Source organism: Rutidosis leptorrhynchoides, chromosome 1, assembly GCF_046630445.1.
Source record: "Rutidosis leptorrhynchoides isolate AG116_Rl617_1_P2 chromosome 1, CSIRO_AGI_Rlap_v1, whole genome shotgun sequence".
In the NCBI taxonomy this organism is placed as follows: domain Eukaryota; kingdom Viridiplantae; phylum Streptophyta; class Magnoliopsida; order Asterales; family Asteraceae; genus Rutidosis; species Rutidosis leptorrhynchoides.
In genome coordinates, this window is record NC_092333.1 from 411,637,458 (window position 1) to 411,709,546 (window position 72,089).

General features: G+C 35.7%; 1 protein-coding gene across 1 annotated transcript; it reads left to right on the forward strand.

Moving 5' to 3' along the window:
* The first annotated feature begins 30,193 nt into the window (after positions 1 to 30,193).
* LOC139871852 (187-kDa microtubule-associated protein AIR9) lies at positions 30,194 to 44,018 on the forward strand. The gene is made up of 38 exons (XM_071859604.1): positions 30,194 to 30,302; positions 31,500 to 32,273; positions 32,382 to 32,453; positions 32,586 to 32,651; positions 32,854 to 32,925; positions 33,003 to 33,068; positions 33,164 to 33,226; positions 33,304 to 33,369; positions 33,510 to 33,609; positions 33,952 to 34,053; positions 34,569 to 34,804; positions 34,889 to 35,003; positions 35,188 to 35,308; positions 35,408 to 35,583; positions 36,307 to 36,442; positions 36,569 to 36,669; positions 36,828 to 36,875; positions 37,131 to 37,312; positions 37,392 to 37,509; positions 37,635 to 37,762; positions 38,640 to 38,808; positions 38,894 to 39,012; positions 39,110 to 39,278; positions 39,388 to 39,472; positions 39,584 to 39,657; positions 39,763 to 39,882; positions 40,020 to 40,215; positions 40,285 to 40,406; positions 40,507 to 40,714; positions 40,830 to 40,903; positions 41,318 to 41,456; positions 41,594 to 41,772; positions 41,860 to 42,015; positions 42,483 to 42,614; positions 42,779 to 42,837; positions 42,949 to 42,981; positions 43,348 to 43,479; positions 43,604 to 44,018. The coding sequence occupies exons 2-38, from the start codon at positions 31,521 to 31,523 to the stop codon at positions 43,778 to 43,780; spliced, it is 5,064 nt and encodes a 1,687-aa protein (XP_071715705.1). The 5' UTR covers positions 30,194 to 30,302; positions 31,500 to 31,520; the 3' UTR covers positions 43,781 to 44,018.
* Positions 44,019 to 72,089: the final 28,071 nt, after the last annotated feature.

Here is a 72,089-nt window from a genome sequence, read left to right on the forward strand (position 1 = left end):
ATTATATAAATTTTAATATAAAATTTTATTTATTAATAAAAGAACTATATTATTTACTTTAATAAAATCTATTAAAAATATTTAAATAAATAAAATGACTATATTTAAACTATATAATAATCATGTATAAATTTTGGAAGACATTTTGGTCAATATGACTTTGGTTGACTTTTGCATATTTAGTCTCGAGCATTAGGATTGTGACACACTACGACTTAACCTAAATTGTTAGACAGATATTGATCAAACATATAAATATATATAAATAATATAGGTTCGTGAATCCAAGGCCAACATTGCACTTGTTCAATGACGTCATATGTATTTTTACTACAAAATACAGTATTGTGAGTTTTATTTGCTCCCTTTTTAAATGCTTTTGCAATATATATTTTTGGGACTGAGAATACATGTTTTTTTTTTTATAAATGTTTGACAAAATAGAAACAAGTACTCAAACTACATTCTATGGTTGGATTATCGAAATCGAATATCACCCCTTTAGTTTGGTAACTTAAGAATTAGGGAACAGTACCCCTAATTGACGCGAATCCTAAAGATAGATCTATGGGCCTAACAAACCCCATCCGAGGTACGAATGCTTTAGTACTTCGATTTTTATACAGACGAGAGAATTCTGTTATACAGACGAGAGGATTCTGTTTTGGGGATATTCTATATGCATCTTGTTAATGTCAGTTACCAGGTGTTCACCATATGAATGATTTTACCTTAATGCAGACGAGAGGATTCTGCTTGAGGATTATGTTTATGAAAAATGAAAATCTTGTGGTCTATTATATTATTGGAAATGATTTTACCTTTATACAGACGAGAGGATTCTGCTATTGGAATTATGTTTAATAAAAATCTTATGGTTTATTAAAATAATGAAAATGAATGATTATGATAAACTAATGAACTCATCAACCTTTTTGGTTGACACTTGAAAGCATGTTTATTCTCAGGTTTGAAAGAAATCTTCCGCTATGCATTAACTCATTTTAAGGATATTACTTGGAGTCATTCATGGCATATTTCGAAAGACGTTGCATTCGAGTCATTGAGTTCATCAAGATTATTATTAAGTCAATTATAGTTGGATGTATTATGAAATGGTATGAATGCCGTCAACTTTAGATGTGAATAAAGTTTGTCTTTTAAAAACGAATGCAATGTTTGTAATATGTATCTAGGTCAAATATCTCACGATGTAATCAACTATTGTGAATCGTTTATAATGTATATGAACGGGTCCTTTCACTTATCGTGTCGAAATCATATAAAGATTAAGTTTAAATTTGGTCGAAAATTTTCGGGTCGTCACAACCGGCATCTCCCACCATTGAGGAGCTGATGAGGGAAGTGCGTGCCCTGCGTGCCCGGGTGACTAAGCTCAAGGACCAGGTGTCCCACATGATGGAAATCATTTATCCACCATCACCATAGGACTATTGTATTAGATTTCATTATGTATTTTCGTTAGTAGTTTCATGATTTCATTCACGTATTGTACGAAAACTTGTGAATGAAACTTGATGTTGTTTGAATTACTGTACGACGTTTTATTTAAGATATTGTATGATGGTTTTGTGATATCTGTAACTAGTTTGTCATACTTAATTAATATGTATTGTGTTGATTCCATATTGGTTACCATATACTATGACATTATGAATTATTGTATAATGGATTTTGACTGAAGTTGAAATTTTTATGTGGAAGATCGATGACGAGAGGAACACCTACTACGGCACAAATTGAGGAAATGATAGCTGTTCGAGTGGCCATAGCTATGGCAAATGCCAGCCCTGCACAAACTCCGCCGGTAAACCAGAATGTTCAGAATGGGTGCACTTACAAAGAATTTAGAGTTGCAAGCCACAAAATTTCAGTGGAATGGAAGGGCCAGTTGGGTTAACTAGATGGTTTGAAAAATTAGAATCGGTATTTCATGTTAGCAACTGCTCTGACGCAAACAGAACTAAGTTCGCATCCTGCACACCGTTGGATGGCGCTCTGACATGGTGGAACACACTCGCCCAGGCCCAGGGAATTGACGAAGCATATGCAACACCCTGGGAGGAGTTCAAGAGGGCGATGATAGAGGAATACTGCCCTAGAACCGAAATTCAGAAGATGAAGGCAGAATTTTGGGAATTGAATGTCATAGGAACTAACCTTGATGGTTATAATCGAAGGTACTTGGAGTTAGCCTTAATGTGCCCCACAATGGTTACTCCTAAGTTCAAATGGTTGGAACGGTATCTGTGGGGACTTCCCAAAGACATCCAGGGAAATGTCACTTCTTCGAAACCAGCAAATGTCCCGGAAGCTATGCGCATGGCACACACCTTGATGGATCAGGTTATCCGTCAAGAGTCAGAGAAGGTGAAATCAGAATCGGGAGCAGGTAATGGGAAAGGCAAGTGGAATGGGAACAAGGGAAAGGGTATTGATCAGAATCCAGCCAAGAGGCATGAGAACTTTAGGGAAAACAATGACTGGAGGAACCCTAACCTAAACTACAAAGGTAGCCTTCCTCAGTGCAAGAGATGTTATAAGCATCATACTGGGTACTGCAATGTGGTGTGTGAAAAATGTAAGAGAATGGGACACATCGACAAAGATTGTAGGACCAACACCCCAGCTGGGAGAACAAATCCGAATGGGCCAAAGAAGTGCTTTGAATGCGGCCAGCAGGGTCACTTCAAGAATGAATGTCCTAACAAGAAGAAGGATGGCGGGCCAGCACGTGGAAGATTCTTCAACATGAACGCCAGAGATGCCCGCGAGGATCCTGACTTGGTTACAGGTACATTCACTATTAATAAACTATTAGCTTCTGTCTTGTTTGATACCGGTGCTGATAGGAGTTATGTATGTAGACATTTTTTCTCTAAGATAGATTGGTCATTAGTTCCTTTGGATGAGAGTATTCTTGTCAAAGTGGCCAGTGGGAAACTTAAGAAAGTTGACCAAATTGGGCGAGGAGGTATAATAAACTTAGCTGGTGTAGATTTTGAGATTGATTTGATACCCATTAAGTTGGGAAACTTTGACGTGATAGTCGGCATGGATTGGCTATCCAAAGTAAAAGCAGAAGTTATCTGTGGAGAGAAGATTATTCGTATACCTCGCGAAGATGATGTGCCATTGATTGTTTATGGGGAGAGATGTAGCCCAAAGCTGAACCTTATTAGTTGTATGAAGGCACAAAAGGTCATGAGGAAAGGGCGTTTTGCTATTTTGGCGCATGTGAAGAAGTTGGAAACGGAGGAGAAAAGCGTGAAGGATGTACCGATTGTAAATGAATACCCCGAAGTTTTTCCAGAAGAGTTGCCGGGATTACCCCCACCGAGATCAGAGGAGTTCCAGATTGATCTAGTACCAGGAGCTGCACCTGTAGCTCGCGCACCTTATCGACTTGCACCAACCAAAATGCAAGAGTTACAGAGTCAACTATAAGAATTGCTAGACTGTGGGTTTATTCGACCAAGTTCTTCGCCTTGAGGCGCTCCCGTTTTGTTCGTAAAGAAGAAGGATGGATCTTTTCATATGTGCATCGATTATCGCGAATTAAACAAGTTGACAATCAAGAACCTGTATCCCCTTCCCAGGATTGATGATCTATTCGATCAACTGCAAGGATCAAGCGTCTACTCCAAGATTGATTTGCGATCAGGTTATCACCAGTTGAGGGTGAAGGAGAGCGATGTCCTTAAGACTGCGTTCTGAACTCGTTATGGTCATTATGAGTTTCTTGTGATGCCATTTGGTTTGACAAACGCACCTGCTGTGTTTATGGATCTTATGAATCGCGTATGCAAGCTGTACCTAGACAAATTCATCATCGTATTCATAGATGATATCTTAATCTATTCAAAAAGCGAAGAAGAACACGAACAACACCCCCGACTCTTGCTTGAGCTCTTGAGACAAGAGCAACTCTATGCCAAATTCTCCAAGTGTGAATTTTGGTTAAAAGAAGTTCAATTTCTTGGCCATGTTGTAAGCGATCAAGGTATCAAATTCGATCCCACGAAAATCGAAGCCATTAGCAAGTGGGAAACTCCCACTACTCCTACTCATATTCGTTAATTTTTAGGCCTCGTCGGTTACTGTCGTAGATTCATCGAAGGTTTCTCTTTGATTGCACATCCTTTAACCGCGTTAACTCACAAAGGGAAGAAATTCGATAGGGCGGCCGAACAAGAGACGACGTTTCAAACTTTAAAGAAAAAGTTAACCACCGCCCCTATCTTATCGCTTCCCAAAGGCAATGATGATTTTGTTGTATATTGCGATGCCTCGAAACATGGTTTTGGGTGTGTATTGATGCAACGAACGAAAGTTATTGCTTATGCCTCTCGACAATTGAAAATTCACGAGCGAAACTACACGACGCACGATCTCGAACTTAGAGCCGTTGTCTTTGCACTCAAATTGTGGAGACACTATCTTTATGGAACCAAAAGTACCATCTTCACCGACCACAAAAGCCTCCAACACATTTTCGATCAGAAACAACTAAACATGAGACAATGACGGTGGATCGAAACATTGAACGATTACGATTGTAAACTTCGTTACCATCCCGGAAAGGCAAATGTTGTAGTCGATGCCTTGAGCCGAAAGGAAAGAATGGTACCTCTTCGTTTCCGTGCCTTAAACATCACCATCCACACAAATCTCAATAGCTAAATCCATGTAGCCCAAGATGAGGCTCTCAAGGATGAGAATATTTCTCACGAACGCTTGAACATTCTCGTCTCTCGATTCGAGGTCAAGGAGACCGGACTCCGATATTTTGTCGGAAGAATTTGGGTGCCTAGTTATGGGGATTTACGAAGCCTTATTCTAGACGAAGCCCACAAGTCAAGGTATTCGATTTATCCCGGGGCCGGTAAGATGTACCACGATCTCAAAGAATAGTATTGGTGGCCAAATCTTAAAAAGGATGTTGCTATTTATGTTGAAAAGTGTTTAACTTGTTCCAAGGTCAAGGTCGAACATCAAAGGTCATCTGGGTTACTTCAAAAATCCGAGATCCCACAATGGAAGTGGAAAAGAATAACGATGGACTTCATTACGAAACTACCAAAAACGGTAGGCGGTTATGATACCATCTGGGTTATTATTGACCGTCTTACCAAATCTGCTCACTTCCTAGCCATGAAAGAAACTGATAAGATGGATAAACTCGCACAACTGTACATAAAGAAAATTGTATCTCGTCATGGTGTACCCTTATCGATTGTTTCAGATCGAGATGCCCGTTTTGCTTCTAGATTTGGCGTTCCTTTCAAGAAGCTTTAGGAACACGTTTAGACATGAGTACCGCATATCACCCGCAAAATGACGGACAAAGTGAACGCACGATTCAAACTTTGAAGGACATGTTGCGTGCTTGTGTTATTGATTTCGGAAAAGCTTGGGAAAGGCTTTTGCCGTTAGCCGAACTCTCTTACAACAATAGTTATCATTCGAGTATTAATGCCGCCCCTTTCAAAGCTTTGTATGGCTGCAAATGTCGTTCTCCTATTTGTTGGGCCGAAGTAGGTGAAAAGCAAATCACCGGACCCGAACTCATCCATGAAACAACCGAGAAGATTGTTCAAATCCAAGCAAGGCTCAAGACGGCCCGTGATCGTCAAAAGAGCTATGCCGACATTAAACGTAAAGATCTTGAATTCCAAGTAGGTGACCATGTAATGTTAAAAGTCGCACCTTGGAAAGGTGTAATCCGTTTCGGAAAGCGTGGAAAGCTAAATCCGTGATACATTGGTCCTTTTGAAATCTTGGAGCGTGTTGGACCCGTTGCTTACCGTTTGGATCTTCCGACTCGATTGAGCTCAGTTCATCCCACTTTCCACGTATCGAATCTAAAGAATTGTCTTGCTGAACCAGAACTTATCATACCCCTCGATGAGCTTATGATTGATGACAAACTCCACTTCGTGGAAGAACCTGTTGAGGTCATGGACCGTGAGGTTAAGACTTTAAAGCACAAAAAAATTCCAATTGTCCGAGTCCGTTGGAATGCTAAACGAGGACCTGAGTTTACTTGGAAACGAGAGGATCAAATGATGCAGAAGTATCCTCACCTCTTCACGACTCTGCCATCTACCTCAGCTTAAAATTTCAGGACGAAATTTTCTTTAACAGGTGGGTAATGTAACGACCCGACTTTTTCGACTTATAATTATATTTTATACTTTCATGAAACTGCGTATTTGTGCGTACTGAGTTAGATTATATTATGGGGTCATTATTCATGTTAATTACTTTCGTAATGCCTTACAACGTTTTATTAAGTACTTAGTTACTTAACTTGATCCTCGAATGCATTTATGACCGTTAGTGTCACTTATCGTTTAAAACGAGCTATGTACTTGGTACACGTTAAACTTTTGTCATAATTGGAGCGTTATGACTACTTAATAATAATTGTTATTTATTAATGACAATTACTTGGCTTGATGGTTCCTTAATTACGCTTAGTGTTTTACTAATGCACACTAGTTAGTTACATGGGCTTAACACCTTAATGGACCTAGTTTATTAAAGGCCCACCCTACTTTAGTTAATGGACTAGTTAATTAGCCCATCTTAATGGACTTATGAGTCCATTAAGACATAAGACAACCCATTAAGATATAAGACAAGGATGAAGCATGCTTATGTACTATTACTTATTTAACTCCATACACCATGTCACCCAACATGCTAGCATCACCCTGTACCACCACCCATGCACAGAAACTGGTCCCCTCCCATGCTTGCCAAAACCGTCGGCCACCACCCCCCATTCACCATCCTTATATTTTTTTCCTTTTCTTTCTTTGTTAAATGCACACTCCATTTCATTTCTCACAAAACACACACACTTTTCTCTAAGTTTTCTCTCTAACTTTCTCACACTAAAACTTTGAAAAACTTGTAAGTGTTCTTAATTTTCTTCTTTCTTTTCTTCCTTATTCATGAAATCATCATCACTCTTGTTCAAGGATTCAAGTTTTGTGACTTGAATCTTCATACATCTTGTAGATTCAAACTTTGATTTGAAAGTCTTCAAGAACATGAAGGATTCAAGCTTTTTAGATTTGAATCTTCATTACTTTGTTAGATCTAAGTTTTATAACTTAAGATCTCTTTATTTATGTTAAAAGATCAAAACTTATGTTTATGATCTTCATGTAACTTGTAGATCTAAATTTTTACTTTAAAGATCTTCATGAACATTAGAAATCCAAGCTTTCTAGCTTGAGGTTTCTACAAAAAGTTTGTTAAAATATCAAGTTTATAAACTTATGATCTTCTTTAATTTGTTGTACTTTAAATTTGTAACTTGTGTTTTCATTAAACAAAGATACAAGCTTACTAGCTTGAAGTCTCATAAGTGTTGTTAAGAAATTTAAGCTTTCTAGCTTAGGGTTTCATTATTGTGTTTGATCTAAGTTATGTAACTTATGGTCATCCAACTTGTTAAAACAAAAGCTCATTAGCTTATGTTCATCCTACTTTGCAAAATCTAAGTTTCATAACTTAAGGTTTTGAAAAGTTGAAAGTCTAAGTTCTATAACTTAGGGTGTGACGACCCCGTCAAAACACTTAACGGATCCGTCAGTTGGTCCCATAGCTTGATCGGACTTAAATGAATTAAATAAACAAAGTTGCATTCTTTTATTTCAAAAGTTTTCCCAAAAAGGAAACAAACCAAAATATGTAGTTTAAAACAACCCAACATATTAATAATCCAAAAGTTGACACAAAACATTGCCAACAAACCCACAATTTAAATTATCCAAAAATAGAATGCAAGCTTAAGTTTCATAAATAGTTTCAATAAAATCTGCCCAAATGCATGCAGACTCTTCTAACGACAGCGGAAGCATCAAATAACTCAAGTACCTGTGAAAACATGCAAGTAAACTGTCAACACAAAGGTTGAGTGAATTATAGGTTTAAATAAATAAGTAAACTTTAGACCACAAGATTTAAAAATGTTAGAAAACATTAAACATTATTCCATTATCAATGAGCCACCTGGTAACCACTTAACCCTTTATTTACCCTTGCCAAACACAATAAAAATATACACTTGGACAGTGTATCTACAACAAATTACGAAGTACTAAACATTCCGATTATAAATTGCTAGCGCGACTAGCTCGAAATGGGGTTGTCAAACCCGATAGATCTATCCGTAGGATTCGCGTTCACCAGTAGAAACCAATGATTACAGTTACCAGACTAGGGAATATTTTTGTCCAACTCACAATGAATAATTAAATTTAACTGTTACTTGTGTCTAACCGTAAATAAAAATCTGCATGTAATCACATCCCAAAAATATACTTTGAAAAGTATGTAAAAACGGGACTATAACTCACCTTAATTAGCAACCGAAGAAATCTCACAATCAAGCGAACAGCAAGTAAAGTAAAGTGATCAAGAAAGATCACAACGCCGACCTATAAATAAAGCAGGTCGAAATAAATAACTAACTTAGGCCAAGTCTTAGTATGATAGCTATTGTACATGTTGCAAGTAGGCATAGAACATTACTCAGCAAGCATCGGTTTGATTGGAACAGCATAAGGACACACACTTTCTATTTTTAGAAAGTTTCTATTTTTAGCAGGTTTCCATTTTTGGAAAGTTTCTATTTTTGGAAAGTTTCTATTTTTGGAAAATTTCTATATTTGGAAAGTTTCTATTTTTGGAAAGTTTCTATTTTTGGAAAGTTTCCAAATTTAGAAAGTTTTGAAGTTAGGAAAGTTTCCTTGTTTAGAAAGTCAACAGAAGTCAACTGAAAGTCAAAGTCAACCGAAAGTCAACTCAAAAGTCAACCTTGGTCAAACATAGTCAACATTAATTTTAAAAGTGTAAGTTATAATAATAACATAAGTTATAATGTTATTTAAAGTCAAAAGTGTATAATAATGTCTTAACATAAGTTTAATTAAATAAAATGAATTATTAAAGTTAATATAAGTTGAAATGTTATAATTAGTATAACATAAGTATTTAATTAATTAATTAAATATTAATCATAATATAAATATTATTAATTTATAATAAATTTGAAATCATATCATAAGTATTATTAATTAATAATGAATTATTAATCATATCATAAGTTTCTAATTAAAATTATTAAATCATAAGTATTTAATAATTAAATCATAATTAAATAATAATTAAGTCTTATAATAATTAAATAATTATTTAATGTTTATTATAAGTCTTTTAATAATTTCTCAAAAACAAATTTAATACTTATCATAAGTATTTTCCTTTAATAATAAAAGTATTATTAATCATAAGTTTAGTTAAAATATTAATTAAATTATAATTAATAATTAAATGATATAATAAATATTTATATCATAAGTCTTAAATAATAATAATTACTTCTTTTATCATAAGTAATTAATTAATAATGAAATCCATTAATTTTAACATAAGTTTAATCATTAACCATAAGTTTTAAGTTTAAAAGTTCGTCGGGTCGTATCTTGAGCCCCGGGTGTCGGTTTCGGGCAAGCCACATATGCAACTTCACCTACTCAAACCACCCGACACAATTATGAACTCAAGAACACTCCAAGAACAGTCCCTAGGTCTTGGATATCAGCCATGACAACATTTGGGAAATCAATTTACTCAAAACGGTAATTCGGGCACAACGGGTGAACCGTGGCTCGGATTTAGGTGACCCGAACATAACAATTCGTCTCACCATCAGTCCTAACCAAATGACACACCCTAAAGACACCAAGGATGGTCACAAAGTCGGACCCAACCTTGTTCATGCCAAGAACACCTTTCAATCTTTAACAAAAACCAAATTAAGCATATCTAGGGCTCCGGGAATCGAAACGACATGAATCCGGAGTCTAAAATTAATGTCTTGATGAGAGGAAATCATTTATGTACTTTATTTTAACATTCATATCAGTTACAAAGTCAGAATATACGAATCAAACTGCTGTCCAAAATTTACAAACCGAAAACATATGCAAACGAGTAATTTTACGCATCCAAACAACATTACAACAACTAATATACATCATACTAATAATATAAACTCAAAATACAGAAATATAAATAAATATGAAAAGTTCTAGGGTTAGGGTTTATACCCAAATCGAAAATCAAAGAATATGATCGCGTAGAGAACGAAGAGAGGAACACGATTGTATAAACGATTTGATGATCCAAGCAATAAAAAGTGGTGAAGATGGTGATGTATGGTGGTGGTGGCGACGGCCTAAAAGGGAGAGGGAGAGAGGAGAGCTCAAAATAGAATTAGGTTTTGTGTTTTGCAAAATAAAATGGAAAAAGGAAAAATTAAGGGAGTATACTCCCTCCCTTTGTGGACTTCGGCCGAATGGGGGGTGGGGAGTGGGCCCCACTAGCCCGTCTTGCTAAAAGCTCAAGTCCTTGTGGCCTGAAAGCCCGAACGAATCCCGAAACGCGAAAACACGCTTACGCGATTAAAAATCCGGAAAGATAACAAACGCGCGACGAAAAATAAATATAAATACACCTAATAATAATATGACCTTAAAATATCATATTTAAAATATTTAGGATTTAAAAATCCCGAAAGCTCGACCGTTGGTTTAAAAACCGAAAAGATTCGCCGGATGGAAATCCGCGAGACGTAGAAACGTATAAATTAAAATATGAATACATATATTCACATTACACATAATAATTATTATATATATATTATTACAAAAATAATAATATAGGTCATAGAAATGACGTGGCACACTAACAGTTAACGGTCGTTAAATAATTAACGGAAAAAGATAACGGAAAAAGTAGGGTCGTGACAGTACCTCCCCGTTACGGAAATTTCGTCCCGAAATTTAAGCAGGCGCAGGGGTTGACTCGGCATCTGAGAACAAATGCGGATACTTCTGCTTCATTTGGTCTTCACGCTCCCAAGTGAACTCGGGACCGCGTCTAGCGTTCCATCGGACCCGAACAATAGGAATTCTGCTCTGTTTAAGAGTCTTAACCTCTCGGTCCATGATCTCAACTGGCTCCTCAATAAAATGCAATTGCTTGTCAACTTGAAGTTCCTCCAAAGGAATAGTCTGATCAAATTCAGCCAAACACTTCTTTAAGTTCGAAATATGGAAAACATCGTGAACAGCACTGAGTTCTTGTGGCAACTTCAAACGATAAGCCACCGGTCCAACTCTTTCAATGATCTCAAACGGTCCCACGAAACGAGGACTTAACTTCCCTCTTTTACCAAAACGAATAACACCCTTCCAAGGCGAAACTTTTAACATAACACGATCACCAACTTGAAATTCAACATCTTTCCTTCCCTTATCGGCATAACTCTTTTGCCGACTTCTAGCAGTTCTCAACCTTTCTTTAATTTGCACAATCTTCTCAGTAGTCTCGTGAATAATCTCTGGACCTGTAAGTTGAGCATCCCCAACCTCGTTCCAACAAATAGGAGACCTACACTTCCTACCGTACAAAGCTTCAAACGGTGCGGCTTTAATACTTGCGTGATAACTGTTGTTATAAGAAAACTCAGCTAACGGCAAATACTTATCCCACCCATTCCCAAAATCAATCACACAAGCTCGCAACATATCTTCTAATGTCTGAATGGTCCTATCACTTTGACCATCCGTTTGAGGATGATAAGCGGTGCTCATATCCAATCTAGTGCCCAAGGCTTCTTGCAACGATTGCCAAAATCTCGATACAAATCGACTATCTCTGTCGGAAATTATAGAAACGGGAACACCATGCCTCGAAACAATCTCTTTCAAATACAAACGGGTGAGTTTCTCCATGGAATCGGTTTCCCTAATCGGCAAAAAGTGAGCCGACTTAGTGAGTCGATCTACAATCACCCAAATCGCATCATAACCACCCGAAACTCTTGGTAACTTAGTGATAAAATCCATAGTGATACCTTCCCACTTCCACTCGGGAATTTCTGGTTGTACCAACAATCCGGACGGTTTTTGATGTTCAGCTTTGACCTTAAAACAGGTCAAACACTTAGCCACATACGTAGCCACATCACCTTTCAAATTATGCCACCAATACAGCTCCTTAAGATCCTGATACATCTTTCCTGACCCAGGATGAATAGAGTATCTAGACTTATGAGCTTCATCTAGAATTAACTGTCGAAGACCTCCAAATTTCGAAACCCAAAGACGTCCCGCAAAGTACCTAGTACCATCAGCTCGAACTTCAAACTTCTTAGCTACCTTGGCTACATTCTCTTTCACGAAATTCTCCTCCTTTAAGGCTTCTTGTTGTGCCTCAAGAATCTGCCTAACGAGGTTTGATCTAACTGTCATATTCAAAGCTCTAACCCTTCGTGGTTCAGCCCTTTCTTTACGACTCAAAGTATCAGCCACAACATTGGCTTTACCCGGATGATACAAAAGGTCACAATCATAATCATTCAACGTCTCAATCCATCTTCGTTGTCTCATGTTCAAATGTTTTTGATCGAGAATATGTTGAAGACTCTTATGATCGGTGTACACAGTACTCTTAACACCTAAAAGATAGTGTCTCCAAATCTTCAGTGCAAAAATAACAGCTCCCAACTCTAAATCATGAGTTGTATAGTTCTGTTCGTGAACCTTCAACTGACGTGACGCATACGTAATAACCTTCTTTCGTTGCATCAAAACGCAACCATAGCCTTGTCGTGATGCATCGCAATAAACAACAAAATCATCATTACCCTCCGGTAGAGACAATATCGAAGCGGTAGTCAGTTTCTTCTTCAAAATCTGAAAAGCATTCTCCTGTTCATCCTTCCACTCATACTTTTTCCCTTTATGCGTTAAAGCAGTCAGAGGTTTCGCTATACGAGAGAAATCCTGGATGAACCTTCGATAGTAACCTGCCAATCCTAAGAACTGACGAATTTGAGTAGGAGTCTTCGGAGTTTCCCACTTTTCAATCGCCTCAATTTTAGCAGGATCAACTTGTATTCCTTGTTTGCTAACAATGTGACCAAGGAACTGAACTTCTCTTAACCAAAAAGCACACTTAGAGAACTTAGCGTACAACTCTTCTTTCTTTAACAAATCAAGCACTAACCTCAAATGTTCTTCGTGCTCTTCATCACTCTTAGAATAGATAAGAATGTCATCGATGAAAACTATAACGAACTTGTCCAGATAGGGTCTACACACACGGTTCATGAGGTCCATGAACACAGCAGGTGCATTTGTCAATCCGAACGGCATAACAAGAAATTCAAAGTGACCGTAACGGGTGCGAAAAGCAGTTTTTGAAACATCAGATTCTTTAACACGCAACTGATGATAGCCAGAACGAAGATCAATTTTTGAATAAACAGAAGAACCCTGAAGCTGATCGAACAGATCATCAATTCTCGGAAGAGGATAATGATTTTTAACAGTGAGCTTATTCAGTTCAAGATAATCAATGCATAAACGAAAAGAACCATCCTTCTTCTTAACAAACAGAACAGGAGCTCCCCAAGGGGACGAACTAGGACGAATAAAACCTTTGTCTAACAACTCACGGAGTTGACTTGACAATTCTTGAAGTTCAGAAGGCGCAAGACGATAAGGAGCACGTGCTACAGGAGCAGCGCCAGGAACAAGATCAATCTGAAATTCTACCGCGCGTTGCGGCAGAAGGCCAGGTAAATCATCGGGAAACACCTCGGGAAAATCCCTAACAATATGAACGTCATCAACGTTCTTTACTTCCTTACTAGGATCAACAACATGAGCAAGGATAGCATGACAGCCTTTGCGGAGATGTTTACGAACTTTCATACAGCTAATAAGGTTTAACTGTGCGCATTTCTTATCTCCAAAGACCATCAGTGGCTCTCCAATCACATCAGTAATACGAATAGCCTTATCATAACAGACGATCTCGGCACGGTTCGCGGACAACCAATCCATACCAATAACAATATCAAAACTACCAAGTTCAATCGGGATCAAATCTATCTCGAAATCCCTACCACCCAGATTAATGTTACACTTACGATGTACAGTCTTAGCAGTAAGTTCCTTACCATTAGCTACTTCAACAACATAAGTATTGTCTAAGAGAGTTAACGGCGTTTTAATTCTCGGACTTAATTTACTCGACACGAAACTTAAATCAGCCCCTGAATCAAATAGAACATAAACTGATAAATCATTGATTGAGAACATACCAGTAACAAGCTTAGGATCTTCCTCCGCATCCTTAGCATTAATGTTGAACGCTCGGCCGCGTGCAGTCTCTGCAGTCTTCTTGTTGGGACAAGCATCTCGGAAATGCCCCGGCTTCCCACACTCATAACAAACCCTTGGATTACCTCCATTATTCGATTTCCCATTACCGTTACCGTTACCACCTCTATTACCAACATTATTATTATTACCACCAGTCGCGGGAGTAGCAGACCCTGGCAAAAGCACTGTACAATCTTTAGCGATGTGCCCTTGCTTAGAGCACCTCTTACAAGTAACTGTGCAGTAACCATCATGAACTTTATAGCAACGAGGACACACACGCTGATTTCTGTTGTTAGCACCTGAGGTATCCTGTTTCTTCTGCTGATTTTGGTTTTGATTGCGGTTGTTATCCCACTTTTGTTTCCCATTATCAGCCTTCTTGACAACCTCCTCACTACTTTCAACAACTGTAGTCTTGCTTCTTCTCAACACCTTGTCATTAAGTTTGTGGGCCATAGACATAGCTGCCTCAATAGTATGGGGTTCACTGGACTCAACCCCGTGTTCAATCTTCTCGGACAAACCATCAATGTAAGCCTCAATTTTGCGGTCCTCATCCGCATAAACCCTAGGACACAGCAAAGTTAACTCGAAAAACCTTCGTTCATAGGCATCTAACTCGGTGCCATGCATTTTCAAATTCTTGAGCTCAACCTCTAGCTTCTTAAGCTCACCCCGAGGTCTATAGCGGGTGATCAATCTTTCCTTAAAATCATTCCAGGCCAAACCATAAGCTACATCGCTTCCCAAACTACTAACCAGATTGTTCCACCATGTCAAGGCACTATCCTTGAGAGTGCAACTAGCGAAACTAACTTTGTCCTCTTCACGGACCCGACTGACCCTGAAAATAGGTTCGATTTTCTCGAACCAACGAGTAAGCCCTATTGGTCCTTCCGTACCACTGAATTCTTGGGGTCGACCAGCCATAAAAGTTTTGTGGGAGCATCCCACCTGGTTGTTGTTCACATTGGCGTTAACATTAGCATTTGCTGCCATAGCAGCAGCAATTCCTTCATTGATCAGGCGTTGCATACGCGCTTCAGTGGACTCTCTTGGAGGCATGATCTTCAAAATAGAATAACACATCCGTTAGTACCAAGAATAATACTAGTGTCATAAAGGAATAGATCAAAACACAAAAAGACTAACCATTAAGATATTAGTCAACTAACACTATGAGTAATAACATGACAGTTATGATTGTTATAGAAATAACCATCACATGCATACATATTTTATGATAACATCATACAACATACATAGCACCTAACATACATGAACATATATTACGCATAATATAACATGCCAAGAGCCACAACATCAGAAATAAAACATGATAATGATAATAGATGTCATAAAAATAACCATCCATACATAATGAAAAATATCCCATAACAAAATCTTAATAAAATCCTCGGCAAAACGCCGTACATAACCCAAAATGTATGTATAAAAAGGACATTAAGTCTGATGAAATAGATAATCAATATGAATAATCACATCACATTCGCTTAGAGCGGGTGTGATAAGCTGGTCCAGCATGAGTCTCAGCAGGATCCTCATACTTACGCAACTTCCCTTTCACAACATCCAACTCTTCCTTCAACACACGAACAGTGCTCTCGAGAGCCTCGAACTTAGCATTAACTTCTCGATCACGCTTGCGGTTCGCATCCTCAACCCTATGCTTGAAAGTGATAAAGTTACCCATGTCGGCACGGATTTCGTCCATAACTTCATTATGTGGCAAGGTGCGCAAACAATCACTAAGGGCGTTAATACGTGTCACCTCATTATAAGCCCGGTTCATATGAGTAATGGTAGAAAAATAGTAATGAACAGGATCATCGATCTCTGGTTGATTAGCACGACGTCTGGCAGGAGACGGTGGAGCAGGAGCAGCAACAGAGTTATCGCTCGAAGTCGACATCTGCAAACAGCAAAACCGCAAACCACATACCAAAAGATATAAAAGCTAATAATATAACTTATACGAAATGAAATGCATATTAATGCTATAGCAAAAAGGTCGGGCTGTAGACTAGACTCTAATGCACCCTAATAACCACGGGTTGACCACATTAAGACCGCCTAGTTCCCTACAACCAGAGCTCTGATACCACATGTGACGACCCCGTCAAAACACTTAACGGATCCGTCAGTTGGTCCCATAGCTTGATCGGACTTAAATGAATTAAATAAACAAAGTTGCATTCTTTTATTTCAAAAGTTTTCCCAAAAAGGAAACAAACCAAAATATGTAGTTTAAAACAACCCAACATATTAATAATCCAAAAGTTGACACAAAACATTGCCAACAAACCCACAATTTAAATTATCCAAAAATAGAATGCAAGCTTAAGTTTCATAAATAGTTTCAATAAAATCTGCCCAAATGCATGCAGACTCTTCTAACGACAGCGGAAGCATCAAATAACTCAAGTACCTGTGAAAACATGCAAGTAAACTGTCAACACAAAGGTTGAGTGAATTATAGGTTTAAATAAATAAGTAAACTTTAGACCACAAGATTTAAAAATGTTAGAAAACATTAAACATTATTCCATTATCAATGAGCCACCTGGTAACCACTTAACCCTTTATTTACCCTTGCCAAACACAATAAAAATATACAGTTGGACAGTGTATCTACAACAAATTACGAAGTACTAAACATTCCGATTATAAATTGCTAGCGCGACTAGCTCGAAATGGGGTTGTCAAACCCGATAGATCTATCCGTAGGATTCGCGTTCACCAGTAGAAACCAATGATTACAGTTACCAGACTAGGGAATATTTTTGTCCAACTCACAATGAATAATTAAATTTAACTGTTACTTGTGTCTAACCGTAAATAAAAATCTGCATGTAATCACATCCCAAAAATATACTTTGAAAAGTATGTAAAAACGGGACTATAACTCACCTTAATTAGCAACCGAAGAAATCTCACAATCAAGCGAACAGCAAGTAAAGTAAAGTGATCAAGAAAGATCACAACGCCGACCTATAAATAAAGCAGGTCGAAATAAATAACTAACTTAGGCCAAGTCTTAGTATGATAGCTATTGTACATGTTGCAAGTAGGCATAGAACATTACTCAGCAAGCATCGGTTTGATTGGAACAGCATAAGGACACACACTTTCTATTTTTAGAAAGTTTCTATTTTTAGCAGGTTTCCATTTTTGGAAAGTTTCTATTTTTGGAAAGTTTCTATTTTTGGAAAATTTCTATATTTGGAAAGTTTCTATTTTTGGAAAGTTTCTATTTTTGGAAAGTTTCCAAATTTAGAAAGTTTTGAAGTTAGGAAAGTTTCCTTATTTAGAGAGTCAACAGAAGTCAACTGAAAGTCAAAGTCAACCGAAAGTCAACTCAAAAGTCAACCTTGGTCAAACATAGTCAACATTAATTTTAAAAGTGTAAGTTATAATAATAACATAAGTTATAATGTTATTTAAAGTCAAAAGTGTATAATAATGTCTTAACATAAGTTTAATTAAATAAAATGAATTATTAAAGTTAATATAAGTTGAAATGTTATAATTAGTATAACATAAGTATTTAATTAATTAATTAAATATTAATCATAATATAAATATTATTAATTTATAATAAATTTTAAATCATATCATAAGTATTATTAATTAATAATGAATTATTAATCATATCATAAGTTTCTAATTAAAATTATTAAATCATAAGTATTTAATAATTAAATCATAATTAAATAATAATTAAGTCTTATAATAATTAAATAATTATTTAATGTTTATTATAAGTCTTTTAATAATTTCTCAAAAACAAATTTAATACTTATCATAAGTATTTTCCTTTAATAATAAAAGTATTATTAATCATAAGTTTAGTTAAAATATTAATTAAATTATAATTAATAATTAAATGATATAATAAATATTTATATCATAAGTCTTAAATAATAATAATTACTTCTTTTATCATAAGTAATTAATTAATAATGAAATCCATTAATTTTAACATAAGTTTAATCATTAACCATAAGTTTTAAGTTTAAAAGTTCGTCGGGTCGTATCTTGAGCCCCGGGTGTCGGTTTCGGGCAAGCCACATATGCAACTTCACCTACTCAAACCACCTGACACAATTATGAACTCAAGAACACTCCAAGAACAGTCCCTAGGTCGTGGATATCAGCCATGACAACATTTGGGAAATCAATTTACTCAAAACGGTAATTCGGGCACAACGGGTGAACCGTGGCTCGGATTTAGGTGACCCGAACATAACAATTCGTCTCACCATCAGTCCTAACCAAATGACACACCCTAAAGACACCAAGGATGGTCACAAAGTCGGACCCAACCTTGTTCATGCCAAGAACACCTTTCAATCTTTAACAAAAACCAAATTAAGCATATCTAGGGCTCCGGGAATCGAAACGACATGAATCCGGAGTCTAAAATTAATGTCTTGATGAGAGGAACTCATTTATGTACTTTATTTTAACATTAATATCAGTTACAAAGTCAGAATATACGAATCAAACTGCTGTCCAAAATTTACAAACCGAAAACATATGCAAACGAGTAATTTTACGCATCCAAACAACATTACAACAACTAATATACATCATACTAATAATATAAACTCAAAATACAGAAATATAAATAAATATGAAAAGTTCTAGGGTTAGGGTTTATACCCAAATCGAAAATCAAAGAATATGATCGCGTAGAGAACGAAGAGAGGAACACGATTGTATAAACGATTTGATGATCCAAGCAATAAAAAGTGGTGAAGATGGTGATGTATGGTGGTGGTGGCGACGGCCTAAAAGGGAGAGGGAGAGAGGAGAGCTCAAAATAGAATTAGGTTTTGTGTTTGCAAAATAAAATGGAAAAAGGAAAAATTAAGGGAGTATACTCCCTCCCTTGGTGGACTTCGGCCGAATGGGGGGTGGGGAGTGGGCCCCACTAGCCCGTCTTGCTAAAAGCTCAAGTCCTTGTGGCCCGAAAGTCCGAACGAATCCCAAAACGCGAAAACACGCTTACGCGATTAAAAATCCGGAAAGATAACAAACGCGCGACGAAAAATAAATATAAATACACCTAATAATAATATGACCTTAAAATATCATATTTAAAATATTTAGGATTTAAAAATCCCGAAAGCTCGACCGTTGGTTTAAAAACCGAAAAGATTCGCCGGATGGAAATCCGCGAGACGTAGAAACGTATAAATTAAAATATGAATACATATATTCACATAACACATAATAATTATTATATATATATTATTACAAAAATAATAATATAGGTCATAGAAATGACGTGGCACACTAACAGTTAACGGTCGTTAAATAATTAACGGAAAAAGATAACGGAAAAAGTAGGGTCGTGACATAGGGTTTCACCAAGAACATAAGATCTAGACTTTTTAGTCTAAGGTCTTCAATATTTAGCTAATATCTAAGTTCTATAACTTAAGTTCTTGCTTATTTAGTTTGAATCAAAGTTTATAGCTTAATAGAACTTGTACTTGTGTCGAAAGTAAGAACTTGATGTAATTTTGGTTCATCATCTTGCTCAAACTCTCAAATGAGTTGTATTTCATTTCTTAGTCTTGAATTTGTGTGTTTATATTTAAAACTTGGTTAAAGTGATGTTAATACATCAAGATTTGTACACTTGAGGCTTATACGCATCAAGGATGAGAACCGTGATGAGCATCAAACACCAAGAAACCCACCGGAGCACTTGTTTTCTGTTTTTCAGGGTCTGATCAGACTCCTGGTACTTCTGGAAAGTTAGTTTCCAGATAGTTCAGTTCGGTTAGATGACTTTTCGTGTAAGACTCGCCTAAATCCGATATACGGTATAGGATTTATAGCCTTTCGAAAATCACTACGCCTTCGTAACGACGTGCTGAAATTTCTGACCTACTCGCGCTTGAACCGTCGCCACGGTCAAACGACATCGAGTTAGGATCTGAAAATTTGGTAGCGGTAAGAGGACTCACATACGGAGCCTTGGCCACTGACCGCAGGCCATTTCAGTTTGTATAGAGGTCGTAGCAGCTGATCGAAGTCAGCCCTTTGATTTGAGATCTATTCTTGTTGAAAACTTACTTTATCTTTTACGTATGATGATGATGATGATACTTAAGACTTAACTTATTTACTTTTAAACTTTTGGGGGCGATTTACTGACTTAGTTACCTTTGACTTAGGTTGAGGACCTTTCGGACCGACTTACTGCTTGCTTACTTATTCGTATCGACTTTACCGCACATTCACTGTGAGTTATAGTTCCCTTTTTTACTTTAACTATTTTTGGGACTGAGAATACATGCACTTTTTATGTTTTAACATACTAGACACGAGTACTTTAACTTTATATATATGTGTGGGTGACATAACGGCATAAACTTTCCCCTTAGCTCGGTAACGTTTAGTCATTGGTTTATGAACCGGTGAACGCGAATCTTATATATGGATCCATAGAGTTTGACATCTCCACACGGGCTAGTTGCGCTAGCATTTAACGGGTGTTTAATACTACGTCTATTTTTACGCACTCGCCAAGTGTACTTTTAGGGGGTGATATATTATTTTACATTAAGTTAGTTACCAAGTGCCCACGGTTAAGCATATACTTTTCATTCTATTTGGAATACGAAATCTCGTGGTCTACATTACATTGTTGATTACAATAAAACTATAGCTCACCAACATTCGTGTTGACATTTTAAAGCATGTTATTTTTCAGGTGCTTAGACGTTTGTTGCTTCCGCTGTATTAGACTCGTTGTTATAGACTTGCTGTGTTAGACTTCCGCTGCATTGCTTAGAGATGTCTCAATCATGGAACTTTTACTTTGCATTCAAAACTTATGTTACATTTGAACTATGGTTTTTGTAATGAGCTTAGTGTCACGTACTTATGTTAACGCTTTCTATTCGTAGAACATTTGACGTTGGTAAAAACGTTATCTTTTTATGAATGCAAACTTGTTTTAAAACAGCATGTAGTGTTGTAACCGTGTAATGGGCATGTTGTTGATGATCTGTACACATTGATTTTGTACGGGGCATCACACTGGTGATGAAGAGTAGGTTGGGATATGGATTTGATTTTCATTAATTGGTTGATTTTGATTATGACCAAGCCCAACACCAGGCCCAACTTCCACATTTTCTTTATTGTTAACACTAATGTTCTCCACTACATTGGGCTTGTTTTTATCATCATCCACCCCATTACATTTGGGCTCTTCTGTCGGCCCATTTTTAATATTAGGTTCTATCGGCCCAACGCCTAACCAGTATTAGGTCCAACTGGCGGGATATTATCAAACCCTAGCCCACAATCATCGTTTGGTGAGGTATTGACCTTATGTACTCCCATATCATCCTCGATTATTGCGATCGACTTTTCATGAGCAGTTTCCTCTACCGAATCATTACCGCATGCCTTTTCGTCCTCATATTTATCCATATTAAATGAATGCTCGATTCTTCTGAACGATGCATTAGTTCCAATGCACCTAGACCCTTGGTCTTCTACCCTAGTCTGATTTATCGCAGCCGGAATGTCTTGAACATCCGGTGAACTATGGTTTTTCGGTTGTTCTAGGTTATCAAATTGATCGCCATTATTGATTGAAACATTTTCACTTTCAGTTTCCCACTCGCTAGCACAATTTGACTAGTTATCCACATGGAAGATATCTCTAGGATCTTCAAACACATTAACATAAAAGCACCCTTCTTCAATTTTAATTTGAATCAACTCACGAATTAGGTTTGGACCCATGACCTTTACTAGTACCCGACCATAATCAAGATGTTGATCACCTTGTAACGTGCAGTTTTTTGTATCGAATATTGTTCCCCACCACGATGCAATTTTCCTAAATGTGGATTCCTGCCAACTGGATACCGGAACACCCATAATAGATAGCCATGTTAGTCGTCCGGGGTTTTTTGTTGTAGCCCCCCATTTTTTTATTCCAGTAAACCAATTTCTGATATTATGGCAATCATCATCAAGTAAAGTTTTTGCCATACCTTCACTTCCACAAATGAGCATCACATCTAAACCTCCAAGAAATTTTATGTCTACATCTCTTAACCCTTCCACTTCACATATTGTTCGAAGTTGTGATAAAACTTCAATGTTTTTCATCTCCCCAACAATGGCATTCTTAAGATAAACCAAGTTGTGGTTATTCCCGTCCAGTATGACGAGCGTTTTCTTGCTCATATTTTTTATAGGCTGCTCTTGAGATGATTTACCCATGTTAGATTTACGCACCCACCTTTGGTTCTCATTATAATTCTTATTGCCCACAAACACATTGAACCCCCTGTAGTCCGTATATGAATTAAGATTGATGCAAGGTTTCAGAGTGTGATTTGCTACATTACCCGGATTATTGACTACTTTGGCTTCTTTGTGTGCATGTGATTGTTTCTCATTACCTTCTTATTTCCTTTCATTGGTCTTGAACGCTTTTAGTGGCCATTCATCAACAAAGATGTTATTGAGCCTCCTGAGGAAACAATCTTCATCATTAATCCCTTCAAATCTGAGGAAAGCGAACCTTCGACCGTTTTGTAACATTTTTCTTGCAATATATACATCCCTAATGCCACCGTGAGGCTTGAAAAATTTCCAGAAATCTGGAACACTCCAAGATTCAGGGAAGTTGTAAACTATGAACGATAAAACCATTGAGTTACCTGATCTCGCGAACAACCCTGATAAGTGTTACCATTGTACTTCTCATGAATACCCGTTTCCTGATGTTTATCATTTACTCTCGATTTGCTTCGGTTTCTTTTGTTCACAGTTTGCCACTCACCCTCTCTTTCTCTCTCCATTTTCTCTTTCACACACTTGAGCTTATGAAAATTCACGTTTTTAATGACTGTAAATTGATAGTTTTATTTTTAAATTGCTGTCCACCCAACCGTTTAGTCTAAGTTTTATCACGAGTCACATAATACAATTTTTAAGCCCTTTATAATGTAACACTTTTAAATGAAATTAACGGGACATGAAAAGTCACACAAAATGAGGGACACACGATACGAATCACCGTACCACTTGCCACACTCACCCGTATTCTTTTTCGGGCTGTTCGGAACGTTTTTAGAATGTTTTCGCGACATTTTCAAGGCTGATTTTCGTGATAGTTTCAGAAATATTTTTCGCGACACTTCTGGGCTGTTTAGTGACAGTTATGGATTGTTTAGCGACAGTTCTGAGCTATTTAGCGACACTTTCTGGGGCTGAAAATACAGCAGTTCGGGGCTGATTTCGGGGCTGTACGGGGCTGATTTCTGTTGGGGTTTGCGAGACACAGTTTTGACACAAATTCCAAAAATTAATAATATTATGTTTTCCCCAATCAACTAACATCCAAAATCGTTAGTACATCACAAATGAGGAAAAACATAACATACTCCAAAGACTAATAAACAAACAAATTTTTAAACAAGCATATCATACAATGATATTTATATATGATTCAAACAAAGTTTTGGTAATGAGATTTTACCAAAATGATCCTAGTTCCACCTAGAATATCCGTACCTTATTCCAATAACAATAATTGCAAAGACGGAAGAACCACCAAAGAACGCGATCACCTACACGAATCTAACACATACAAAAGTATGATCATAAAACACATTCAAGAAGGAAGTATGTAATATTCTATAATTTATTATATGATCATATAAGTATGTGTTTATTCTTATTATTACAAAGTTATAAGATTGCTTAAAAATCCATTATTTTCATTGTATTTTAACCACCAAGATATGAAATATTAACACAAGTTTTACATGATTTTTATGTGGTTATAGTTCATTATTCTATAGCTTATATAATGATCATATACTCTTAATAATGTAGACCAAAAGATAGAACACATTACCTTAATACATGAACTCCATGACAAGCATGTTTCTCCACAAAAAAGAATCAAATTCTTAACAAATCAGAAAGAAAAGTATGGATGGATTTTAGTATTGGAAAGAGGTAGGAGAAATAGCGTATGATCTCTGGCAACAGATCATCACTGCAAATGTGTACGGAAAAGGGGAATTACTGGATCGACTTGATGTAAATGAAATCACCTTCTTATGGTGTCTTCTAAACTCCACCAAAGTAAAGTTTGCATACTTCATGGCATCAAGAATGCAACATGCAGCTCAACATTCTCATATGTCACTTCCGTATGGTCTCCATCTGACCAAACTATTCACATATGTTGGAATGACATCTCCATTTCACCATTCCATTCAAGTCTCCTCATATCCAGTATGCAGAGCCTCAACGAAGTAGATTCAAGAACCTCCTCTTGAAAATCCACCTAACTCCTGTTCTCTTCCGACGCAAGGACAAAACAGTGTGATTCATGGAAACATTTTAAAACTTGGTCGAAGATTGTCCCGACTTGAAGACAAGGACAAGGGTCACTCCTCTCATCCTGATAATTGAACTTTTCTGACTTTCATGTAAAAAAAATCTCACTTGAGAGATGTACTACATGAATTAACTACGTTTCTTGCTTGCTATGAATAAAATGTGTGCTTCTAATGTTTTAATAAATATTTTCCAACATGCACAATTTAAGGGGGAGTTTTGCTCTAAGGGCGAGCATAGTTCTAGGGGGAGCTAACCTTTTTGCTTCGACAAAAGGGGGAGAAAGATGGATACAGATGATTGTTAACACTTGCGTATTTATAGCAAACTGTCTCTCATCACTTGTATGTTTGTCATCATCAAAAAGGAGGAGAATGTTGGTTGAATGTTGGTTAATGAACTAAACGACAAAGTTAAATATGATGATTAACCAAATAATATGTTTTGATGATAACACATACATATGCATAAGTGATGACCGACATCTATAAAACTTAAGAATATACATTTTCAAATGTAACTTAAGTGTGGTGAAAGGTCTTCTAATAAAAGGCCATTATTTCAAAGTTTAATGGTGATTAAAACTAAGTTATTAGTAGGTTATAATGAAATGGTATTCAAAGGTCTCTTGATGAATCTAGACTTGTTAATATGCAAGGTTAGAGCATACATTTCATACATTATATATAGTTGTTTTGACTTATAATAAAAGAATCCAAAGTTGAACTTATAGATTATAAAGTAAATTAACTAAAAGTACATGATTTATTATCTAATTAAGCATGTGACAACATAATAAATATTTAACTTATGATAATTGTTAAACAAACTTAGGATAAAATTAATCATATTAAACTTATGATAAGATGTAATCTTTACTTATAAATTATTATCCATCCCAAAACATATGTCTTAGATATTATTAAAATTGTAGTTTAATTTTATGGGGTATTGCACTTTAATTATAGAATACTCAATTTCAAAATTAATGTCAAATATAAGATCATAAGTTATTGATATGTTGTAATTGAAAATCAAATTAATTTCTCTAATTACACCGTAAAGATATCTTATATTTATTTACTTATAACAACTCACAATTTATATATGTATTTCCTATTTACAACAAGTCAGTACATCACCACCTAACGGTATATGAAACCTTGATGTTTTAAATTTTTATGATTAATAATCATTTTTTAATTGTTCGACAAAATCGATGTGTGTTCTTAAGTCAAAATATTGATATGTCATTCATTTATCGGTTATTTACTTATACACAAATTGAGATTCTTATAATTATTGACACCCAGAAAATAATTTTTGTCCTCGTGTGATACACAATACAAGATATATTTCAGCTGCTTTGAGGTCGGCACGTCTATTTTCTTTCAATAAATATGATCTTTTTTTAAGATTGTAAGTAAAATTTAATTAAGGGAAAATCATCTCAAAAGATAATATAAAAGCAAAATTTTTAATAAAGAGTATCATTTTTCAGTTTGCTCAAAAAGTAACATGACATTAATTTGGTGCAAAGAAAATATTAAGATTTGAAGAAAAAAAAATTAAAAGTAATATTTATCCACATGTGCGTTCACATAGGCGCCACATCATCGAATTTAATGAGACGGCACCACATCATCAACTACTCCGATGACATGTCGCCAGAAAATTGACTTTTTAGCCGAAAAAATTGTCGAATTTTTTTTTGTCCGGAAAAATCGATGACGTGGTACCGGAAAATTTGATGACGTGGCGTTACCTCTCATATTCGATGGTGTGATGCCTATGTGGATGCAAATGTGAATGAATATTATTTTTATTGATTTTTTTCCAAATTATAATCCATTTTTCACCGAATTGTAATCATGTCACCTTTTTAATCAAAGTAAAAGTGATATTCTTTTTATTGTGAAATTTTGACTTTTATGTTATCTATTTAAGCAATTTTCCGTTAAATTAACACAACATACAAATTAATAATTAATTTCCATTAAATTGTACTTACATTATATGTTGTGTTAATTAAACTGCATCCCGATGACTCAACGAGCTATTAAAATGGACTCGAAGTTATACTTTATTGCAATTGTCTGAAATTTATAAACTTCATAGAGAATTTGTAAAGATTAAAGCTATGAATAGGTTGGAGGAATAATTAGTGGTGCTTTCGGCTATGATAAAAGTTGTTATTGCTCATCTTGGTACCATCATGTTAATTAAGGTAACATTCGGTATTTGTAAAGGTACAATAAAGTTGTATGTAATTTGTGAAGATTGCTGATGTATATTTTGTTTTCAACGTCCTTGCATCACATGAGCTTCAAAATTAAAAAAAATATATGTCTTCATTAATGATGATAATATTTCAATGCACTCAAAACATATTGGATGCTTCTATTCATGATTATTAACTAAGCTTAAATTGATGTGACTCACTGAGAAACCTGTACGTGACTTAGAGCTAATATCGTTTACATATTTCCTTTAATATGGTGGAATTGAAGCTTTGTTAGATTAAAAAACTCTTTGACTTTGTACATAATTTATATTGAAGAAAATTTTGACCTATCGAATTTGAATTTCCTTTGTATGTAGATTTGAAGATGATTTTTTTTATTGTTTGACGAAAATAGTAGGTAATTGAAGCTAAAGCTTATAGGTAGAAGTAGTTGTAATTTATTTTTGATGATTAAACTTATTATTTATGTTTGACAAAATAGCTATAATTAAAAGCTTATAGTTGTAATATGAGTAGAAAGAACAACAAAATGTGGCAAACAAGTATAAATAGGATATTTATGTAACTTATCATTTGTAAACTAGAAGGTTATATCTTTTTTTTTTTTTGTTTTCTTATCTTTTTTTTCTAACCTCTAAACTTCATATCCAAACTAGCGCGGAGCTTGAGCGGATTATTTGGGGGGCAAAAATTATGTAAGTGTAAATTGTATGGTAAAAGAATAAGTTGTTGTTTTTTCTTTCATGGTATATGAGAATGCATGTATTTAGATGTATGCAGCCTAACAAGACTACGTGCCTACTTAAGATCGTTTATGATTTTTCCCAGCACTATAACTCTTGCCAAGTAAATTATTGATAGATCAAATCATGCGAGCCTTCACCAAATTAACTATAACTTTTTACACTCATACTTTCGTTTTTAATTGATTTAAAATTTCAGTGTTAGAAATTTTACAACTTCTTAAGTTTTAAATACTTGCCTAAATTTTATAGGAGTCGAAGACCCCATCCAAGCCCAAATAATCTCCTTGTTGACTGTTTTGTGTAGCTCTTATGCTTTGTGTACTCTTTCCTGTTTCAATGGTATGTTAGTTTTGTTGCCTTTCAAAAAAAAAAAAAAAAAAGCCTAAATAATCTCTGTCCCTAATTCAAACAATACTACACAATACTCCACTACTTTATGAAAACAATAAGTTAAAATTTTACTAAAGTAGTCACTAAACACATCATATGAAGAGTTTCTAAAGCTATATTCTAAAGTAGCGTACACCATCGGCACGTGGAAGAGTTTCTAATTTACACAAAGCTAATGCATATGTAAGTGTGTACATCAGTACATGCATACCACTCGTCATTTACAATATTCAATTGCACTCAAACATTCATGTTATATATATATATATATATATATATATATATATATATACATATATGGGCAGGATCAATGGGGAAGTAAACAATCGGGGGGAAGCGGGGGGAAGCAATTTTTTTTTCTTCCGTTTTTTTGGAATTTTTTTTCCGGCATCAAGATCACACGAAAATATGAACATTTAGAAGAGACACTTCGTGATGAATGTTATTATTTAGGCGGGAAAATGATCGACAAAAATAACATTCAAGATAATATTGTTCGTGAAGAATATGAAGGTTTTTTTTTCCATGTTTTGTGAAGTAAAATTTAGCCCGATTTAGAGTTTAGGGTTTAGGGTTTGGTGTTTTGGGTTTATTCCATAAACTCAAAACACCAAACCCTAAACCCTAAACCCTAAACTCTAAACCGTTCGTATTAAAAACTCAATCTAAATCCTAAATCTAAACCCTAAATTTAAACCCTAAACCCTAAATTTCTAAACTCTAATATCTAAACCCTATAAACCCTAATATCTAAACCCTAATATCTAAACCCCAATAGCTAAAACCTCAACATACGCTCGAAAAACACGATAATTGTTATATATTACTTCTTCGAGCGTTTTCCCGCCAAATAAAAACATTTATCACAAAGTGTCTCTACTAAATGTTCATATTTTCATCTCATCTATAATGTTCGTGAACAAAGTTTTTTTCAAAAAACGAAAAAAAAAAAGTTTTTGCTTCCCACCGCTTCCTCCCGATTGGTTACTTCCCTCTTGATCCTACCCCTATATATATATATATATATATATATATATATATATATATATATATATATATATATATATATATATATATATATATATATATATATATATTTTATTTTGTTAAAAAGATGAATTAATTAAAATGATGTAGACTAAAATGTGTAACTTCATACATGCATATCAACATTCATTATATATTATACGTAGTATAACTTTTGTATTTTATTACTGTAATTTAATTTACTTATTTCATTACTGTAATTTTATTTACTTGAATATATCATTACAAATATTTTCAACATAATTTGGCTTTGTGTATAAAATGTAGTGAACATCAACATTTTATTATACAGTAATTTATAATTTAAGTATTTTATTAAACGATACAAATTAAAGTATTTGAATGGATTTCAAAACTTTCGAGAAAACTCTCGTTAGATTGAGACCAATGGTTGATAAATTCTTGCTCGTTCGATGATCATGACTGACTTCTCTTATTGCTCGTAGCTTCGTGTTCTTTTCTTGGCGATCTTCTTCATTAATCTACTGTTTAATCTCAACTATTGTAAATATGTAATGTAAAGTATGACCTCGCATGTTCTTATTGTACTGATGTTTCCTTTTAATAATAAATTTTCTTTGCATTTAAAAGAAAAGAATAATCTTAAAACAATTTTACATATATAATTCATAATTATTTCCCTCATTTATACATGGTGTAATAATAATAATAAATTATAATAATGCTATCAAACTAAGCATCATTTTGTAATATGATTCTATAAATAATATTGATATCAAGTTTCTAACAACCAATAAAATTAATAAATTCCTAAGGAAAAATTGATTTTATATTAGTAGATACTTTATACTCCAATTATCTATACCAAAACATTTGACTAATAACAGCAACATAATAAACAAATAACATTACTGTGTCAGCAAAATAATTAATAATTAAAATTAATTAATTAAATGTGTGTATTATATGCCGCGCGCCAAAACAAAACATGTTGGAAATATTTGGCTTATTTTCCCCCCATTCAAGCCTCCCGTCACTATCACTTTCCTCAATCATATTCATCATCCAATACCCTTTTTTAATCATAATAATTTCATTTACAAATTTACAATTTAATAATTAAAATAAAGCCCTAAATTATACTGAGTACAATGTTTGTTCAACTGTAATCACTGACCAGGTCTGCTTCACCAGATCTGTACTGATATCTTGGTACTCTCTTAGTCTCAGCTACCAACATTTCTCATTTATTCATACTTACACCTTTTTGATCAAAAAGGTTTTTGTATGTGTTCAATTTAGTGGTAATTTAAGACTTTTTATGTATAAAGACTGTATTTTTACTTGTAATTCCATTATTTAATGCCCATTTAGGTTTGCAATTATTGAACCCTTATTTTGTTTTAACTTTTTCGGTCAAGAATTAGTGTATTTTTCTCATTGAATGTTTTTATATGTTCCTTGTAGTGATTATTGTATTAAAGTTCTAATCTTTATGTGTTTGAATTGTGTTTTGACTTCTAATTCACACACCCACTATCTCTTTTGGGTTGGAGGTATCAAACACTCTGTTTTCTTTAACCTTTTTGATGAAAAAATGTGGTGAATTTCTAATTGAATGCGATTTATGTTGTTGTATTGATTAACGTTCTAAAGGTTTAATCTTTATGTATATATATAAATTGTGTAATTATTTGTAATGTAATTCATACACTAAATTGCTCTTTTTAGGTTTGCAATTATCAAACGCACATTCTTCTTTAATGTTTTGTCAAGAATTAATATTTTTTTTTTTCTTTCATGGAATGTTGTTTATGCTTTAATGCTTTTTTTTTTTTTTTTTTTTTTTTCAATTATTAAACCCACCTTTTACTTTGACCTTTTTTGGTCAAGAATCAGCATCTTTTTTTTCTTCATGGAATGTTGCTTATGCTTTTTTGAAGTGATTAGCGCTCTGAACCATTAATCTTCATGTAATTGAATTGTGTTTTGCCTGTAATATATACACCCATTGTTCTCTTAGGTATGCGGGTATCAAACCCACAATTTACTGACCTTTTAGTCAATATTAGCACAGTTATTTTATAGATTGCTTTTATGTTCATTGTAGTGACATATATAATTTGTAGCCTTTTATTTCTTCATTATATGGATTTTTATTTTTACCTATTATGTTCAGAAATTAGTGATCTTTATATGGATTTTAGTTTTTACTTGCCATTTCTTCTCAAGCTGTCGCTTTAGGAGTGCAGGAACCAAACCTGCATATATTTACTTTTACCAGCTGTTGGCTCGAGAATTACTAAATTAGCATAGTTAGTTGTAAATCACTTTTAATTCTCATTGCACTGATTAACTAATGTTTGTTGTCATAATAATTGATCTATCATTTTCTATTTAACCTTCTAGGTTTGTTAATTTAAGAGTGAAATGGAAGAGGGGGAGGGATCGGTAGACAAGGTCCCGACTTCCGATACAAAGGCACAGTCTTCAGCTGAAAGTGTCAAAGCAACAAGACGTGTTACTAAACCGTCTGTTTCATCATCGTTAAAAGCCTCGAGTTCTACTACTGCACCCACTCTGAAGAAGATAGAATCCAAGACTGTTTCTGACGCGGTCAAAGTCAAACCGACTCTTAGAAAACCGAATTTAGATCAAAGCAATACTACTTCCAATGCTATAAGAAGAAATAGCACCGGGAGCGTACAAGACAAACAAGTCCCGGTGAAAAAAACAATCAGCAGTGTTAGTTCGACAAAAGAGCCAATGCGTCGATCTCTTCCGGAACCTCGCAGAAGCTCGCTACCTTCGCCAGCTGGCAAACCTTCGGTTCGTGCCAGCTCATCGGAGACTAAGTCAGTCACTACGTCTCCTGTTGTTCGAACTCCTAAAACTGTAGGAAGTAGTGTTAAACCGTCTTCATCGCTTACATCATCATCAAGAGTTTCTTCAACTTCTATAGACAGCACGGGAAGCAGTACGTTGAGGAAGTCAATTTCGAAGCTAACTTCCTCAACAGCTCGATCCTCTGCAGTTTCTAGTGGATCGAAATCGGGATCTTTATCATCTTCCCGAGAAAGAACGTCCACATCATCAAGTCAAAGGAAAGCAACAACTGCTGATGTCAGAGTATCTCGTCTAATCATGCTTCCGCACGTTGAGACCAAAGTCGGTGATGACGTGGTATAGTTTTGCCACCTCCCCCATCTACAAATGATTTTATAAGTTTATTTTTTTCAAAACATTTTTAACATCCAAATGTAGTTTTACTTACTTTTTTGTTCATATCAGAGATTGGATCTTAGGGGTCACCGAATTCGCAGTCTGAAAGCTCATGGGTTGAACTTGTCTCCTAATTTAGAGGTAAGCTATTAATCTTGATTTCGATATACTCCGTTCGTTACTAGCTTGTTGTTTTTAGTACTATACTATCAAAATAAACTGTTGATTTTCGTATTTATTAAGAAGCCTATGAGTGATATTCTTTTGTGACAGTTTGTTTATCTCAGAGACAACCTATTATCTTCGTTAGACGGCATTGAAATACTAAAGCGGGTGAAGGTCTGTATACATTCTCACCCCTCTTTTTTTTCTTTCTTTTTTTTGGCATTTGCTTTATATAAATTTCGGTAAGGCAAATTATGCTAATATGCTTATTAGTCCTTTATAAAAAGATATTCTTTTTTTTCTTATATCTAACCTTAGTGCGATTGTGTATGTTTCACTACTGAATTTTGGTATATGAATTGTGGTATATTTGTAGGTTCTTGATTTGAGTTTTAATGATTTTAAAGGGCTTGATTTTGAACCACTTGAAGCCTGCAAAGCCTTGCAGGTAACTTTTTCACGTTGTTATCTGGCCACAAATAGTTAACTGATTTAACCAGAATTTAAATTATAAAACTTGTGTAGCAACTATACCTTGCCGGGAATCAAATTACATCACTTACGACGCTCCCCGTACTTCCAAGTTTGGAGGTAAAACATTTGTCTATTCCTCATCATATTGATGTCTGCTTTATTAATATTTTATTGAAAGCCTATTTTTTTTTGTTTTTTTTTTTTGTTTCAAGTTCCTCTCGGTTGCACAGAATAAGTTGAAGTCTCTTTCGATGGCAAGTCAGCCAAGATTACAGGTTTATTTCATCCTCTGGTTATTTGTTTTATATGTGGCGTTATTCGTGTTATTCTTTGACCTTTTAGTTCCTTACAGGTATTAGCTGCCAGCAAGAATAAAGTATCAACATTGAAAGGTTTTCCTTTTTTACCAGCACTCGAGGCAAGTTCATTTTTATAGTTTTATTATTATTATTACGGAGTATTTTTTTTTTTGGCTACTATTATAAGCTAATTAAGAATGTACTTAACGCAAACATGGTTAAAGGTTACTTGATATATCTGTATTGTTGTATTCTGCAGCATTTACGGTTAGAGGAGAATCCTATACTTGAAATGGCTCATGTAGAAGCAGCTTCTATTTTGCTTGTTGGTCCAACACTTAAAAAGTTCAACGATAGAGGTATTTGTTATCATATCTGAATACCTTTAGCATATACCGTATTTTTACAAAATTGTCATGATTTACAATTGTATAATATCTCTCGTTTTTCATTTGTTCTTCATATTTGCCGTCAACATTTATCTTTTATTTAATTTTGCGTTAGAGGAATGCTACAGTTACAAATAGTTTACAATCAAAAGATTGCAAAATGATATGGCATGTTAAATGGACCAATTACACTTACTATTTTAATTCTCTTCACTTTTTTTCATAATAATTATATGGCATATCTTTTCATTTTCAATCTAAAGTTTCTGACAATTGTCCACTAACATGCATGCTCAACATAAATTTTGCTAGATCTTTCTCCTAAAGAAATCACACTTTCGAAACATTATCCTGCACACGCAGCAATTTGCATTGCAGAAGGTTGGGAGCTTTCAAGCTCGAAACAAGCCGTAGGTGAGTTAAAATAATTTAATTTGGTTTGTTTAATACTTCCATCAACGAGATATTCCATGTTTGTCATTGTGGCAAAAGTCTGCCGTTACAGCCGACTAGTCAGTTTGGTGACTAGTCCGACCCGTTACGCTAAAAAACGCTTACAAAGTCAGGTCAAAGTTGGGCTGAGTCGGTCAAAGTTTTAATATGCTTTAAAATAAGTTTTTGTACACTATGTTTATGTTTGAAATATATGTGTGATATATATACGTGTTTAGTATATTTATTACCATAAGTCAACTTCGACTACTCCCGGACTACTGACGGACTCCTCTCCGTCTGGCGACTTTTCCAACCTCGATCTTTATATACACTTTTGGAATCCAAATTGAGAAACTGCGTTCGTTTAGGTTCTCTGATTAATCAACATTTTTAATGCTCTTTGATAGATGTATTATTTAACTAATGTATTATAATAATTATCTAACGATGAAACTAGCCTAAGACTGATAATGATCCATCTAATACTTGAACAGAGTCAACGTTTAATTTTCTGGTCGAACAATGGAAAGACCAATTCCCCGCTGGTTACATGTTAAAGGAAGCCTCAATCGATCAACCATCTGAAGAAGATGCTTGTAACTGCCACTTCATTTTTACCAAAGATAGTATCATAAACAATGATGATGCAGAATTAATTCTGAATTATCAATGGTTCATTGGAAACACGACTCTTTCGAACTTTACCGCAATCACCGATGCTACTAGTGAGGTAATCATTTTGATTGATTTGCTTCTTAATGATGTAATTTGCTAAGTACAATAACATTTAAAGTTGTGAACCATGTTTGGTAAGGTTTACTGGCCAAAACATGATGATGTGGGCAAGTTTTTGAAGGTGGAGTGTACACCTGTACTCGGAGATACCGTTTACTCTCCTATTTTTGCTATTTCTTCTCGAGTTTCGCCAGGTACTTAATCATTTTTTTTATTTTTGTTGTTGTTGTTCTGTTATATTGGGTTGTTAACCTCGGTCTGTGGTTGGTTGTTTGCTCATATTCTTTACTCAAAATGTTGACTAAAGTTTGAACCCGCATCTTAAATTTGACCAAGATTGTGTATGTAAAAAATATATTATTTAACCTAATATTCTAGGAACTAGATGCCCAAAGGTCTTGAAGCTTGAAGTACGTGGAGAACTAGTGGAAGGAAATACAATTACAGGCCATCAAGAGGTTGCATGGTGTGGTGCGACCCCATCAAAAAGCATTTCTAGGTGATTCGTTTTTCATTGACCGCCGTTTGACTTATGTATCATGGGCTTCAATTGTATCGTTACATTTACTAACACCAGTTTATATATCTCAATGGCTAGTTGGTTAAGGAGAAAATGGAACAGCAGTCCAGTAGTGATCGTCGGTGCAGAAAATGAGGAATATGAATTGAGTCTAGAAGACGTTGATTCGTGTTTGGTGTATATGTACACTCCTGTAACCGAAGAAGGAACTAAAGGAGAGCCTCAATATGCAATCACAGATTATATAAAACCCGGTGAGTAATTTTACGTTTTATTTGTAAACAATTCAGAGAAATGCGTGTGACATGCAATCAATGTTAGTTTTCTTTATGCCTGGCAAACGGGCCAGGTTGGGTCGGTTTGGGTAACGGGTCAAAATGGTTTTGGGTTGAAATGGGTCATAGGTCAAACGGGTCAATTTTTAAACGGGTCAAAATGGGTCAGGTTGGGTTGGTTTGGGTAACGGGTCAAAACGGGTCACAGGTCAATTGGATCAAATGGGTTACATCGCTTTTTTTACATTTATTACATTATTACATTATTTTAGTTATTATTATTTATTATATATACATGAGAAATATTAATATACATAATATAAATGATATAACAATGAATGCTTTCATAAATTTTTTAAGGATGAAACTTTTTATGTTCGACCCATTTGACCCATTCACAAAACCCATTTGACCTATTTCTATTTATTGAACTTTGAGTATTTATACCCATTAGACCCGTTCCTTCATTTTTTGTATAGGACTTAATAGGATGGAGAGAAACTCATTTGAATCTTTTTTTAAGTTTTGATTCACATTGTTAGGCCTAATTTTTTTCAAGACCCAACTGACCCAAAAGCTTGACCCATTTGACCCGAATTTGAGTGTTTGGGTCTCAATTGCCAGATATAGTTTTCTTATACAAGTTCTTTCTTGTATTAGTTTTTGTTTAATTTAGTGACGTAAGGTTTTCCGTATTTGCAGCTCCTCCGTCCGTTAACAACGTGCAAATAATCGGAGACATTGTTGAAGGAAATACTATTAGTGGGGTGGGCGTGTACTTTGGAGGAAAAGAAGGACCAAGCAAGTTTGAATGGTTACGTGAGAATAGAGATACTCCGTTTGTTTCTCTTACTTTACTCTTTTTTTTTTTGTTGTTTTTTAACCATTTTATCATAATTTTTTTAATTTCTTGGACAATTAGCTTTTCTATTTCAAATTCCTATCTGTTATATTGCTTTGACAGAGACTTCGATTTGGTGCTAACTGGCACAACTGAGTATTGTTTGACCAAGGAAGATGTTGGTTCACGGTTGGCTTTTGTATATCTTCCTGTAAATTTTGAGGGTCAGTTTACTTAATTTTTATATTTCAGAGCAATTATAAGCTACTCTAACTACATATTGTCTAACCACTGGTTTTTTTTGTTTTTTTTTTAAATCAAATCCTTCTGTTAATATATTTATAATTTGTGATTAAATTTTTTTTTTTTACCGACTCTGCAGGCCAGGAAGGAAAATCTGCTTCAACAGTGTCATCAGTTGTGAAACGAGGTAATTTTATACTACTAACACTAGTTAAGAATCACTGAGTTTTTCAACAGTTCTTTGTTTTCGAACATATTCTATAACTAAAATTGATAATATATCATTTTAATTTATTTTTGTCAAAATATAATTAGTTATTACTAAATGAAGTGTCGAATGATCTTATTCAAACATATCGAATAATCCCTCTACATGAATAAATTACTTATGGTTTTGAGCCGAGTAAAATGAACAAACTATCCCCCGTGATTAAAATTTCAGCTCCACCGAAAGTAATTCACCTAAAGATAATCGGCGATTTAAAGGAAGGAAGTAAGGTTACAGTAACTGCTAACGTAACTGGAGCGGTAGAATCATTGAGTAGAGTTCAGTGGTTTAAAACGTTTTCCTCAATTCTTGATGGAGAAAATGGTCTCGAACCAGTAACGTCCAAATTCGCCAAGGTTAGTGTTCTATTCACGGGTGATTAATTATCCTTAATACGTTCTATTAACACTAGCTGAAAATCACGTTTTGTGTTAGGCGTTTCGCATACCTTTAGGAGCTGTTGGATGCTACATTGTTGCCAAGTTTACTCCGGTGAACACGGACGGTGACACTGGTGAACCAGCATATGTTATATCAGATAGATCTGTTGAAAGTAAGTCAAGTATACATGTTGTTTGTTGTATCGAAATTTATCCAAAATTTGTTGCACGTATCTAACTTTCAGTTATATAGCATATATCAGATGGCGTCTTAAACATCTTTGTTGGATTTTTGCAGCTCTTCCTCCGAATATAAATTTCTTATCGATAAGTGGTGATTACGTTGAAGGTGGAACACTGACAGCATCATATGGGTACATAGGGGGCCACGAAGGAAAGAGTATTTATAATTGGTATCTTCATGAGGTATCGTTGGTTTTTTTGATCTTTTAAAACAAGGGTTGGAAAAGTCGCAAGACGTGGACGAGTCGATCGGGACTTTGAAACGACTAGTTGGTCGAGTCGGGGACTAGTCATGTGTTGACTAACGTTGACTTTTTGTTATATATATTACGAGGGATGCTAGAATTACAAAAATTATACAAAATTAGTTTACAATGTTAGGTGTACCAATTATATTATAAGAGAGAAGTAAGTTAGAGCATAAAAGAAATTATATGATTGGTTCACACATTGTGCCATGTCATTTTGTACAAGTTTGTTTGTAGTCTTTTTGTAAGTCTAGCATTTTTTTATATATTACACACAAATATGTTAAACATAATATTTTCAAACGTAATTATTTTAAACATATGTATAGGACACAAAATCTAAGTAGAGCCGTCTCATTGTTTTTAAAGGCACTGTGCGAGACGTAAAGGTGGGCCCTATTATTTGGGCCCTTAGAAAAATCTTCAAGCTCCATCACTTAAAAGTTAATGAGACTTTCTGACTTGATATTGGTTTATCTGGTGGTTGAGGCCAAACAATAATAAACTATCTTTTAAGCTCATAATCTATAAACTAGCTAATAACAATTTGAATTCTTTGTTTGGATAGTATTTCACTACTCTATATTAATAAATGCTTTCTTTTTTAAAAAAAATTTGGCACCTCGAAAATTTTGGGCCATGTTCGGTTGCATACTTTGCAGATGCGCCGAAGACGCCTATGAATCCAAGTATACAAAGTATTAAAAGTCTGACTTAACTTTGACCAACCTTGACTTTGACTCACTCGGACCGACTTTGACAAAAAAAATTGATGTCATGTTGAGTGTTGCTTACCGGAAACTCATCTGTAGGTTGAGACTGACCCGGGAATCATGATACCGGAAGTTTGGGGCTGTCTTCAGTATAATGTCACCAAAGATGCCATAGGTAAATTTATCTCGTTTACTTGTACTCCGTTACGTGATGATGGGATTGTTGGGGAGTCAAGAACTTGCATGGGTCAAGAGCGTGTTCAGCCAGGTAATATAACGGCTGGTTAGTGTAGAATTTACGTGTTCGATCTCTCAAATTTTAATCTAATTTTGTAGTAATTATTTCTTATCAGGAAGCCCAAGATTGTTGTCTCTAAAAGTAGTTGGAAAGGCAGTCGAAGGCACTACATTATATGTTAACAAACAATACTGGGGTGGTGAAGAGGGAGTCTCTGTTTTCCGCTGGTTCAGGGTATATGTGTAATTTTAGCATTAAAGCCTTGAAGATATATTACGATACTTGATTATATTGTGTATCAAGGGAGATTAATAGGCAGTTTTACGTGCAGACGAACTCAGATGGTATGCAAATGGAAGTTGCAGAGGCTACAACATCATCATACATGCTTTCAGTTGATGATATTGGCTTATTTTTATCGGTTTCATGTGAACCTGTAAGAAAAGATTGGGCCCGTGGTCCTATTGTGTTATCTGAACAGATTGGACCTATATCTCCTGGTATTATACAAGATCTTCATTTTAGTATAAAATGATTAAATGGTTTTTATGATTTCTGTAGATTTCTTCGTAATTAATGAAGCAAACTTTGTAATCTCTTATATTTTAGGGCCACCAACTTGCCAATCGCTTGAGTTTAATGGCGCAATGGTTGAAGGAGGCATTTTGACCTTCACTGCATCTTATAGTGGAGGGTACAACATCGTTTACTTGTCTAATTGTTTTTTAACTGCATTTACTTGTCTATTATGGACGTTAAATTCTCATTGTATGAAAAAAAAAACTTACTCCGTTTATATTTTCAGGGTAAAAGGCGCTTGCTTATTTGAATGGTTTCGAGTTAAGGATAATGGTCTCAAGGAGAAAATACATGCTAGTGGTGAGTTTCAATATTTTTGTGCAGCTTTAAGAAGTACGGTTGACTATCTTGTTGACTAACTATACAAGTTTTATTTTATTTTTAATTTTTTTTTTTTTTTGGCAGACCATTTAGACTTGACCTTAAAGGATGTGGGAGGATGCATAGAGATTGTTTATACACCTGTGCGAGAAGACGGAGTTAAAGGGATCCCAAAGAGCATCGTATCGAGTCCAATTGCCCCGGGTGAGAAGATTACGCGTTTTAGATAATTTATAACCTTAATTTGTGGCATATTTATTGGATCATGTTACATCTCAAACTGAATGTGCATATCGTTCCCAAGGTTTTTGATATCTAAAATTTATTGATCTTTTCCGCAGCCGATCCTACGGGTGTAAAACTTAAAATTCCTGATTGTTGCGAAAACACGGTTGTGGTTCCTGTAAAATCGTACTTTGGTGGTCAAGAAGGGGATGGTAAGTATATTTGGTACAGAGCTTCCTATTTGCTTACTGCGTCAGATCTCATCGATATATCAGACGCTCGTGAGGGCGTCACTATATGCGGGAAAACGTTGTAAGTTTTGTTGACGTGATTCTGGTTCAATTTATTTTATGTCTGCTGGCTAATGTAATCTTTTTGCAGAACATACACTCCATTACTTGTAGATGTCGGGTCCTATTTAGCGTTGTTTTGGGTCCCGACTCGTGCAGATGGAAAATCTGGTGAACCGTTGGTGTCGGTTTGCAACAATCCAGTGAGTCCAGGTAGGCTCGTGTTACGTTAGCTCGTATTGCAGCGATGTTATTTTCATCTGTTGACCTAACCATGGTATAATTAAAATGTTTATTTAATATGGTGCTGTAGGTTTTCCAGTAGTTTCCAAAGTTAGCGTGAAGGCGTTGTCGTTAAGTAGTTATTCTGGTTATGGAGAATATTTTGGTGGTTATGAAGGATCCAGCATTTATAGCTGGTATAGAGAAACGAGTGAGGGAGCGACCGTTTTGATTGATGGTGCTAGCTCTAAAACATATGAAGTTACAGATTCAGATTACAACTGCAGATTGTTGTTTGGGTAATTAGTATACAAATAATAAAAAAATGCATAACCCACTAAACAAATAATGGAAATTCTATAATAAATTATCTTATAAGTATATATAAGAAATTATATCTTAATCTTTTTGAAGGTATACGCCAGTTCGTTCTGATTCAGTTGTTGGAGAGCTGAAAATGTCTGAACCAACTGATGTGATCCTCCCAGGTATGATATCATGTTGGTTGAATTATAACTGTGAGCATTATATATGTGTTTTATCCAAGGTTACTAAAATCGCTACTCAGGGAGTACTCGGTAACTCAGGGACTACTCGGATGTTGACAAAGTTCGGCTCTGACTGATTTTGACTGTGTTTTGACCAATTTTGACTATTCTTCAAGTAATTCCGAGTTTTGAACGATTTTACGAGTTTTGACCGGGTACTCACTGAGCACTCCCCGAGTTCCAAAAATCGAGTTCTCGCCGAGTAATTCCGAGTTCTGCAACACTGATTTTATCTTTAGTTTTCATTAGGACTTATTATATTAGTTTCACACATACATACATATCTGTATATGCATTCAACTACTATATGATACTATATTCAATTTTACAATTGAACATCATATCGGATTTCAGAGCTTCCAAGAATCGAAACACTTGCTCTTACTGGTAAACCAATTGAGGGAGAAGTACTGACTGCTATTGAAGTTATCCCAAAAAGTACAGCTCAGCAACACGTCTGGCAAAAGTACAAGAGCCATGTCAGATACCAGTGGTATGTTGTATACTTACGCTTATGTAGTTAATAGCATAATATATTTTTTATTTATACTATTTCCTTTATGTTTCTTTTGTGTTTGTTGTATACTTACGGTTTAGTACTCATCATCATAATAATATGTTAAATGACAGGTATGTTTCTTCTGAAATGGGAGACAAAGACTTTGAGCTAATACAATCACAATCTTCTTGTTCATATAAGTTGCGATTCGATGACATCGGTTGTCGCTTTAAATGCGAGTGCGTTGTCACAGATTCATTTGGAAGATGTAGCGAACCAGCATACGTTGAAACTACTCTTGTTTCTCCAGGTCTTGTAAACTTCCTATTAATAGTCTCGTTTCTCGAGGTAGAGAAAACATGTTTCAGATAAATAACATGTTTCCGTTTATTTTCAGGAATTCCTAAAATAGAAAAAATGGAAATTGAAGGTAGAGGCTATCATACCAACTTATACGTGATTCGTGGTAATTATAGTGGAGGAAAGGAAGGTAAAAGTAAGATCCAGTGGCTTAGATCAATGGTTGGCAGTCCAGATTTAATTTCTATTCCAGGTATGTTCTATCATACGTGTTAAATTCATACCTGGCAAATGGGTCGGGGTGGGTCGAGACCTGAACGGATCTGGGTCGAAACGGGGCATGGTTCGAACGGTTTAGATTGTTTAGACGGGTCAAATGTGTCGGGTCTAAATGGGTCAGGTTGGGTCGAGACCCATTTCTCAAAGTTTTTGAAAACTCGTAAAATCTCTTCATAGTAATATTTTTTGGACCTTTTAACTTTTAAGACTCGTTAAGACCCATTAAGGACCCATTGGACCTAATATATATTTGTCAGGCGAATATGGGTCTAAATGGGGCCCATTATCTAATTTTCTTGTGGACCCAATTGGTTAAATACCTAACCCAATCGACCCATTTTTCAAGCTATGGCCTATGGGTCTCAATCGCCTAGCACGGACTTGAATTACATATTCGTGTTTCAGTATTAAAGTTCTTTTGTTTTCTATTTTAAATTGAAGGTGAGACTGGAAGGATGTATGAAGCAAATGTGGATGATGTGGGCTATAGGCTGGTTGCTATATATACTCCTATAAGAGAAGATGGTGTTGAGGGATATCCGGTTTCTGCTTCAACTGAACCAATAACTGTTGGTAAGCCTTAGACCAATTCTATTTCCTAAAATTGTATTTTTACAAGTTTGAGTTGTTAAGGATTAAAAAATAAGTATTACATGTATTTACACATCATATGCAAATGGGTTGAAATTACCATGGCCCCTTGTTCTCCAACTATCTGACACTACATCTGTTTACAGAACCTGATGTTCATAAAGAAGTAAAGCAGAAGCTCGATCTTGGTTCCGTCAAGTTTGAGGTACAAATGTTCATGATAGAGTTTAGAATCTGAATTGATGACTTTTGCATTTGGTTTCGAAAGGGTATATTTGTACTTAACAAACTAACAACATTTTTGTTTTTTCAACAGGCATTATGTGATAAGGACAGATCTTCGAAAAAGGTGTCTTCTTTTTATTTTTGTTCATATTATCAATGTTGCAAAATTCGCTACTCGGGGAGTACTCGGTCGGATATTTTTAAGGAGTACTCGGAAACTCGGCAAGTACTCGGATGTTGACCAAGTTTGACTTTGACCTATTTTGACCAACTTTTGACCGATTTTCCGAGTAATCCCGAGTTTTGACCGAGTTTGGCTGAGCTTGACCGAGTACTTTTCAAGTACTCCCCGAGTCGCAAAAACCGAGTACTTGTCGAGTAATTCCGAGTTCTGCAACTATGCATATCAATGATACTTGCAAGGATGAATAGCTGTCAAATTGTTCTTTTGAACAAGAATCCTAACTTCTGTTTCCGTTTATTAATCAAGGTTCTTGGAACGGGTAGTCTTGAGAGAAGAGTATTGGAAGCTAATCGAAAAAGAGTGAAGGTTGTGAAGCCCGGTTCCAAAACTTCCTTCACAACAACCGAGCTTCGTGGGACCTACGCTCCTCCATTTCATGTATGTGATCCCGTTCAACGTTTACTACAACCCAACTATTTTCGTTAAAAAGATAATTATTAGTTGTGTCTATTTCATTGGAGATTATATTTATGATATATTTACATGGCATGAACTTTTGTAGGTGGAGATTTTTGGGAATGACCAACATCGGCTTAGGATTGTTGTGGACAGTGACAATGAAGTAGACTTGATGGTTCAAACGCGACACCTAAGAGATGTGATTGTACTTGTCATCCGAGGTTTTGCTCAGAAATTCAATAGTACATCCCTCAACTCCCTCCTCAAGATTGACGCATGATCCGGATCCAATCTTTGTACATTTGAGTCTACTGTTGATTATTGGCTTGGTTTCTTTGCACTGTCTAAACTCTTAAAAGTCTTTATCGATTGTTCCTTGCTAAATATCCCATTGAAACATAGAAAACAGTATATATATTTCCAATTATGAATTGGTATTGATGCTTGTAGGGTGCATATGGTTTTTGAATATATGTGTTTACCTATACATTTGGTTATGACTTCATTGTGATGTGATTAGATTGTTTGAAAGGTTATGCTTCATCTGTTTAGGTGTGATTATCATTTAATTACTATGCTTCATAAAGTGATCATCTGCTTAGCTACAATACCATTTTAACAAGGGATTATATATCTGGAGGTCACCCAAGTTTATCATTTTAAATTTTTATGCCACCCAAATTTAAAAATGATTTTGTAGGCTATCTAAATTTATCTTTTTGTGTTTACATGTCACCTATATTCCAAGATGATTTTGTATGTAATCCAAGTTCATGTGTTCGTTTAACGGTACCAAATCTGGCTAAATTCTCATTAGAAAAATGTAAAAAATAACATAAATAATCAAGTTTTTTTTACTTAACATTATTTATAATGACGATTAGTTCATACTAAATACATGAGTATTTGCGTTTTTTTTTAAATAGTTTTTCATAAAGAATTTTTAGTCAGATTTGATATATATGTAACTACACACGAATTTGGATGGCCTATGAATCATTTTCAAATATGAGTGACCTACAATTTGTGTTGTGCGTGGTACGGTTCCGGATCAAACTTGTTCGGTTCGGTTCCGTCCCGAATCCTAATTTGAAGCAAAAACATGGACCGAGGACCGGACCAAATATTATTGGTTCGGTTTGGTACGGTACGGTTCGAGTATTTTTGGTGTTTTTTTTTCGGTTTTGATCCGGTTCGGGCCGGACCGAAGACCGAAAATCCGTAAAATTATGGACCAAGGACCTGACTGAAAAAGTTCGGTTCGGTTCAAATCGGTTCAGTCTGGTACGGTCTTTGGTTCTTCCAATACCATGCACACCCCTACCTACAAAGACCAATAGTTAAACTTGCGTGGCCTACAAAACTATTTACAAATATGAGTGGCCTACAAACACAAAACAATAAGTTTTGGTGGCCTCCCGATATATAATCTCTTTTTTAATAATCAAATAAGACGTGATTATGGTTATTTGGCATCGTAATGTCAGTTTACATGTCTCAAAATGCAGACTTAGATGACCCTGAAATATCACTTTTCGATATAGATGACCCAACCACTAACACCGGTTAATTTTTGGACGTTAAGTCGACTCACATGTCAAGCACATGAGGGCAGTTTCATCCACAAATGTTTTAGTTTTTGGAGAATAACCACGGACTACACGTGATGATGTCTATAAATATTATAACCCGTTCCAAATCAATTACATTTTTTTTTGAACGGCAAGCTTGCATCAGTCCGGACCGAAGCCTAGTCATCATTTGCACACACACGCGCGTTCGGGCAGGAAACCCGAACCACACTCAGGGGATCCGACCCTTAAACCATCCCATACGGGGCAGACGGGCCGGACCTTAGTCCCGGAGCGGGTCGGTAAAACCTTCCCTTTGGGCCACCCTCAAGGAATTTCTTTCAAATAATATCCTTTGTAGGTGACGAGGCTCGAACCTGAGACCTCTAGCCCGGCGGGGGTTGTAGTGACCCGAACTTTTCCATGTTTATATATATTAATTGAGATTGATATTTACATGATTAAATGTTTCCAACATGTTAAGCAATCAAACTTGTTAAGACTTGATTAATTGAAATATGTTTCATATAGACAATTAACCACCCAAGTTGACCGGTGATTCACGAACGTTAAAACTTGTAAAAACTATATGATGACATATATATGGATATATATATATAGTTAACATGATACTATGATAAGTAAACATATCATTAAGTATATTAACAATGAACTACATATGTAAAAACAAGACTACTAACTTAATGATTTTTAAACGAGACATATATGTAACGATTATCGTTGTAAAGACATTTAATGTATATATATCATATTAAGAGATATTCATACATGATAATATCATGATAATATAATAATTTAAAATCTCATTTGATATTATAAACATTGGGTTAACAACATTTAACAAGATCGTTAACCTAAAGGTTTCAAAACGACACTTACATGTAACGACTAACGATGACTTAACGACTCAGTTAAAATGTATATACATGTAGTGTTTTAATATGTATTTATACACTTTTGAAAGACTTCAATACACTTATCAAAATACTTCTACTTAACAAAAATGCTTACAATTACATCCTCGTTCAGTTTCATCAACAATTCTACTCGTATGCACCCGTATTCGTACTCGTACAATACACCGCTTTTAGATGTATGTACTATTGGTATATACACTCCAATGATCAGCTCTTAGCAGCCCATGTGTGAAATGTCCCGTTCTTATTGATTAAAAACGTTCCATATTAATTGATTTCGTTGCGAGGTTTTGACCTCTATATGAGACGTTTTTCAAAGACTGCATTCATTTTTAAACAAACCATAACCTTTATTTCATCAATAAAGGTTTAAAAAGCTTTACGTAGATTATCAAATAATGATAATCTAAAATATCCTGTTTACACACGACCATTACATAATGGTTTACAATACAAATATGTTACAACAAAATAAGTTTCTTGAATGCAGTTTTTACACAATATCATACAAGCATGGACTCCAAATCTTGTCCTTATTTAAGTATGCGACATCGGAAGCTCTTAATAATCACCTGAGAATAAACATGCTTAAAACGTCAACAAAAATGTTGGTGAGTTATAGGTTTAACCTATATATATCAAATCGTAACAATAGACCACAAGATTTCATATTTCAATACACATCCCATACATAGAGATAAAAATCATTCATATGGTGAACACCTGGTAACCGACAATAACAAGATGCATATATAAGAATATCCCCATCATTCCGGGACACCCTTCGGATATGATATAAATTTCGAAGTACTAAAGCATCCGGTACTTTGGATGGGGTTTGTTAGGCCCAATAGATCTATCTTTAGGATTCGCGTCAATTAGGGTGTCTGTTCCCTAATTCTTAGATTACCAGACTTAAATAAAAGGGGCATATTCGATTTCGATAATTCAACCATAGAATGTAGTTTCACGTACTTGTGTCTATTTTGTAAATCATTTATAAAACCTGCATGTATTCTCATCCCAAAAATATTAGATTTTAAAAGTGGGACTATAACTCACTTTCACAGATTTTTACTTCGTTGGGAAGTAAGACTTGGCCACTGGTTGATTCACGAACCTATAACAATATATACATATATATCAAAGTATGTTCAAAATATATTTACAACACTTTTAATATATTTTGATGTTTTAAGTTTATTAAGTCAGCTGTCCTCGTTAGTAACCTACAACTAGTTGTCCACAGTTAGATGTACAGAAATAAATCGATAAATATTATCTTGAATCAATCCACGACCCAGTGTATACGTATCTCAGTATTGATCACAACTCAAACTATATATATTTTGGAATCAACCTCAACCCTGTATAGCTAACTCCAACATTCACATATAGAGTGTCTATGGTTGTTCCGAAATATATATAGATGTGTCGACATGATAGGTCGAAACATTGTATACGTGTCTATGGTATCTCAAGATTACATAATATATAATACAAGTTGATTAAGTTATGGTTGGAATAGATTTGTTACCAATTTTCACGTAGCTAAAATGAGAAAAATTATCCAATCTTGTTTTACCCATAACTTCTTCATTTTAAATCCGTTTTGAGTGAATCAAATTGCTATGGTTTCATATTGAACTCTATTTTATGAATCTAAACAAAAAAAGTATAGGTTTCTAGTCGGAAAAATAAGTTACAAGTCGTTTTTGTAAAGGTAGTCATTTCAGTCGAAAGAACGACGTCCAGATGACCATTTTAGAAAACATACTTCCACTTTGAGTTTAACCATAATTTTTGGATATAGTTTCATGTTCATAATAAAAATCATTTTCTCAGAATAACAACTTTTAAATCAAAGTTTATCATAGTTTTTAATTAACTAACCCAAAACAGCCCGCGGTGTTACTACGACGGCGTAAATCCGGTTTTACGGTGTTTTTCGTGTTTCCAGGTTTTAAATCATTAAGTTAGCATATCATATAGATATAGAACATGTGTTTAGTTGATTTTAAAAGTCAAGTTAGAAGGATTAACTTTTATTTGCGAACAAGTTTAGAATTAACTAAACTATGTTCTAGTGATTACAACTTTAAACCTTCGAATAAGATAGCTTTATATGTATGAATCGAATGATGTTATGAACATCATTACTAACTTAAGTTCCTTGGATAAACCTACTGGAAAAGAGAAAAGTGGATCTAGCTTCAATGGATCCTTGGATGGCTCGAAGTTCTTGAAGCAGAATCATGACACGAAAACAAGTTCAAGTAAGATCATCACTTGAAATAAGATTGTTATAGTTATAGAAATTGAACCAAAGTTTGAATATGATTATTACCTTGTATTAGAATGATAACCTACTGTAAGAAACAAAGATTTCTTGAGGTTGGATGATCACCTTACAAGATTGGAAGTGAGCTAGCAAACTTGAAAGTATTCTTGATTTTATGAAACTAGAACTTTTGGAATTTATGAAGAACACTTAGAACTTGAAGATAGAACTTGAGAGAGTTCAATTAGATGAAGAAAATTGAAGAATGAAAGTGTTTGTAGGTGTTTTTGGTCGTTGGTGTATGGATTAGATATAAAGGATATGTAATTTTGTTTTCATGTAAATAAGTCATGAATGATTACTCATATTTTTGTAATCTTATGAGATATTTCATGCTAGTTGCCAAATGATGGTTCCCACATGTGTTAGGTGACTCACATGGGCTGCTAAGAGCTGATCATTGGAGTGTATATACCAATAGTACATACATCTAAAAGCTGTGTATTGTACGAGTACGAATACAGGTGCATACGAGTAGAATTGTTGATGAAACTGAACGAGAATGTAATTGTAAGCATTTTTGTTAAGTAGAAGTATTTTGATAAGTGTATTGAAGTCTTTCAAAAGTTTATAAATACATATTAAAACACTACATGTATATACATTTTAACTGAGTCGTTAAGTCATCGTTAGTCGTTACATGTAAGTGTTGTTTTGAAACCTTTAGGTTAACGATCTTGTTAAATGTTGTTAACCCAATGTTTATAATAACAAAAGAGATTTTAAATTATTATATTATCATGATATTATGATGTACGAATATCTCTTAATATGATATATATACATTAAATGTCGTTACAACGATAAACGTTACATATATGTCTCGTTTCAAAATCATTAAGTTAGTAGTCTTGTTTTTACATATGTAGTTCATTGTTAATATAATTAATGATATGTTTACTTATCATAATATCATGTTAACTATATATATAACCATATATATGTCATCATATAGTTTTTTTACAAGTTTTAACGTTCGTGAATCACCGGTCAACTTGGGTGGTCAATTGTCTATATGAAACCTATTTCAATTAATCAAGTCTTAACAAGTTTGATTGCTTAACATGTTGGAAACATTTAATCATGTAAACATCAATCTCAATTAATATATATAAACATGGAAAAGTTCGGGTCACTACAGTACCTACCCGTTAAATAAATTTCGTCCCGAAATTTTAAGCTGTTGAAGGTGTTGACGAATCTTCTGGAAATAGATGCGGGTATTTCTTCTTCATCTGATCTTCACGCTCCCAGGTGAACTCGGGTCCTCTACGAGCATTCCATCGAACGTTAACAATTGGTATCTTGTTTTGCTTAAGTCTTTTAACCTCACGATCCATTATTTCGACGGGTTCTTCGATGAATTGGAGTTTTTCGTTGATTTGGATTTCATCTAACGGAATAGTGAGATCTTCTTTAGCAAAACATTTCTTCAAATTCGAGACGTGGAAAGTGTTATGTACAGCCGCGAGTTGTTGAGGTAACTCAAGTCGGTAAGCTACTGGTCCGACACGATCAATAATCTTGAATGGTCCAATATACCTTGGATTTAATTTCCCTCGTTTACCAAATCGAACAACGCCTTTCCAAGGTGAAACTTTAAGCATGACCATCTCTCTAATTTCAAATTCTATATCTTTTCTTTTAATGTCAGCGTAGCTCTTTTGTCGACTTTGGGCAGTTTTCAACCGTTGTTGAATTTGGATGATCTTCTCGGTAGTTTCTTGTATAATCTCCGGACCCGTAATCTGTCTATCCCCTACCTCACTCCAACAAATCGGAGACCTGCACTTTCTACCATAAAGTGCTTCAAACGGCGCCATCTCAATGCTTGAATGGTAGCTGTTGTTGTAGGAAAATTCTGCTAACGGTAGATGTCGATCCCAACTGTTTCCGAAATCAATAACACATGCTCGTAGCATGTCTTCAAGCGTTTGTATCGTCCTTTCGCTCTGCCCATCAGTTTGTGGATGATAGGCAGTACTCATGTCTAGACGAGTTCCTAATGCTTGCTGTAATGTCTGCCAGAATCTTGAAATAAATCTGCCATCCCTATCAGAGATAATAGAGATTGGTATTCCATGTCTGGAGACGACTTCCTTCAAATACAGTCGTGCTAACTTCTCCATCTTGTCATCTTCTCTTATTGGTAGGAAGTGTGCTGATTTGGTGAGACGATCAACTATTACCCAAATAGTATCAAAACCACTTGCAGTCCTTGGCAATTTAGTGATGAAATCCATGGTAATGTTTTCCCATTTCCATTCCGGGATTTCGGGTTGTTGAAGTAGACCTGATGGTTTCTGATGCTCAGCTTTGACCTTACAACACGTCAAACATTCTCCTACGTATTTAGCAACATCGGCTTTCATACCCGGCCACCAAAAATGTTTCTTGAGATCCTTGTACATCTTCCCCGTTCCAGGATGTATTGAGTATCTGGTTTTATGAGCTTCTCTAAGTACCATTTCTCTCATATCTCCAAATTTTGGTACCCAAATCCTTTCAGCCCTATACCGGGTTCCGTCTTCCCGAATATTAAGATGCTTCTCCGATCCTTTGGGTATTTCATCCTTTAAATTTCCCTCTTTTAAAACTCCTTGTTGCGCCTCCTTTATTTGAGTAGTAATGTTATTATGAATCATTATATTCATAGATTTTACTCGAATGGGTTCTCTGTCCTTCCTGCTCAAGGCATCGGCTACCACATTTGCCTTCCCCGGGTGGTAACGAATCTCAAAGTCGTAATCATTCAATAATTCAATCCACCTACGCTGCCTCATATTCAGTTGTTTCTGATTAAATATGTGTTGAAGACTTTTGTGGTCGGTATATATAATACTTTTGACCCCATATAAGTAGTGCCTCCAAGTCTTTAATGCAAAAACAACCGCGCCTAATTCCAAATCATGCGTCGTATAATTTTGTTCGTGAATCTTCAATTGTCTAGACGCATAAGCAATCACCTTCGTTCGTTGCATTAATACACAACCGAGACCTTGCTTTGATGCATCACAATAAATCACAAAATCATCATTCCCTTCAGGCAATGACAATATAGGTGCCGTAGTTAGCTTTTTCTTCAATAACTGAAACGCTTTCTCTTGTTCATCATTCCATTCAAATTTCTTCCCTTTATGCGTTAATGCAGTCAAGGGTTTTGCTATTCTGGAAAAGTCTTGGATGAACCTTCTGTAGTAACCAGCTAGTCCTAAAAACTGGCGTATGTGTTTCGGAGTTTTCGGGGTTTCCCACTTTTCAACAGTTTCTATCTTTGCCGGATCCACCTTAATACCTTCTTTGTTCACTATGTGACCGAGGAATTGAACTTCTTCCAACCAAAATGCACACTTTGAAAACTTAGCGTACAATTCTTCCTTCCTCAATACTTCTAACACCTTTCTCAAATGTTCACCGTGTTCTTGGTCATTCTTTGAGTAAATAAGTATGTCATCAATGAAAACAATGACAAACTTGTCAAGGTATGGTCCACACACTCGGTTCATAAGGTCCATGAACACAGCTGGTGCATTAGTTAAACCAAACGGCATGACCATAAACTCGTAATGACCGTAACGTGTTCGGAAAGCAGTCTTTGGAATATCATCTTCTTTCACCCGCATTTGATGATACCCGGAACGTAAGTCAATCTTTGAATAAACAGACGAGCCTTGTAGTTGATCAAATAAGTCGTCGATTCTCGGTAGTGGGTAGCGGTTCTTGATGGTAAGTTTGTTCAACTCTCGGTAGTCGATACACAACCTGAATGTACCATCTTTCTTCTTGACAAACAAAACAGGAGTTCCCCACGGTGATGTGCTTGGTCGAATGAAACCACGCTCTAAAAGTTCTTGTAATTGGCTTTGCAGTTCTTTCATCTCGCTGGGTGCGAGTCTGTAAGGAGCACGAGCTATTGGTGCAGCTCCTGGTACAAGATCTATTTGAAATTCAACGGATCGATGTGGGGGTAATCCCGGTAATTCTTTCGGAAATACATCGGGAAATTCTTTTGCAATGGGAACATCATTGATGCTCTTTTCTTCAATTTGTACTTTCTCGACGTGTGCTAGAACAGCATAGCAACCTTTTCTTATTAGTTTTTGTGCCTTCAAATTACTAATAAGATGTAGCTTCGTGTTGCCCTTTTCTCCGTACACCATTAAGGGTTTTCCTTTTTCTCGTATAATGCGAATTGCATTTTTGTAACAAACGATCTCCGCTTTCACTTCTTTCAACCAGTCCATACCGATTATCACATCAAAACTCCCTAACTCTACTGGTATCAAATCAATCTTAAATGTTTCGCTAACCAGTTTAATTTCTCGATTCCGACATATATTATCTGCTGAAATTAATTTACCATTTGCTAATTCGAGTAAAAATTTACTATCCAAAGGCGTCAATGGACAACTTAATTTAGCACAAAAATCTTTACTCATATAGCTTCTATCCGCACCCGAATCAAATAAAACGTAAGCAGATTTATTGTCACTAAGAAACGTACCCGTAACAAGCTCCGGGTCTTCCTGTGCCTCTACCGCATTAATATTGAAAACTCTTCCACGGCCTTGTCCATTCGTGTTCTCCTGGTTCGGGCAATTTCTAATAATGTGGCCTGGTTTTCCACATTTATAACAAACTACATTGGCATAACTTGCTCCGACACTACTTGCTCCGCCATTACTCGTTCCGACACCATTTGTTCCTTTCGTTCTATTAACCCCTGGTCCGTAGACCTCACACTTCGCCGCGCTATGACCATTTCTTTTACACTTGTTGCAAAATTTGGTGCAGAACCCCGAGTGATTCTTTTCACACCTTTGGCATAGCTGCTTCTGATTGTTGTTGTTGTTGCGGTTATTATTGTTGTTGGGATGATTGTTGTAGTTGCTGTTGTTGTTGTTGTTGTTGTTGTTGGGCCGTTTGTTGTAGTTGCGATTGATGTTGCGATTGTTGGGATAATTGTTGCGATTATTGTTGTAATTGCTGTTGTTGTTGTATTGGTGATTCTTATCACCGTTTTCCTCCCACTTTCTTTTGACTTGCTTCACATTGGCCTCTTCAGCAGTCTGTTCTTTAATTCTTTCTTCAATCTGGTTCACTAGTTTGTGAGCCATTCTACATGCCTGTTGTATGGAGGCGGGCTCGTGTGAACTTATATCTTCTTGGATTCTTTCCGGTAATCCTTTCACAAACGCGTCGATCTTCTCTTCCTCATCTTCGAATGCTCCCGGACACAATAGGCACAATTCTGTGAATCGTCTTTCGTACGTGGTAATATCAAATCCTTGGGTTCGTAACCCTCTAAGTTCTGTCTTGAGCTTATTGACCTCGGTTCTGGGACGGTACTTCTCGTTCATCAAGTGCTTGAATGCTGACCACGGTAGTGCGTACACATCATCTTGTCCCACTTGCTCTAGATAGGTATTCCACCATGTTAACGCAGAACCTGTGAAGGTATGCGTAGCGTACTTCACTTTGTCCTCTTCAGTACACTTACTTATGGCAAACACCGATTCAACCTTCTCGGTCCACCGTTTCAATCCGATCGGTCCTTCGGTTCCATCAAATTCCAAAGGTTTGCAGGCAGTGAATTCTTTGTAGGTGCATCCTACACGATTTCCTGTACTGCTAGATCCAAGGTTATTGTTGGTATGTAGCGCAGCCTGTACTGCGGCTATGTTTGAAGCTAGAAAAGTACGGAATTCCTCTTCATTCATATTCACGGTGTGTCGAGTAGTCGGTGCCATTTCCTTCAAAATAGTTAAATGGAACAAGTTAATCATACAGAATATTAAGAGTAGTTAATAGTATTTCGTAGCATAATATGAACTCATTTATAAAAGCTTTTTCTTCATATTAGCGTTTTATAAGTTTAAATTCGGGTAGTACCTACCCGTTAAGTTCATACTTAGTAGCTAATATACAATTAAACTACTACAATTCTATATGAAAAACTAATTATAATAATATTTCGCGTTCAAACTTTTATACAATATTTTACAAACTTACAATACCGCTTATTTTACATAAAGCATGAAATATAGCACACAATAACTTTGATACAAGATAGTTGTGAAGACAATTCTAGCTAGTACACAAGTCGTTCAGCAAAGGCAATAAAGACACGTAATTCATACGTCCAGAAACAAGTCATGCATTCTGGTTTTACTAGGACTACTTCCCATCCTTGGTCTTGTGCAACATAACCGTTATGGCCGTTGATAAGACAGCGTGTTGTAACGTCATCAAAGGGACGAGGGTTACGTAATGTCCAACAGTCCCGTAATAATCTAAAAACCTCATTTCTTACCCCAATTACCGACTCCGTCACTTGTGGAAACGTTTTGTTTAATAGTTGTAGCCCGATGTTCTTGTTCTCACTTTGGTGAGAAGCGAACATTACTAATCCATAAGCATAACATGCTTCTTTATGTTGCATGTTAGCCGCTTTTTCTAAATCACGAAGTCCAATATTCGGATATATTGAGTCAAAATAATTTCTTAACCCGTTGCGTAAAATAGCATTTGGGTTCCCCGCAATATATGCGTCAAAGTAAACACATCGTAACTTATGGGTTTCCCAATGTGATATCCCCCATCTTTCAAACGAAAGTCTCTTATAAACCAAGACATTCTTGGAACGTTCTTCGAATGTCTTACAAACTGATCTCGCCTTAAATAGTTGTGCCGAAGAATTCTGGCCGACTCTAGACAAGATTTCATCAATCATGTCTCCGGGTAGGTCTCTTAAAATATTGGGTTGTCTATCCATTTTGTGTTTTTAAACTGTAAAATAGACAAGAGTTAGATTCATAAAAAAAAATACTTATTAATACAAGCAATTTTTACATATATCATAAAGCATAAGAACACTATATTCCATATATTACACCACACGAATACAACTATCTTATTCTGACTCGCTCGTTTCTTCTTCTTCGGTTTTGGTTCGTTTTGCCAAGTTTCTAGGGATATATGATGTTCCCCTAATATGAGCCGTCGTTGTCCACATTGGTTTAGAAAAACCTGGTGGTTTAGAGGTTCCCGGGTCATTGTTACAACTTAAGGACTTCGGGGGTTGACGATACATATAAAGTTCATCGGGGTTGGAATTAGATTTCTCTATTTTTATGCCCTTTCCCTTATTATTTTCTTTTGCCTTTTTAAATTCAGTTGGGGTAATTTCTATAACATCATCGGAATTCTCGTCGGAATCCGATTCATCGGAGAATTGGTAATCCTCCCAATATTTTGCTTCCTTGGCGGAAACACCATTGACCATAATTAACTTTGGTCGGTTGGTTGAGGATTTTCTTTTACTTAACCGTTTTATTATTTCCCCCACCGGTTCTATTTCTTCATCCGGTTCCGATTCTTCTTCCGGTTCCGATTCTTCTTCCGGTTCCGACTCTTCTTCCGGTTCCTCTTCGGGAACTTGTGAATCAGTCCACAAATCATTCCAATTTACATTTGACTCTTCATTATTATTAGGTGAGTCAATGGGACTTGTTCTAGAGGTAGACATCTATCACATAATATCAAACACGTTAAGAGATTAATATATCACATAATATTCATATGTTAAAAATATATAGTTTCCAACAAAAATGTTAAGCAATCATTTTTAAAGAAAACACGGTCGAAGTCCAGACTCACTAATGCATCCTAACAAACTCGATAAGACACACTAATGCAAATTTTCTGGTTCTCTAAGACCAACGCTCGGATACCAACTGAAATGTCCCGTTCTTATTGATTAAAAACGTTCCATATTAATTGATTTCGTTGCGAGGTTTTGACCTCTATATGAGACGTTTTTCAAAGACTGCATTCATTTTTAAACAAACCATAACCTTTATTTCATCAATAAAGGTTTAAAAAGCTTTACGTAGATTATCAAATAATGATAATCTAAAATATCCTGTTTACACACGACCATTACATAATGGTTTACAATACAAATATGTTACAACAAAATAAGTTTCTTGAATGCAGTTTTTACACAATATCATACAAGCATGGACTCCAAATCTTGTCCTTATTTAAGTATGCGACAGCGGAAGCTCTTAATAATCACCTGAGAATAAACATGCTTAAAACGTCAACAAAAATGTTGGTGAGTTATAGGTTTAACCTATATATATCAAATCGTAACAATAGACCACAAGATTTCATATTTCAATACACATCCCATACATAGAGATAAAAATCATTCATATGGTGAACACCTGGTAACCGACAATAACAAGATGCATATATAAGAATATCCCCATCATTCCGGGACACCCTTCGGATATGATATAAATTTCGAAGTACTAAAGCATCCGGTACTTTGGATGGGGTTTGTTAGGCCCAATAGATCTATCTTTAGGATTCGCGTCAATTAGGGTGTCTGTTCCCTAATTCTTAGATTACCAGACTTAAATAAAAGGGGCATATTCGATTTCGATAATTCAACCATAGAATGTAGTTTCACGTACTTGTGTCTATTTTGTAAATCATTTATAAAACCTGCATGTATTCTCATCCCAAAAATATTAGATTTTAAAAGTGGGACTATAACTCACTTTCACAGATTTTTACTTCGTTGGGAAGTAAGACTTGGCCACTGGTTGATTCACGAACCTATAACAATATATACATATATATCAAAGTATGTTCAAAATATATTTACAACACTTTTAATATATTTTGATGTTTTAAGTTTATTAAGTCAGCTGTCCTCGTTAGTAACCTACAACTAGTTGTCCACAGTTAGATGTACAGAAATAAATCGATAAATATTATCTTGAATCAATCCACGACCCAGTGTATACGTATCTCAGTATTGATCACAACTCAAACTATATATATTTTGGAATCAACCTCAACCCTGTATAGCTAACTCCAACATTCACATATAGAGTGTCTATGGTTGTTCCGAAATATATATAGATGTGTCGACATGATAGGTCGAAACATTGTATACGTGTCTATGGTATCTCAAGATTACATAATATATAATACAAGTTGATTAAGTTATGGTTGGAATAGATTTGTTACCAATTTTCACGTAGCTAAAATGAGAAAAATTATCCAATCTTGTTTTACCCATAACTTCTTCATTTTAAATCCGTTTTGAGTGAATCAAATTGCTATGGTTTCATATTGAACTCTATTTTATGAATCTAAACAAAAAAAGTATAGGTTTCTAGTCGGAAAAATAAGTTACAAGTCGTTTTTGTAAAGGTAGTCATTTCAGTCGAAAGAACGACGTCCAGATGACCATTTTAGAAAACATACTTCCACTTTGAGTTTAACCATAATTTTTGAATATAGTTTCATGTTCATAATAAAAATCATTTTCTCAGAATAACAACTTTTAAATCAAAGTTTATCATAGTTTTTAATTAACTAACCCAAAACAGCCCGCAGTGTTACTACGACGGCGTAAATCCGGTTTTACGGTGTTTTTCGTGTTTCCAGGTTTTAAATCATTAAGTTAGCATATCATATAGATATAGAACATGTGTTTAGTTGATTTTAAAAGTCAAGTTAGAAGGATTAACTTTTATTTGCGAACAAGTTTAGAATTAACTAAACTATGTTCTAGTGATTACAACTTTAAACCTTCGAATAAGATAGCTTTATATGTATGAATCGAATGATGTTATGAACATCATTACTACCTTAAGTTCCTTGGATAAACCTACTGGAAAAGAGAAAAGTGGATCTAGCTTCAATGGATCCTTGGATGGCTCGAAGTTCTTGAAGCAGAATCATGACACGAAAACAAGTTCAAGTAAGATCATCACTTGAAATAAGATTGTTATAGTTATAGAAATTGAACCAAAGTTTGAATATGATTATTACCTTGTATTAGAATGATAACCTACTGTAAGAAACAAAGATTTCTTGAGGTTGGATGATCACCTTACAAGATTGGAAGTGAGCTAGCAAACTTGAAAGTATTCTTGATTTTATGAAACTAGAACTTTTGGAATTTATGAAGAACACTTAGAACTTGAAGATATAACTTGAGAGAGTTCAATTAGATGAAGAAAATTGAAGAATGAAAGTGTTTGTAGGTGTTTTTGGTCGTTGGTGTATGGATTAGATATAAAGGATATGTAATTTTGTTTTCATGTAAATAAGTCATGAATGATTACTCATATTTTTGTAATCTTATGAGATATTTCATGCTAGTTGCCAAATGATGGTTCCCACATGTGTTAGGTGACTCACATGGGCTGCTAAGAGCTGATCATTGGAGTGTATATACCAATAGTACATACATCTAAAAGCTGTGTATTGTACGAGTACGAATACGGGTGCATACGAGTAGAATTGTTGATGAAACTGAACGAGAATGTAATTGTAAGCATTTTTGTTAAGTAGAAGTATTTTGATAAGTGTATTGAAGTCTTTCAAAAGTTTATAAATACATATTAAAACACTACATGTATATACATTTTAACTGAGTCGTTAAGTCATCGTTAGTCGTTACATGTAAGTGTTGTTTTGAAACCTTTAGGTTAACGATCTTGTTAAATGTTGTTAACCCAATGTTTATAATAACAAAAGAGATTTTAAATTATTATATTATCATGATATTATGATGTACGAATATCTCTTAATATGATATATATACATTAAATGTCGTTACAACGATAAACGTTACATATATGTCTCGTTTCAAAATCATTAAGTTAGTAGTCTTGTTTTTACATATGTAGTTCATTGTTAATATAATTAATGATATGTTTACTTATCATAATATCATGTTAACTATATATATAACCATATATATGTCATCATATAGTTTTTTTACAAGTTTTAACGTTCGTGAATCACCGGTCAACTTGGGTGGTCAATTGTCTATATGAAACCTATTTCAATTAATCAAGTCTTAACAAGTTTGATTGCTTAACATGTTGGAAACATTTAATCATGTAAACATCAATCTCAATTAATATATATAAACATGGAAAAGTTCGGGTCACTACAATGTGAGTCACCTAACACATGTGGGAACCATCATTTGGCAACTAGCATGAAATATCTCATAAAATTACAAAAATATGAGTAATCATTCATGACTTATTTACATGAAAACAAAATTACATATCCTTTATATCTAATCCATACACCAACGACCAAAAACACCTACAAACACTTTCATTCTTCAATTTTCTTCATCTAATTGATCTCTCTCAAGTTCTATCTTTAAGTTCTAAGTGTTCTTCATAAATTCTACAAGTTCTAGTTACATAAAATCAAGAATACTTTCAAGTTTGCTAGCTCACTTCCAATCTTGTAAGGTGATCATCCAACCTCAAGAAATCTTTGTTTCTTACAGTAGGTTATCATTCTAATACAAGGTAATAATCATATTCAAACTTTGGTTCAATTTCTATAACTATAAAAATCTTATTTCAAGTGATGATCTTACTTGAACTTGTTTTCGTGTCATGATTCTGCTTCAAGAACTTCGAGCCATCCAAGGATCCGTTGAAGCTAGATCCATTTTTCTCTTTTCCAGTAGGTTTATCCAAGGAACTTAAGGTAGTAATGATGTTCATAACATCATTTGATTCATACATATAAAGCTATCTTATTCGAAGGTTTAAACTTGTAATCACTAGAACATAGTTTAGTTAATTCTAAACTTGTTCGCAAACAAAAGTTAATCCTTCTAACTTGACTTTTAAAATCAACTAAACACATGTTCTATATATATATTATATGCTAACTTAATGATTTAAAACCTGAAAACACGAAAAACACCGTAAAACCGGATTTACGCCGTCGTAGTAACACCGCGGGCTGTTTTGGGTTAGTTAATTAAAAACTATGATAAACTTTGATTTAAAATTTGTTATTCTGAGAAAATGATTTTTATTATGAACATGAAACTATATCCAAAAATTATGGTTAAACTCAAAGTGGAAGTATGTTTTCTAAAATGGTCATCTAGACGTCGTTCTTTCGACTGAAATGACTACCTTTACAAAAACGACTTGTAACTTATTTTTCCGACTATAAACCTATACTTTTTCTGTTTAGATTCATAAAATAGAGTTCAATATGACACCATAGCAATTTGATTCACTCAAAACGGATTTAAAATGAAGAAGTTATGGGTAAAACAAGATTGGATAATTTTTCTCATTTTAGCTACGTGAAAATTGGTAACAAATCTATTCCAACCATAACTTAATCAACTTGTATTGTATATTATGTAATCTTGAGATACCATAGTCACGTATACAATGTTTCGACCTATCATGTCGACACATCTATATATATTTCGGAACAACCATAGACACTCTATATGTGAATGTTGGAGTTAGCTATACAGGGTTGATGTTGATTCCAAAATATATATAGTTTGAGTTGTGATCAATACTGAGATACGTATACACTGGGTCGTGGATTTATTCAAGATAATATTTATCGATTTATTTCTGTACATCTAACTGTGGACAACTAGTTGTAGGTTACTAACGAGGACAGCTGACTTAATAAACTTAAAACATCAAAATATATTAAAAGTGTTGTAAATATATTTTGAACATACTTTGATATATATGTATATATTGTTATAGGTTCGTGAATCAACCAGTGGCCAAGTCTTACTTCCCGACGAAGTAAAAATCTGTGAAAGTGAGTTATAGTCCCACTTTTAAAATCTAATATTTTTGGGATGAGAATACATGCAGGTTTTATAAATGATTTACAAAATAGACCCAAGTACGTGAAACTACATTCTATGGTTGAATTATCGAAATCGAATATGCCCCTTTTTATTAAGTCTGGTAATCTAAGAATTAGGGAACAGACACCCTAATTGACGCGAATCCTAAAGATAGATCTATTGGGCCTAACAAACCCCATCCAAAGTACCGGATGCTTTAGTACTTCGAAATTTATATCATATCCGAAGGGTGTCCCGGAATGATGGGGATATTCTTATATATGCATCTTGTTAATGTCGGTTACCAGGTGTTCACTATATGAATGATTTTTATCTCTATGTATGGGATGTGTATTGAAATATGAAATCTTGTGGTCTATTATTATGATTTGATATATATAGGTTAAACCTATAACTCACCAACATTTTTGTTGACGTTTTAAGCATGTTTATTCTCAGGTAATTATTAAGAGCTTCCGCTGTCGCATACTTAAATAAGGACGAGATTTGGAGTCCATGCTTGTATGATATTGTGTAAAAACTGCATTCAAGAAACTTATTTTGTTGTAACATATTTGTATTGTAAACCATTATGTAATGGTCGTGTGTAAACATGATATTTTAGATTATCATTATTTGATAATCTACGTAAAGCTTTTTAAACCTTTATTGATGAAATAAAGGTTATGGTTTGTTTTAAAATGAATGCAGTCTTTGAAAAACGTCTCATATAGAGGTCAAAACCTCGCAACGAAATCAATTAATATGGAACGTTTTTAATCAATAAGAACGGGTCATTTCAGTTGGTATCCGAGCGTTGGTCTTAGAGAACCAGAATTTTGCATTAGTGTGTCTTATCGAGTTTGTTAGGATGCATTAGTGAGTCTGGACTTCGACCGTGTTTACTTGAAAAAATGATTGCTTAACAAATTTTGTTGGAAACTATATATTTTTAACATGTGAATATTATGTGATATATTAATCTTTTAACGCGTTTGATATTATGTGATAGATGTCTACCTCTAGAACAAGTCTCATTGACTCACCTAATAATAATGAAGGGTCAAATGTAAATTGGAATGATTCGTGGACTGATTCACAAGTTCCCGAAGAGGAACCGGGAGAAGAGTCGAAACCGGAAGAAGAATCGGAACCGGATGAAGAAATCGAACCGGTGGGGGAAATAATAAAACGGTTAAGTAAAAGAAAATCCTCAACCAACCGACCAAGGTTAATTATGGTCAATGGTGTTTCCGCCAAGGAAGCAAAATATTGGGAGGATTACCAATTCTCCGATGAATCGGATTCCGACGAGAATTCCGATGATGTTATAGAAATTACTCCAACTGAATTTAAAAAGGCAAAAGAAAATAATAAGGGAAAGGGCATAAAAATAGAGAAATCTAATTCCAACCCCGATGAACTTTATATGTATCGTCAACCCCCGAAGTCCTTAAGTTGTAACAATGACCCGGGAACCTCTAAACCACCAGGTTTTTCTAAACCAATGTGGAAAACGACGGCTCGTATTAGGGGAACATCATATATCCCTAGAAACTTGACAAAACGAACCAAAATCGAAGAAGAAGAAACAAGCGAGTCGGAATAAGATAGTTGTATTCGTGTGGTGTAATATATGTAATATAGTGTGCTTATGCTTTATGATATATGTAAAAATTGCTTGTATTAATAAGTATTTTTTTTATGAATCTAACTCTTTTCTATTTTACAGTATAAAAACACAAAATGGATAGACAACCCAATATTTTAAGAGACCTACCCGGAGACATGATTGATGAAATCTTGTCTAGAGTCGGTCAGAATTCTTCGGCACAACTATTTAAGGCGAGATCAGTTTGTAAGACATTCGAAGAACGTTCCAAGAATGCCTTGGTTTATAAAAGGCTTTCGTTCGAAAGATGGGGGATATCACATTGGGAAATCCATAAGTTACGATGTGTTTACTTTGACGCATATATTGCGGGGAACCCAAATGCTATTTTACGCAATGGGTTAAGAAATTATTTTGACTCAATATATCCGAATATTGGACTTCGTGATTTAGAAAAAGCGGCTAACATGCAACATAAAGAAGCATGTTATGCTTACGGATTAGTAATGTTCGCTTCTCACCAAAGTGAGAACAAGAACATCGGGCTACAACTATTAAACAAAACGTTCCCACAAGTGACGGAGTCGGTAATTGGGGTAAGAAATGAGGTTTTTAGATTGTTACGGGACTGTTGGACATTACGTAACCCTCGTCCCTTTGACGACGTTACAACACGCTGTCTTATCAACGGCCATAACGGTTATGTTCCACAAGACCAAGGATGGGAAGTAATCCTAGTAAAACCAGAATGCATGACTTGTTTCTGGACGTATGAATTACGTGTCTTTATTGCCTTTGCTGAACGACTTGTGTACTAGCTAGAATTATCTTCACAACCATCTTGTATCAAATTTATTGTGTGCTATATTTCATGCTATATGTAAAATAAGCGGTATTGTAAGTTTGTAAAATATTGTGTAAAAGTTTGAACGCGAAATATTATTATAATCAGTTTTTCATATAGAATTGTAGTAGTTGAATTGTATATTAGCTACTAAGTATGAACTTAACGGGTAGGTACTACCCGAATTTAAACTTATAAAATGCTAATATGAAGAAAAAGCTTTTATAAATGAGTTCATATTATGCTACGAAATACTATTAACTACTCTTAATATTCTGTATGATTACCTTGTTCCATTTGACTATTTTGAAGGAAATGGCACCGACTACTCGACACACCGTGAATATGAATGAAGAGGAATTCCGTACTTTTCTAGCTTCAAACATAGCCGCAGTACAGGCTGCGCTACATACCAACAATAACCATGGATCTAGCAGTACAGGAAATTGTGTAGGATGCACCTACAAAGAATTCACTGCCTGCAAACCTTTGGAATTTGATGGAACCGAAGGACCGATCGGATTGAAACGGTGGACCGAGAAGGTCAAATCGGTGTTTGCCATAAGTAAGTGTACTGAAGAGGACAAAGTGAAGTACGCTACGCATACCTTCACAGGTTCTGCGTTAACATGGTGGAATACCTATCTAGAGCAAGTGGGACAAGACGATGCGTACGCACTACCGTGGTCAGCATTCAAGCACTTGATGAAAGAGAAGTACCGTCCCAGAACCGAGGTCAATAAGCTCAAGACAGAACTTAGAGGGTTACGAACCCAAGGATTTGATATTACCACGTACGAAAGACGATTCACAGAATTGTGCCTATTGTGTCCGGGAGCATTCGAAGATGAGGAAGAGAAGATCGACGCGTTTGTGAAAGGATTACCGGAAAGAATCCAAGAAGATATAAGTTCACACGAGCCCGCCTCCATACAACAGGCATGTAGAATGGCTCACAAACTAGTGAACCAGATTGAAGAAAGAATTAAAGAACAGACTGCTGAAGAGGCCAATGTGAAGCAAGTCAAAAGAAAGTGGGAGGAAAACGGTGATAAGAATCACCAATACAACAACAACAGCAATTATAACAATAATCGCAACAATTATCCCAACAATCGCAACATCAATCGCAACTACAACAAACGGCCCAACAACAACAACAACAACAACAACAACAACAACAACAACAACAACAACAACAACAACTAAAACAATCATCCCAACAACAATAATAACCGCAACAACAACAACAATCAGAAGCAGCTATGCCAAAGGTGTGAAAAGTATCACTCGGGGTTCTGCACCAAATTTTGCAACAAGTGTAAAAGAAATGGTCATAGCGCGGCGAAGTGTGAGGTCTACGGACCAGGGGTTAATAGAACGAAAGGAACAAATGGTGTCGAAACGAGTAATGGCATAGAAAGTAGTGTCGGAGCAAGTTATGCCAATGTAGTTTGTTATAAATGTGGAAAACCGGGCCACATTATTAGAAATTGCCCGAACCAGGAGAACACGAATGGACAAGGCCGCGGAAGAGTTTTCAATATTAATGCGGCAGAGGCACAGGAAGACCCGGAGCTTGTTACGGGTACGTTTCTTATTGACAATAAATATGCTTATGTTTTATTTGATTCGGGTGCGGATAGAAGCTATATGAGTAGAGATTTTTGTGCTAAATTAAGTTGTCCATTGACACCTTTGGATAGTAAATTTTTACTCGAATTAGCAAATGGTAAATTAATTTCAGCAGATAATATATGTCGAAATCGAGAAATTAAACTGGTTAGCAAAACATTTAAGATTGATTTGATACCAGTAGAGTTAGGGAGTTTTGATGTGATAATCGGTATGGACTGGTTGAAAGAAGTGAAAGCAGAGATCGTTTGTTACAAAAATGCAATTCGCATTATACGAGAAAAAGAAAAACCCTTAATAGTGTACGGAGAAAAGGGCAACACAAAGCTACATCTTATTAGTAATTTGAAGGCACAAAAACTAATAAGAAAAGGTTGCTATGCTGTTCTAGCACACGTCGAGAAAGTACAAACTGAAGAAAAGAGCATCAATGATGTTCCCATTGCAAAAGATTTTCCCGATGTATTTCCGAAAGAATTACCGGGATTACCCCCACATCGATCCGTTGAATTTCAAATAGATCTTGTACCAGGAGCTGCACCAATAGCTCGTGCTCCTTACAGACTCGCACCCAGCGAGATGAAAGAACTGCAAAGCCAATTACAAGAACTTTTAGAGCGTGGTTTCATTCGACCAAGCACATCACCGTGGGGAGATCCTGTTTTGTTTGTCAAGAAGAAAGATGGTACATTCAGGTTGTGTATCGACTACCGAGAGTTGAACAAACTTACCATCAAGAACCGCTACCCACTACCGAGAATCGACGACTTATTTGATCAACTACAAGGCTCGTCTGTTTATTCAAAGATTGACTTACGTTCCGGGTATCATCAAGTGAGGGTGAAAGAAGATGATATTCCAAAGACTGCTTTCAGAACACGTTACGGTCATTACGAGTTTATGGTCATGTCGTTTGGTTTAACTAATGCACCAGCTGTGTTCATGGACCTTATGAACCGAGTGTGTGGACCATACCTTGACAAGTTTGTCATTGTTTTCATTGATGACATACTTATTTACTCAAAGAATGACCAAGAATACGGTGAACATTTGAGAAAGGTGTTAGAAGTATTGAGGAAGGAAGAATTGTACGCTAAGTTTTCAAAGTGTGCATTTTGGTTGGAAGAAGTTCAATTCCTCGGTCACATAGTGAACAAAGAAGGTATTAAGGTGGATCCGGCAAAGATAGAAACTGTTAAAAAGTGGGAAACCCCGAAAACTCCGAAACACATACGCCAGTTTTTAGGACTAGCTGGTTACTACAGAAGGTTCATCCAAGACTTTTCCAGAATAGCAAAACCCTTGACTGCATTAACGCATAAAGGGAAGAAATTTGAATGGAATGATGAACAAGAGAAAGCGTTTCAGTTATTGAAGAAAAATCTAACTACGGCACCTATATTGTCATTGCCTGAAGGGAATGATGATTTTGTGATTTATTGTGACGCATCAAAGCAAGGTCTCGGTTGTATATTAATGCAACGAACGAAGGTGATTGCTTATGCGTCTAGACAATTGAAGATTCACGAACAAAATTATACGACGCATGATTTGGAATTAGGCGCGGTTGTTTTTGCATTAAAGACTTGGAAGCACTACTTATATGGGGTCAAAAGTATTATATATACCGACCACAAAAGTCTTCAACACATATTTAATCAAAAACAACTGAATATGAGGCAGCGTAGGTGGATTGAATTACTGAATGATTACGACTTTGAGATTCGTTACCACCCGGGAAAGGCAAATGTGGTAGCCGATGCTTTGAGCAGGAAGGACAGAGAACCCATTCGAGTAAAATCTATGAATATAATGATTCATAATAACCTTACTACTCAAATAAAGGAGGCGCAACAATGTAACAACCCAACCCGTTAACCAACCAAAAACGCGGAATAAAAAAAAATTTAAAACTGATCTGGAGGGTGCGCGGCGCGCACCACTGCCTATGCGCGGCGCGCACAAGGCCTGAGACAGTTCTGACCAAAATGTCCATTTTTCGCGAAAAGATCTTCGACTCCCCGACACTTTTAGACCGAACGCTTTTCACAACAAACTCATATATGTAAAACTCACACGAATCAAACATAAAAATGATGTTTTACAAGCGGGGCCCACACGACCCAAAATACAAGTTTAATACAAGTTTAGAGTTTCGACCACCAAAAAGTTTAAGTTCCAAACTACACAATGAGCATGGTGTTTGGGATTAAACTACCCAACTACCGGTCAAACTCCAAGAGCTACTAAAGCCAAAAGCGTCCCCTAACATCAAGCGGGATCTCTAGTCCAATACGATGCCCTTACCCTTGTCCAAAACTGAACCTAAAATGGTAAACAACGAGAGGGTAAGCAAAGCTTAGTGAATGCAATAATTATACGAATACATATATAATTATACCTACTTGCATACACTTACACAAACCGCAAACATGCTAGCAACACAATTAGCTTATCGTCACATTAACAAGCTATAATCTCCAATACCACAAGCTAGCAACAACCGCATAATAATATAACTCGAAATGATATAATATGCTTACAACACAAGTAACCATGGTTAACCAATAGTACAAGGGAACGGCGCTCGCGAAAACGCCATCGGTGTTCACAACATCCGTTAGGGCACTTAACACCTCGCACCACTAACCCCTAGGGTGGCACCTTAACACCTCGACACATCACCCCGAGTGGCATCTTAACACCTCGATGCAACACTCATTATTTTACAGAGTGGTGTCTTAACACCTCGACACTACACTCCTAGGTGGCATCTTAACACCTCGATGCTACACCCGAGTGGCATCTTAACACCTCGATGCTACACTCTTCACGTGAAACGTGGTGTCTTAACACCTCGACACTACACCTTTCACGCTACAACAAATAGATACATTATATACATACGCATATAATTATTCCACTCACCTTAACAATTAGATGACGATTTCAACCTCCACAAGCTTCAAAGCAAAATACCTAATATAATAAGTACTTGATCAACACACAAGCTAAGTGGACTCAATACTAACACTTACACATGAGCATTTAATGACTTAATGTATTAAATCGCCCATTTATACCAAAATCGCCCAATTAAAGTCAAGACCACCACTAATCACTTTAAAGCTAGTGATTAAGGTCCAACAACACCAACTAATACATAATTAAGGTAATTCATACCCATCTTTCCAAACTAGGTCAATTTATTACCCAAATAACCATTTTAAGACAACACACCCATTTCGGGTCATCCACTAACTAACCAACACCCATTTACTAAATAACTAGGTGTGTTAGCAATTAACTCACCAATTAGGGTTCATAAACATCATTTAATACTTTGAAACCCTAGACTAGTCACCAATTAGTATTCAAGACTCAATTTTACCCAAGAACACCCAAAATCACCAATAATGGGTTTTGTGTTCATCATTTACTCAAACCCTAACCCTTACACTAAATCAAAGTAAGGAAAATAAAATTAGAACATACCACAACCACCACAACGAAGCTAGAGATAAGATGAACGACTTTAATGCTTGAACATTAACCCAAAACAAGCTCCTTCCTCTTGGATTTAAGCTTTCTCTCTCAAAAATCACAATCTCTCTCTAGAATCAAAGTTAAAGTGATAAGGTTGTTGATTATGGAGTAATGGTGCTCCACAAACTGACCTATCTGTCTCTAACCCGTCCATAAGTGAATTTACCAAAATGCCCATCAAAATATCTGATTTAAAAAGCTGGAACCCGGCTACAGTAAGGGGTGCACGGCGCGCTCCCTTTAGTGTGCGCGGCACGCACTAGGCTCAGCTCACTCAGTGACTTCTGTTTAACAGCACAACATCACCCACACTCTATGTAACATATTTACACTGCTGTACAAACTGATTAGGGTCTTACAACTCTCCCCCACTTATTCGGATTGGGTCCTCGCAATCCAAGCCGCATGACAAGAGGGAAGATAAACCAACACGAATTCTTCGGGCTCCCAAGTAAACTCGGAACCCTTACTACGACGCCATTGAACTTTAAAAGTCCTAACCTCTTTATGCCTCAACCTTTTGACCTTCTCATCGAGTATGGAAATCGGCTCCTCAATATACTCTAACTTATTGTTTAGCTCAATTTCGTCTAACGGCACCCATGATGAATCATCCGCAAGACACTTACGGAGATGGGAAACATGAAATGTATTATGAATCCCCGCAAGCTCTTCGGGTAATTCCAAACGATACGCGACTTCACCAACACGAGCTAAAACTTTAAAGGGACCAATAAACCGAGGAGCTAACTTTCCCCGTTTTCGAAATCGAATAATACCCTTCCATGGCGAAACCTTAAGCATTACCATATCGCCTTCTTGGAACTCAATCAATCGCCTACGTCTATCGGCATACGACTTTTGCCTATCTTGAGCCTTCTTCAAATGTTCCCGAATCAAATCGATCTTGCTATTGGTCTCTAAAACCAAATCGGTACTCCCGATCTCTCTTTGACCTACTTCTCCCCAACAAACGGGAGTTCGAAACCTACGCCCATAAAGCATTTCGTAAGGTGGCATCCCGATACTAGTATGATAACTATTATTGTACGAGAATTCCACCAAAGGCAAATGCTCATCCCAACTACCACCAAAGACAATGATGCACGCCCGTAACATATCTTCCAAAGTTTGATTCGTACGTTCGGTTTGACCGTCCGTTTGAGGATGATACGCCGTGCTCAACTTCAATTGCGTACCCATATCTTCATGAAACTTTTCCCAAAACCGAGATGTAAAACGGGTATCTCGATCCGAAATAATAGATATAGGAACCCCATGTCGCGAGACCACTTCCTTGATAAACAACTTAGCCAAGGTCTCCGACGATATCGCTTCTTTAATGGGAAGAAACAAAGCGCTGTTTGTCAATCGGTCAACTATAACCCAAATCGAATCGAATTGGGTTCTCGCCGTTTTAGGTAACTTTGTAATGAAATCCATGGTAATGTGCTCCCATTTCCATTTCGGGATTTCTAACGGTTGCAATTTACCATACGGCTTTTGGTGTTCGGCTTTTACTTGCAAACACGTGACGCATTGCTCAACATACTTCACAACATCACGCTTCATGCCCGGCCACCAATAATCTTTCTTCAAGTCAAGATACATTTTCTTCGCGCCCGGATGAATGGAATATTTTGACTTATGTGCTTCATCAAGTAGCACTCGTCGGTAATCACCCATCTTAGGCACCCACACCCTTCCTTGAAAAGACAACAAACCACGCGGACCCATAGTAATAAACTCCGATTGGCCCACGATTCGCTCCGTATGCTTGTTGTGAACATAAGCCTCTATTTAAATCTCACCAAGCTTTTCAAGAAAATCGTTGGTAATAATCAAACGTAACGATCCAACTCGTATCGCCGGATGTTGACTCTTTCGACTCAACGCATCCGCGACCACATTCGCCTTACCCGGATGATAAAGTATTTCACAATCGTAGTCTTTCACCACATCCATCCACCTACGTTGGCGATAATTCAAATCTCGTTGATTAAAGAGATGTTTCAAACTCTTATGATCCGAATAAATCGTACACTTGACACCATACAAGTAATGGCGCCAAATTTTCAACGCATGCACAACCGCCGCCAACTCAAGATCATGAGTCGGATACCTCGTTTCATGTTCCTTTAATTGTCGAGAGGCATAAGCGATGACTTTACCTCTTTGCATTAGAACACACCCGAGACCATTTAAGGAAGCATCACAATAAACCACCATGTCTTAACACCTCGACACTACACTCCTAGGTGGCATCTTAACACCTCGATGCTACACCCGAGTGGCATCTTAACACCTCGATGCTACACTCTTCACGTGAAACGTGGTGTCTTAACACCTCGACACTACACCTTTCACGCTACAACAAATAGATACATTATATACATACGCATATAATTATTCCACTCACCTTAACAATTAGATGACGATTTCAACCTCCACAAGCTTCAAAGCAAAATACCTAATATAATAAGTACTTGATCAACACACAAGCTAAGTGGACTCAATACTAACACTTACACATGAGCATTTAATGACTTAATGTATTAAATCGCCCATTTATACCAAAACCGCCCAATTAAAGTCAAGACCACCACTAATCACTTTAAAGCTAGTGATTAAGGTCCAACAACACCAACTAATACATAATTAAGGTAATTCATACCCATCTTTCCAAACTAGGTCAATTTATTACCCAAATAACCATTTTAAGACAACACACCCATTTCGGGTCATCCACTAACTAACCAACACCCATTTACTAAATAACTAGGTGTGTTAGCAATTAACTCACCAATTAGGGTTCATAAACATCATTTAATACTTTGAAACCCTAGACTAGTCACCAATTAGTATTCAAGACTCAATTTTACCCAAGAACACCCAAAATCACCAATAATGGGTTTTGTGTTCATCATTTACTCAAACCCTAACCCTTACACTAAATCAAAGTAAGGAAAATAAAATTAGAACATACCACAACGACCACAACGAAGCTAGAGATAAGATGAACGACTTTAATGCTTGAACTTTAACCCAAAACAAGCTCCTTCCTCTTGGATTTAAGCTTTCTCTCTCAAAAATCACAATCTCTCTCTAGAATCAAAGTTAAAGTGATAAGGTTGTTGATTATGGAGTAATGGTGCTCCACAAACTGACCTATCTGTCTCTAACCCGTCCATAAGTGAATTTACCAAAATGCCCATCAAAATATCTGATTTAAAAAGCTGGAACCCGGATACAGTAAGGGGTGCGCGGCGCGCTCCCTTTAGTGTGTGCGGTGCGCACTAGGCTCAGCTCACTCAGTGACTTCTGTTTAACAGCACAACATCACCCACACTCTATGTAACATATTTACACTACTGTACAAACTGATTAGGGTCTTACAAACAAGGAGTTTTAAAAGAGGGAAAT

Coding starts and splice junctions, on each gene's coding strand:
- LOC139871852 (XM_071859604.1), top strand. CDS start 31,521: ATGGAAGAGGGGGAGGGATCGGTAGACAAGGTCCCGACTTCCGATACA. Junction 32,454..32,585: donor ACTTGTCTCCTAATTTAGAG/GTAAGCTATTAA, acceptor CTTTTGTGACAG/TTTGTTTATCTCAGAGACAA. Junction 37,313..37,391: donor TAACGTCCAAATTCGCCAAG/GTTAGTGTTCTA, acceptor GTTTTGTGTTAG/GCGTTTCGCATACCTTTAGG.